The sequence below is a fragment of the Bos indicus genome, chromosome 8, assembly GCF_029378745.1.
Source record: "Bos indicus isolate NIAB-ARS_2022 breed Sahiwal x Tharparkar chromosome 8, NIAB-ARS_B.indTharparkar_mat_pri_1.0, whole genome shotgun sequence".
Classification (NCBI taxonomy): domain Eukaryota; kingdom Metazoa; phylum Chordata; class Mammalia; order Artiodactyla; family Bovidae; genus Bos; species Bos indicus.
Genome location: NC_091767.1, coordinates 66,164,790 through 66,236,878, shown reverse-complemented (window position 1 = coordinate 66,236,878; position 72,089 = coordinate 66,164,790). Strand labels below are relative to the sequence as shown.

The 72,089-nt window shown below is 37.0% G+C and overlaps 1 non-coding gene and 1 pseudogene across 1 annotated transcript; both read right to left on the bottom strand.

Moving 5' to 3' along the window:
- Positions 1 to 60,460: 60,460 nt before the first annotated feature.
- On the bottom strand, positions 60,461 to 60,532 carry TRNAS-ACU (transfer RNA serine (anticodon ACU)). The gene has a single exon. It is a non-coding gene; the product is annotated as a tRNA-Ser (tRNA).
- Positions 60,533 to 63,477: 2,945 nt separating this feature from the next.
- On the bottom strand, positions 63,478 to 63,576 carry LOC139184690 (U6 spliceosomal RNA; annotated as a pseudogene).
- Positions 63,577 to 72,089: the final 8,513 nt, after the last annotated feature.

Genomic DNA, 72,089 nt, shown 5'->3' with positions numbered 1-72,089 from the left:
AAGCCAAATGGAAAGATTCCAAGGGTGATATAGAAGAGCAAAATACTAATGAGTCTGCCAGGGTGAGCCCAAAATGTGCACAAAAAACAGCCTCAAAACATTGACTAGTCTATCATTCAACCTTGTGAACAAAAAAGGATGAACCAGGCTCAGACTGTAAGACAAAACTGGAAGTTCTTTTTGTGAAACATTCTGGCTGTTCTTTAATAAATGCAGACACACTTAATCCCAATTTTCTTATTCATTAGCAGGTTCCAGCATTAACTAAGTAGTCTGAAAAAGAGATACAAGCCAGGCTGGGAAGATTCTCTTCTTTTTTTTCTATATTTATTTTTAAAATTTATTTTAAATTGAAAGATAATTACTTTACAATATTCTGTTGGTTTTTACCATACATTCACATGAATCAGCCATAGGTATACATATGTCCCCTCCCTCTTGAGGAAACTACCCTTCTTAGTAAATTAACAGCCTTAACTGAGTTTGTAAAAACCTTGGAACAAAATAAAATTTAAAAAGCCAGTACACTTATGGCCCTGAAGTTACAACAGCTCCAAGACTTGAAAGGAACTTCATGTACACATTTCCAGCCAGGACCTAGAGGTCCTCCACTCAGGAACACAGTGCCCCAAGTGCGTGCCTTGATGATAAACAACCAAGGCCCTAGAAAAAGCAGCACCCTCTGCTGAACCCACCCTTTGGTAAACCTTCACCTATTAATCCAGGCTTTCCTGGTGGCTCAGACTATAAAGAATCCGCCTGCAATGCAGGAGACCTGGGTTCCATCCCTGGGTTGGGAAGATACCCTGGAGAAGGGAATGGCTACCCACTCCAGTATTCTTGCCTGGAGAATTCCATGGACAGAGAAGCCTGATGGGCTCCAATCTATAGGGGTCGCAGAGTCATACATGACTGGGTGACTTTCACTTTCACCTGTTAATTCAGACTGTTTTTCCATCAGGGGAAATCTTAACAACTTTGATTACTGAAATACTAATAAACCTAGATGGGGCTCTGAGCAGCCCTCAGTAAACTGCTTCCCATGATTCTTCTAAATGAGAAAGGGGGAAACTAAGATAAAATTAATGGAGAGTCCTATATGGTACTGGTGGATACCAGAGCCACTTCATCCGCCTTAAACTCCACTTTCATAAAATAGAAAAGCTCCGTGAAGACCTAGAAGGATGGAATGGGGAGGGAGGCTCAAGAGGGAGGAAGTACATATATATATATATATATATATATATATATATATATATACACACACACACACACACACACACATACATATACATATATATATATATATGATGACTGATACACATTGATGTATAGCAGAGACCACCACAACATTGTAAAGCAATTATCTGTCAATAAAAAGATAAAGTGGATAATCAATAAGAACCTAGTGTATGGCTCAATGTTTTGTGGCAGCCTGGAGGGGAGGGGAGTTTGAGGGAGAATGGATACATGTATATGTATGCCTGAGTCCCTTCCCTGTTCATCAGAAACTATCACAGCATTGTTAATTGGCTATGCTCCAATATAAAATATTTTTTAATTAGAAAATACCTGTAGTAAAGGGAATATTTTCACAGTGGGGGTTTATAACAAAATTAAAATGATTCCTGTGCCTAAACTAGTCCAGATGACACTGGGGAGTTCCTTATGCATGACACTGCCCCAGTAAATGGTTAGGATGAGATTTGCTTTCTTTTCTGTTAAAAAAATTTTTTTTTAATTTTATATTTGAGTACAGTTGATTTACAGTGTTGTGTTAGTTTCAGGTGTACATCAAAGTGATTAAGTTACACATATATATATGTTTTCAGATTTTTCACACATAAATTATTATAAATTATTGAGTGTAGTTCCCCATGCTACACAGAAGGCCCTTGTTAATTACCTCTTTTATATATCATAGTATATGTATGTTAATCCCAACCTCCTAATTTATCCCGACCCCCTACCTTTCCCTTTTGGTAACCACAAGTTTGTTTTCTAAGTATGAATCTGTTTTATAGATAAGTTTACTTTATCATTTTTTTAGATTCCACATATAAATGATATCATATGATATTTGTTTTTCTCTGTCTGACTTACTCAAGATTTGCTTTCTAAATAAGGAGTCATATAAGATTTAACTCAGAAGAAGAAATAATCTCCAAATTTCCTGACTCTCCTGAGCTGCTTTGCTCTCTGGAAGCAGAAATTGATGCAACTGAGGCTCTGAAATATGATATTCTCAATCTCTCTAAAGTACCCAAATGCCTGTGAGCTTCTTCCTCAAACCACATAGGCAAAATTAAGAGTGTGGAATGCATAAAAATCCAAACAGATCATTACAAGCTCTTGCCTAAATTTCTTCAACATCCACTAAAACCAGAATTTATCTGCGGGCTCTCACCAATTGTAGAAGACTTAATTAAGCAAGGACTTATAATTCCACACACTAGTCCCTGTAACACCCTGACCTTACCATTAAAAAACCAAATTGACAAGACTGAACGTTTGCCTGCAGTTAGTAAAGTCATGATGCCAAGTTTCCAAACCCCAATACATATTTATCTAATGTAACTACAGACTCAAAATGGTTTACTCTGCTTTCTTTATTAAGATTTGCTTTCTTTAGCATCCCAGTTGACAAAGAGAATCAATAAAACTAACAATATACATAGGCTGTAATAATACAAGCATTCATTGAAACCCCATCCTATTTTCCATAGGCTTTATATCAAGACTTGGCAATTTTATAGCTCCCTAAGAACTATATGTTCATTCAATATGTTGATGACTTATCGCTATGTTCCCCTACAAGAGAGGACTCAGAAATAGATTCAGTTTATTTATTATAGCAATTAGCTTGTAAAGGCCATAAGGCCTCCAAGGAAAATCTTCAATTCTCAAAAGATAAGGTCCACTACCTAAGACATAATTTGACTATAAAAGTCATTCCCTTCTCATATGAAAGAATAAAGCCTATCTAATACTTCCCTAGACCTATAACTAACTAAGAAAATTTCTAACTAAAAAACCCAAGGATATTATAGATCTTGGGTTCCAAATTTTTATCTGATTTTCACCCCCCTGCATGAGTTGATACTAAACTCAGTTCCAGAGCCTTTACCATGGGAACAAACTCATAAGCAAGTCTTTAGTCTAGCCCTACCAAACACTTTGGCCCTAGGGTTCCCGAATAATACAAAACCTTTTACCTTATTTATCCACAAGCATGAAAACTAGCCTCTAGGAATTCTAACACAAGATTATGGAGGAAAACAGACCTGTAGCTTACTTTCAATTAGATCCTGTAGCCCAAACATATTCAAGCTGTTTGAAAGCAGTAGCTACAGCAGCTAAATTAGTGGAAGCTTCAGCTGAATTTTTAGGATGTGACTTATACTTACAAGTACCTCGTGTCATTGAGAATCTACTAAACTTACAACAAACTCAACATTTTTCAGCAAGTTGAATTATACGAGCTCTTTCTGCTTTCATTTTTTAACCCCTATCTTGAGTCCTGCAACTTTCTCAACCCTACTAACCTTTCTACCCTTGTCTGGTGGTACTACCCATCACAGTAACCATACAGATGTGGTATCAAGGTTCTTGACCTCTGACATAGACTAACAAGACACACCTTTAGAAAACCAAGATTTGATACTCTTTGCCCATGAATCTTATGCTAAGAATGAAGAAGGGAAATATCAAGCAGAATATGTTGTAACAACTCAATAAGAAAGATTAGTAAAAGAAATCTTTCCCCAGTTTTAATATGCTTAACCAGTAGAATTACATGTTCACCCTTGGGCTTGTCATCTATCCAAAAGAAAATCAATAAACATTTACACCCATAGAAAATATACCTTTAGGGTGTTCCATGACTTTGGTATGTTATGGAAACAGACAGGGATCTTCACTTCTAGCAGGACCCCAAGTAAAGGAATTGCCTTCTGCCTTTCTATTGCCTAAGCAAATTAAAATGATTGAAATTGAAGTTCATCCTGGAAAAACAGAACATGAATATCAGGGAAATGCTCTAGCAGACTTCCATGCTAAATCAGCCAGCAGTAGAGCTGTTCCAATACACAACTTGAATAAACTCCATAAGATTGATTCTAACCAAATTACTTATGATAATTTATATAAAAGACAAAACCAGACTTCTGAGCTAGAACAATAATGCTGATACCAACAGGGTTGCAAATTGAATATTAAATGCGGTCTCACTGAGGGCCTGGAGAGCAGCCTGGTTTTTCTTGAGTCCTTAAAAATGTCATTACTCAAAGCTTTACATTCTGGGACTAATCATGGCCCAGATAAAATGATCCAAATTATGAAAAAGTATTGGTGGCATGACTCTAAGTAATCTCACTGGAATCTCAATGCCACTGTATGCCTAAATTTTTCCACACATCTCTTTTATAAATTAAAACACTAAATCCATATATCCCTATTCCTTGCCTCAATTTAAGTCTGGCCTGGGAATAAAAAACAAGATCTATTGCATATGTATATATATATATATCCCTTCCTAATACTTCAGAAACTCAACATTGGTCCACTTCTTTGAATTTATGAATTTATACAATCAACCAAAACAATTTTACCAGCAGATGTTAACCCCCTAGATGAATGTCATTTGATAGGCCCTTTCCCCTTGATTTGGAGTTAGTACAAACAAATAGAAAGTTCTTCTTAATGCTGGCAACCACTGCTGAGTCTACTGATAAAGGTAACAGTTGCACAGCAAAAGGCCTAGGCTCTCTTGCTATTATGGTTTTAAAAGTGAAGTGTTACTGTTGGTGGGAATGCAAACTAGTACAGCCACTATGGAGAACAGTGTGGAGAGTCTTTAAAAAACTGGAAATAAAACTGCCTTATGATCCAGCAATCCCACTGCTGGGCACACACACTGAGGAAACCAGAATTGAAAGAGACACGTGTACCCCAATGTTCATCGCAGCACTGTTTATAATAGCAAGGACATGGAAGCAACCTAGATGTCCATCAGCAGATGAATGGATAAGAAAGCTGTGGTGCATATACACAATGGAGTATTACTCAGCCATTAAAAAGAATACATTTGAATCAGTTCTAATGAGGAGGATGAAACTGGAGCCTATTATACAGAGTGAAGTAAGCCAGAAAGAAAAACAGCAATACAGTATACTAATGCATATATATGGAATTTAGAAAGATGGTAACAATAACCCTGTATACAAGACAGCAAAAGAGACACTGATGTATAGAACAGTCTTTTGGACTCTGTGGGAGAGGGAGATGGTGGGATGATTTGGGAGAATGGCACTGAAATGTGTATAATATCATATATGAAATGAGTCGCCAGTCCAGGTTTGATGCACGATACTGGATGCTCGGAGCTGGTGCACTGGGATGACCCAGAGGGATGGTATGGGGAGGGAGGAGGGAGGAGGGTTCAGGATGGGGAACACATGTATACCTGTGGCAGATTCATTTCGATATATGGCAAAACCAATGCAATATTGTAAAGTTAAAAAATAAAATAAAAATTAAAAAAAAAAAGTGAAGTGTTAGTCACTCAGTCATGTCAGACTCTTTGTGACCCCATGGACTGTAGCCCACAAGGCTCCTCTGTCCATGGAATTCTCCAGGCAAGAATACTGGAGTTGCCATTTATCCTGATCCACAGACTGAACCCAATTCTCCAGCATTGCAGGCAGACTCTTTACCAACTGAGCCACCAGAGAAGCCTGGTGTGTTTTTTTAAAAACAGGCATTATTTTAGATAATAATGTGGTTTTAGATGACAGAATTCCTTTAGATTACTTGTTGGCTGAATAAGAAGGAGTCTGTGCCATAGCAAATACCTCCTACTGTATCTTGGTAAAGCCTCTGAAAGTGAAAGTGTTAGTCAATCAGTCTTGTTGACTCTTTGCGACCCCATGGACTGTAGCCTGGAAGGCTCCTGTGTCCATGGAATTCTCCAGGAAAGAATACTGGAGTGGGTAGTCACTCCCTTCCCTAGGGGATCTTCCTGACCCAGGGATTGACCCTGGGTATCCGGCATTGCAGGCAGATACTTTACCATCTGATGCACCAGAGAAGCAAACATGCTATTTGGCTAAACAGGTTGATACTCTATCAGGCACATTCTTTGATTTATTTTATAGGGACTGGTTTGGCTCATGAAGATTCTGGCCAAGCAGTATATACTTTATTCTCTTGGTATTCTCCTCTTGATAGTCATCATTGTAGTCTCCCTGGTGTGCTGTGTTCTCTCAAAGACCTTAATTGTGTATTTGCAGCCATTTGCAACACACCAGATGGTTTCACTGTGCTTAGAGAAACAAAAGCAAGATGAACAATGGGATAAAAAGCAAAAGCAATTCTTCCTCAGATCTGACATCAAAACCTATGAGCTTCATGATGAGACAGGAAGAGTTTAAATCTGATGATCACTAAAAGTGGTGTTAATATCAAATTTTGGTCAATCTATCATGTATGAAAAAGGAGAAATTATTAAAATAATTTTTTTTAGTAAGTCATTTGCCTGACATGACTCTAATGCCTAGGGTGTTTGCATCAACAAACCAAAATTCAAGCTTGTAAATATCCTAAGGTTACACAAGAAAAACCTAAGGACAAGCAACCATTAACAATCAGTAATTTCTAAGACTGCCAGAAGAAATACCAACAACTTCAGATATGCTTCCCTGATAGCTCAGCTGGTAAAGAATCCACCTACAATGCAGGAGACTCCAGTTCGATTCCTGGGTCAGGAAGATCCACTGGAGAAGGGATAGGCTATCCATGCCAGTATTCTTGGGATTCCCTGGTATCTCAGCTGGTAAAGAATCCACGTGCAATGTGGAAGACCTGGGTTCAGTCCCTGGGTTGGAAAGATCCCCTGGAGAAGGGCACGGCTACCCACTCCTATATTCTGGCCTGGAGAAATCCATGGACTGTGTAGTCCATGGGGTTGCAAAGAGTTGATCATGACTGAGCAACTTTCACTTTCACTTCCAGATATGCAGATGATAACACTCTAATGGCAGAAAGCAAAGAGGAACTAAAGAGCCTCTTGATGAGGGTTAAAAAGGAGAGTAAAAAAGCTGGCTTAAAACTCAACATTCAGATAAACTAAGATCATGGCTGCAGACCCATCACTTCATGACAAATAAAAGGTGTAAGAGTGGAAACAGTGACAGATTTTATTTTCTTGGGCTCCAAAATCACTGCAGATGGTGACTGCAGCCACAAAATTAAAAGGCACTTACTTCTTGGAAGGAAAGCTATGACAGTTTATTAAAAACAAAGACATCACTTTGCCAACAAAAGTCTGTATAGTCAAAGCTATATAGTTTTTCCAGTAGTCTTGTAGGGATATGAGAGTTGGACCATAATGAAGGTTGAGCACCAAAGAACTGATGCTTTGAAATTATGGTACTGGAGAAGACTCTTGAGAATCCCTTGGACTGCAAAGAGATCAAACCAGTCAATCCTAAGGGAAATCAACCCTGAACATTCATTGGAAGAACTGATGATGAAGCTGAAGCTCCAGTACTTTGGCCACCTGATACAAAGAACCAACTCATTGGAAAAGATCCTGATTCTGGGAAAGATTGAAAGCAGCAGGAGAAGAAGGTAACAAAGGATGAAATGGTTGGATGGCATCACCGACTCAATGGACAAGAGTTTGAGCAAACTCTGGGGATAGTGAAGAACAGGGAAGCCTGGCCTTGTGGCAGTCCATGATGTTTCAGAGACTTAGCAAGTAAAGAATAACAATTATTTCCTGATTTTGCTTCTGCCTTTTCTCTAAAGAGTTTTCCCCCAGCTCCTGTCAACAGAGAAGTTCTAATCACTTTTGGTTCATGCTGCCGAATTCAAATAAATTTTTACTCAAGTAAATTTCTAAAATATTAATGCACTTCAATTTGTATTTTAACTCACTGTACCCATGACTATAACAAAGCTTTTTGATGAGCAAAAACAGACTAAGAAAAGCTGTGAAAAATAAAGAAGTTAGCTGTCAATGAAGACTAAGTTCGATTTAAAACCACTGCCAAAAAGACTAAGTCCATTTTATGTACAGAAATATTAAAAATATATCTGTGTAAATCAACACATGGGTCTCTGGGAAGAGACTTAAAAGTACACACTATTTGAAGAGACATTCTTCAGGCTCAGAGACTCTTGGGGAAAAAAAGGCTAAAAGAAAGGAAGAAGTGTGGCTTGGCAAAAAAAGTGGAAGAGAGGGAAAACAGCAAAAGGGAAACATTTAGAGTTTTGTAAAACAAAAGAATACCAAAGGAATTGAGGACGTACAATATTGCTCCAGCCAAAAACAAAACATAATCCACTAAAGTATCTGAATTTGGCCAAACTTACAGATAGGGGAGCCTTTGAACTAAGAATCTTGTAAAACTTCCCAAAGTCATAGAAGTAACAAGGAAAAGATTAACCAATCCATAGAATTACTGCAAAGTAATTATAAGATAAAATTCAGCACAAATCAACAGAGGAAAACTCCTCCCTCACAGAAACAAAAGAGGGCAGAATAAAATTTAAAGATAGCACTACACATGGAAATAGATGAATATGTAAACAATTATTGGTGTGTATTATAAAAAGTGTGTATTAGAAATTTAAGAACAAACAGAAAATAATAAAAAAAAGAAGAAACAATGAAAATAATGTTGATAAAAATCTTAAAAAGAAATGAAGTGAAATACAAAGTTAACTACATTTGATAGAGAAAACAATAGAAATTACAACAAAATAAAAAAATTATAAAATATTATAATAAAGTTGAGATTTATATAAATATGTCAATAAATATGAATGCACTTAACCATTAGAAGGAAAAGCATTTTCAATTTGTATACCCATGGCTGATTCATGTCAATGTATGGCAAAAATCACTACAATATTGTAAAGTAATTAGCCTCTAATTAAAATAAATAAATTTTAAAAATAAATAAATTTAAAACAAGACTTAATTCCATGCTCTATGCAAGAGACACAACTAAAAGAAGTAATTCAAAAAGACTACAAACAAAATAATGGACAGAATTATGGAAAGCAAAAGAAAACTTAAGAGCAGTTAACTTGATGTCAGACAATGTAGCATTTAAGCTAAAAATCACAGGATGTAATAAAGAAGCACATAAATTCATACCAAAGCCACCATTTGGAAACTATAATACTAATGAATATTATGTATCAAATAAGATAACAAACATCATCATAAAGCAAAAACTTTAGGAATAGGAGGGAAATGCATAGAAACACTGCTAGGAGAAGACTTGATTACACCACTCTCAGTACAAGACAGATCAAGTGAGCAAACAACATGAAGGAATAGAGCCTAAACCACATCCTCAATGTGGTGGATCTTATTGAAACATGTAGAATTCTACACCCTGATAATAAAGCATGCTCTTATTTTTCACAAGCCTATGAAACTTAACAAATGTGTATTAGGTCATATGGAAAACATCAGCAAATTCTGATTTCAATAAAATTAGAAATTACAAATAGAACACACAAAAGTCCTTCCACTTGGAAATTAGTATCCCTTATGTTGAACAAACCTTAAACAAAGACACAGATGTATAGAACAGTCTTTTGGACTCTATGGGAGAGGGAGAGGTTGGGCTGATTTGGGAGAATGGCATTGAAACATGTGTAGTATGATATAAGAAACGAATCGCCAGTCCAAGTTCAATGAAGGATACAGGATGCTTAGAGCTGGTGCACTGGGATGACTCAGAGGGATGGTACAGGGAGGGAGGTGGGAGGGGGGTTCAGGATGGGGAACACGTGTACACCTGTGGCGGATTCATGTTGACGAATGGCAAAACCAATACAATATTGTAAAGTAATTAGACTCCAATTAAAATAAATTAAAAAAAAAAACCTCAAACAAAAGGAAAAATGCAAACTGAAATTACAGAGTTTTCTAAAAATTAAAATGAGAACAGCACATACCAGAAAGCAATGATCAGGGAAAAATCAGTAACACTAAAATACTTTTAACATTAGATTTTAAATAATTAAAATAATAAATTTCCAGTTTAAAGAATTGAAGACAATAGAATAAATCAAAGAAAACATGAGGAAGGAGATAAAAATAAAACCAAAATTAATGACATGGAGAATATAAACAGCAGCCTTAATTAAAAGAGAAAAATTCTGTATTTTGAAAATATTTAAAAATATACAAGTTACTGTCTAGCTTGATTAATATAGGGAGAAAACTCAAATATACAAAATATAATATAAGTACATCACCATTGAAAAATATTTTTGAAAAATCACCAGAGAGTACTTTGCAGACCTTTACAAAAATGAATTTGAAAATCTAGTTGAAATGGTTAAACTCCTTCCTCACATAATATGATTTGCTGGGGGAAAAAAAAAGTTATTTTATTAATGAACCCAAGTTCACTCAAGGAAAGCCTTGGTATTCAAGCTACAGACAGATAGCAAAGCATTCCTCTGTGTTTAGGGGCTTCCTTGGAGAAAAGGAGGATCTCTTTGAATATCTGGGATCATTAAAATGATATATTCGTTTGGTTTGTTAAACTTCTCATCCATTGGATTTTGCTTGAAACCTCCTTAGGAAAAGGAATCAAGGCATTACAGAAGGGCACTACAGCACCACGTTGCAGTTTTTAAAAGGCTGCTTAATTTTTTATATAGATAGAACTAAACTGAATGCCAGTGTTGCAGAGGCTGGCAGGACTCCATGATCTGCTCTTAGTAGTTTTGAATATCAATGAAGGATTACGTGTTAAACTGTCTGATGGGCTGTTTTGTACCTTTGGGCAGGGAGTGGAGCCCCAAACTGTTTATGTAAATGTATTAATGGATAAGGGAGTGTAGGAGTTATGACTATTCGTGAAGGAGCCCTTTGCGATTAGCTGTCATGGACTTACCTCAGCTTGGAGGAGCACACAGGAGCAGACACCTGAAATGACTAGGCTGCCATTGCTGGCACCTAATATCAGTAGCCATCCTAGTAATAAATACCGCATGTTAATATTTTTCTTTATTGAAATGTGACTTGTCAAACTTTACTAACATGACAGAATGATCAGAATTCAAACAGCAAAACACTTCCCAAAATAGCTTGCTCATACACTCTGCTCACAAATGTCAGCAGAGTGAGGTGTCAGAAGGATTCATATGAAAGATTGGTATCTGTTGTGGTAGGCACAGTTACTCTTACAGATAATTCATAAATAGAATTGGTTTGGAGAAAAGCAGGAGGGCAGATATCATCAACAATTAGAGAATCTTTTGAAAAGATGGCCTTTGCAGTCACAAATGGAGGCCCTATCACATTAATGCAGCTTGTACTGGAGAAGTTTGTGTCTTGCTCTGTGCTCTCTGCCTGCAGGCCAAGCCCCTGACACTCTGTGTCAATCTTTCCCAAGGAGAGAAAGCCCAACCCCTATAGCCCAGTCTCAAGGCTTAGATTAGCAAGTGGGATGAAACCAGAACAGCACACTAGCTTTCACTCGACCAAAGGACATTATCACAGGAACTTCTGTTTTCTGTGAGCTTTGAAGCATATTAAATAAACAAGAAGATTAACAAAAAGTTTCAAAACCCAAGTCTAAGCCACAGAGCTAAGTCAAATCCTTTGGGGGAGTACTGTCAGTTAAAACAGCATCGTCCTTTTTACAATTCTATAGCCTCAATTTCCACTTAGGTTCAGTTGGAGGCTGGATCACCCTAATCTCATCACCACTTGCAGAGGCTCCTATGGACTGAAACTTCCTGTTCCTCTTGGTGTTTTGCCACTAATCAGCCTCCAACCTCTTTGTACCCTGGCCCCTTGGAGGTCTCTCTGTTCTTCCAGGCTCTTACACTCACTGTGATCTTTGCCAGCTTGGACCATGGCAGCCAAGCCTTGTCTCAACTGAGAATCACTCATGTTGATGTCAAGTCATTTCTATGTCACTGTCCCCAGTCCTGAGTGGACCTCGTTGCTCTCCTCTCCATGTGCTATGCTACGCTAAGTAGCTTTAGTCGTGTCTGACTCTTTGTGACCCTATGGACCATAGCCCACCAGGCTTCTCTGTCCGTATAAGAATACTGGAGTGGGTTGCCATGCCTTAGTCCAGGGGATCTTCCCAACCCAGGGAGCAAACTTGTGTCTCTTATGTCTCCTGCATTGGCAGGTGGGTTCTTCATCACTAGCACCACCTGAGAACCCCTCTTCAGGATTCTGGTAAAAAAAAAAAAAACAAAACCACAAAGTAAAACAAAAAAAGCCAAAAAGCCAACTACATAAACAAACTGTAGCAAATTAGGTCCTCTAATTTATAATTTCTAGTATCATTTGTCTCCCTCCACGCTGTTGCTCAGCATATATGAGTCAACCTCTTTCTTTGAACTCCCTATCATATTTTCCATTTAATTCCAATCTCATTTTCCTCATATCCTTTAATTCATGGTCACTTTTCCTGGCTCTCAGGAGAATTCCTAAGATGAACACAGATCTAAACATAAGTTTGCTCAAATACCATTCTCCCAACTTCAGAACTATTACATATTTATTTTTTGTAGCTCCTTTTCTTGAAGATGATCCCCAATAATGCTTACTATTTTCCACAGTTCTCTTCATCCTGTTTCCTTCTGTAAACTTTAAAAAATTTGTTCCACCCATTTTCCCAAATACTATGCATGTTGCATCCCTCTTTCTCTGTTGACTGCTTGTACTCAGCCTTGAAACAAATCACTTGCTTGTACGACACAAATGCTGTTGTTCAGTTGCTTAGTCATGGCTGACTCTTTGCAGCCCCATGGACTGCAGCATGCCAGGTTTCCCTGTCCTCCACTTTCTTCTGGATTTTGCTTAAACTCATGTCCACTGAGTCAATGATGCCATCCAACCATCTCTTCCTCTGTTCCCCCCTTCTCCCCCTACAGATATCTACTACCAGAGAAGGATACTTTACTTCGAATTCAAAAAAGTGGACTCTGTGGGAGAGGGAGAGGGTGGGGAGATTTGGGAGAATGGCATTGAAACATGTATAATATCATGTATGAAACGAGTCGCCAGTCCAGGTTCGGTGCACGATACTGGATGCTTGGGGCTGGTGCACTGGGACGACCCAGAGGGAGGGTATGGAGAGGGAGGAGGGAGGAGGGTTCAGGATGGGGAACACAGGTATACCTGTGGCGGATTCATTTCGATATTTGGCAAAACTAATACAATATTGTAAATTTAAAAATAAAATTAAATTAAAAAAAGAAGAAGAGTTTTAGGTTTTATTGCCTTTAATAAGATTTGTAGACAGAGTCTTTATATTATTATATGAAATTGAAAATTGATAATCCATATATGATTAATATAACTCTCAGTTAATCATAAGGATAAAAGAAAACACCCTTAGTTATTCTTGAAAAATATAAATTTACAACAGATATTCAACTTCAATAAAAATTTATAAAGTTGATATTATTTGGGCTGTGAAGTTGATTATCATTGAATGATATATGACATTTATTTTCACTTGCCATTTCAAAAATATTGCTTGGTGTTCCAAAAGTACAAACTATATATTAAGTTAGTTAATTTAATAAAATTTTACTTAGTTTTATGTAGTAATGGTCATACATACAGTGGAAACAGTGATAGACTTTATATTTGGGGGTCCAAAATCACTACTGATGGTGACTGTAGCCATGAAATTAAGATGAGTGCTCCTTGGAAGAAAAGCTATGACCAACTTAGACAGCATGTTCAAAAGCAGAGACATTACTTTGCCAACAAAGGTCTGTCTAGCCAAAGCTATGGCTTTTCCAGTAGTCATGTATGGAAGTGAGAGTTGGACTATAAAGAAAGCTGAGCGCTGAAGAATTGATGCTTTTGAACTGTGGTATTGGAGAAGACCCTTGAGAGTCTCTTGGACTGCAAGGAGATCCAACCAATTCATCCTAAAGGAAATCAGTCCTGAATATTCACTGGAAGGACTGATGCTGAAGCTGAAACTCCAATATTTTGGCCACCTAATATGAAGAACTGATTCATTGGAAAAGACCCTGATGCTGGGAAAGATTGAAGGTGGGATAAGAAGGAGATGACAGAGGATAAGATGGTTGGATGGCATCACTGACTCAATGGACATGAGTTTGAGTAAACTCCAGGAGTTGGTGATGGACAGGGAAGCCTGGTGTGCTGCAGTCCATGGGGTTGCATGTTGGACACGACTGAGCAACTGAACTGAACTGACTGAATACTGAGCTTTTTTAGGATTTCCCTGGTGGCTTAGTTGGTAAATAATCTGCCTGCAATGCGGGAGACCTGGATTCAGTCCCTGGGGTGGGAAGACCCCCTGGAGGAGGGCATGGCAACCCACTCCAGTATTTTTGCCTGGAGAATCCCCATAGACAGAGGACCCTGATGGGCTACAGTCCATGGGGTCACAAAGAGTTGCACATGACTGAGTGACTAAGAACAGCACAGAACTTTTTTAACTCGTAAAAATTCATTTCTTAGGTTACTTTCAGATCATCTAATATGAATCTATTGACTGGAATGCAGACTGATGAGTGATATTCCCCTTAAAACATTTGTTTTTAACTAGCAATTCTGATTTTTCTTTTCACTTTCTTTTTCTCTTGCAATCCCATTATTCAAATTGCCTTAGTTAAGTGGAAAGCTGGGGTTTTTTTTTTTTTAATATTCTTTCTGCATTTTATTATCAAATCCAGAAGAACTATTCCATGTTCTCTTTATTTCAGTGATTGTACATTTTTATTGTAGAGATTTTACTATAGAATAAAGAGCCAATAAAGGAAGCATTTAAGATTAGAGTCAGTCCCCACCCTATGTTTTTGGTATAAACCTTTTCCTAAGGATTGAACAATTTTCTAGGTAGCTGTAACAATTCCCAAATCTGAGTAAGAATTGGGTGGCATGGAGTCCATGAGATTTTTCTATATTTATTTCAATATACAAAATCTAAGAATAAATGTTTCTTTCTTTCTTTTTTTTTTTAAGAGGAAAATTGCTCTACAATGTTGTGTTGGTTTCTGCCATACAGTAATGAGAGTCAGCCATAATTATACATATATCCCTTCCCTCTTAAGCTTCCCTTCCCTCCCCCATTCTCCCCCTCCAGGTCATCACAGAGCCCAACAGAGGGCTGGGCTCCCTGTTTTATACAGCAGTTTCTCACCAGCAATCCATTTTACACATAATAGTGTATATATGTTGATGCTACTTTCTCCGTTCATCTCACTTTCTGCCTCCCTCACTGTCGCCACAAGTCCATGCTCTACATCTGTGTTTCCATTCCTTCCCTGCAAATAGGTTCATCAATCCTGTTTTTCTAGATTCCACATATATGCATTAATATACGATATTTGTTTTTCTCTTTCTGACTTATTTCACTCTGTACAACAGGCTCTAGCTTCATTCACCTCACTAAAACTGACTGATATTCATTCTTTTCTTATGGCTGAATAACATTCCATTGTATATATGTACCACATCTTCTTTATCCATTCATCTGTTGGTGGACATCTGGGTTGCTTCTATGTTCTGGCAATTGTCAATAGTGCTGCAAAAACACTGGGGTACATACGTCTTTTAGAATTTTGGTTTTCTCAGGGTATATGCCCAGTAGTAGGATTGCTGTGTCATGCAGTAGATTTAGTCCTATTTTGTAAAACATCCCCATACTATTTTCCATAATTGCATGTATCAGTTTAAATTTCCACCAACAGTGTAAGAGGGTTCCCTTTTTTAAAAAAATGAAAAGCTGTTCATATAATTCTAATTTTAAATTGATAAATTAAAGTGAATCTCTACAACCTACAGAATTTGTGTTCAGATTACCTTTGCAGTATTCAGTAAGACATGTATGTTTAACCAACAAAGACTTACTGGAGAGCACAGGGAACTGTACTCAGTATTTTAAAATACATTTAAAAAACGGATATATAGGTATGTATAATTGAACCACTTTGCTATACACATAGAACTACAACAACATTGTAAATGAACTATACTTCAATAAATAAATTTTAAAAAGGAATACATGTGTGTGTGTGTAATGTGTGTCTTTGTGTGGATACTCTACCACCAAATCTACCCCTAGATTTTCTGAGTAAAGAGTGAAGCACAGAACCAAGACCAGCTTAGAACATAGGAAGTGCCTAGCAGAGCCCAGCAACCTGGGCATCCAGTACAGAAAGGGCTCTGGAGAGATTTCTCCCCTGAGGCAGAGAGACAAAAGCAACATTCACTGGTTGGCTGATGGGTGCAACCACCACAAATACCTGAATCACTTTGGGACCAAGTACCCCACTCTGGATAATTTGTGAAACAAATTTCAATGTTGCTCTTTTATATAATTTGCAAAATTGTTAAAAGGAGGAGGAGGAGTTCCTCCAAAAGAAGAAAGTACTGGTTTATGAGAGAAGAGCCCAGGAAGAATACTCTGGTCATTTGGGGCTGACTTCCCTCACATGACTTTAGTCACCATCTGCAAAGTCCATAAAGCATGAAAGTCAGATGAAGGCAATACTCAACCCCCATGAATGTGGAGTGTGAAATGGTGAAGGATTTCTCTTTTCACCAATAGTGAGTAAAGCAGTGAGACGCCACTTATATGGCTTTGACTGCTGACTTCCCCTCTTGGGTTTGGTGTCCAGGTCTCATCAGGACTCTGACAAAGTGAACTTCCCCTGGCAGACAGTGGCCAGGCCCTCCCTGACCCACCCCCCTGGCTGTTGTTGCTAGTGGTGCTGTACTTGGTCTGCTCCTCTCGGAGCCCATCACTCTTTTTACCTGTTTCACACTATTTATGAAGCAGAAGCATGGTGATTTATTTTCTCCTTCCACATTCATTAATAATAATGAGTCCTTTACATATTTATTAAATCAGACACTTTTTTGAGTTAGAAAGGATTATGAATGGTCCAAATCTAACATACATTGGTACTGAGGCAGAAAGAATTCTGAATATTTCATAACAAAATTCTTTCAATAAGGAGGAAATAATTTTCTTCAAATATATTTATCAATTTAAAGAAATAGAAATGGCAAATGATAGATTTCCTCATTTTACTTTCATACATCCATTTTCAATAGATTTTATGGGTTTTACTGTAAAAATATGATAATTTTACATTATGAAAATATAACAGAATACGAAATACAATATTGAGAATATGGACTCACTGTAGAGAAGAAGCTACATCTTAAGTGTCTCTTCTAATATTTCCCTACACCCCACCTCACCATGGAGATGTCAGTAATGCTGCATTTCTCACTGATATACCCTATATAAACCACCACATCCACTCACACATCAAGAGAATTATATTGATACATCTTTCACCTTTATTTATTTATGTATGTTTTACTTATTTATTTAGTTAGTTAGTTTAGACAATAGAAATTAATTCTCTAACAGCCCTAGAGGCTAGAAATGTGAGATAAAGGTCTGGGCAGGGTTAGTGCCTTCTGAGGCTGTGAGAAGTTTGTTCCAGGCCTCTCTCCTAGCTCTTGGTGTGTGCAGATGTAATGGTGCTCCTTGGAAAATGGTCAGAGCACATGTGGTAGCACATATGGTAACAATGATGTTTGGGATAAAAAGTCTCTTGAATATGAAACCTGAATTAAAACCCCAGCCATACAATTTTTTTTTTTTTTTGGCAGTGTTGAGTTTTCGTTGCTGTGCATGGGCTCTCTCTATTGTGGTGTGCAGGCTTCTGTAGTTGCACCTCTGGATCTCTGTGCTCCTGGGTTCTGGAGCCCACGAGGCTCCTCTGTCCGTGGAATTCTTCAGGCAAGAATACTGGAATGCGAAGCCATTTCCTTCTCCAGGGGATCTTCCTGACCCAGGGGTCAAACCCAGGTCTCCTGCATTGCAGGCTAATTTTTTACCCTGAACCACCAAGGGAGAGAGCTCTTGGTGACTTGATAGCACTTTTTGATATTCCTTGGCTTGTTGACACATCAGCCATATCTCTGCCTTCCTGTGTGCATGACATTCTCCCTCTGTGCATGTCTGTCTCTATGCCCCAATTCTCCCTTTTTACTAAGAAACCAGTCATACTGATTCAGGCTTCCCAGGTGACTCAGTGTTTAAAAAAAAAAATTAAAGAAAGAAAAGAAAAAACCTGCCTGTCAATGCAGGAGATGCAGGAGTCTCAGGTTTGATCCCTGAGAAATGGGATTGCACTTCAGTATTCCATACTGGAGTTGCAACTCCAGTTGCCAAAAGGAAATGGCAACCCACTCCAGTATTCTTGCCTGGGAAATCCCATGGACATAGGAGTCTGGCAGGTTACAGTTTATGGGGTCGCAAAGACTTGGACAATACTGAGCACAGCACAGCAGCAGCATATTGATTCAGGGCCCCCATCCTGCTCCCCTGTGACCTCATCTTAACTATGTCTGCAATGTCCTATTTATAAATGAGGTCACTTTCTGCAGTATCAGGGGTTAGGACTTCGACATATCTTATGTTGGTTCAGTTCAGTCATTCAGTCGTTTCTGACTCTTTGTGACCCCATGAATTGCAGCACGCCAGGCCTCCCTGTCCATCACCAACTCCTAGAGTTCACCCAAACTCATGTGCATCAAGTCGGTGATGCCATCCAGCCATCTCATCCTCTGTCGTCCCCGTCTCCTCCTGCCCCCAATCCCTCACAGCATCAGGGTCTTTCCCAATGAGTCAACTCTTCACATGTGGTGGCCAAAGTATTGGAGTTTCAGCTTCAACATCAGTCCTTCCAATGAACACCCAGGACTGATCTCCTTTAGGTTGGACTGGTTGGATCTCCTTGCAGTCCAAGGGACTTTCAAGAGTCTTCTCCAGCACCACAGTTCAAAAGCATCAATTGTTCTGTGCTCAGCTTTCTTCACAGTCCAACTCTCACATCCATACATGACCACTGGAAAAACCATAGCCTTGACTAGACGGACCTTTGTTGGCAAAGTAATGTCTCTGCTTTTGAATATGCTATCTAGGTTGGTCATAACTTTCCTTCCAAGGAGTAACGGTCTTTTAATTTCATGGCTGCAATCACCATCTGCAGTGATTTTGGAGCCCCCCAAAATTAAGTCTGACACTGTTTCCATTGTTTCCCCATCTATTTCCCATGAAGTGATGGGACCAGATGCCATGATCTTCGTTTTCTGAATGTTGAGCTTTAAGCCAGCTTTTTCACTCTCCTCTTTCATTTTCATCAAGAGGCTTTTTAGTTCCTCTTCACTCTCTGCCATAAGGGTGGTGTCATCTGCACATCTGAGGCTACTGATATTTCTCCCGGCAATCTTGATTCCAGCTTGTGCTCCTTCCAGCCCAGAGTTTCTCATGATGTACTCTGCATAAGTTGGTTGAGGGGACATAATTTAACATACACTATTTACCATATGTTACTTTTATGACACAATGCATCACTGAACTTTGCCAGTAACTTGATGTGTGGCTGTCCTGAGCAACCAGGAGACTGGGTAGAAGTGGGCAGATTTTTTGCAGATGTAACGGTGCTCCTTGGAAAATGGTCAGAGCACATGTGGTAGCACACATAGTGACAATGATGTTTGGGATAAAAAGTCTCTTGAATATGAAACCTAAATTAAAACCCCAGCCATACAATTCTCTCTTTTTCTTTCTTTTTTTTTTAGGCAGTGTTGAGTTTTCATTGCTGTGCATGGCTCTCTCTATTGTGGTGTGCAGGCTTCCGTAGTTGCACCTCTGGAGCTCTGTGCTCCTGGGTTCTTGAGCACAGGCTTAATAGTTGTGACACCTGGACTTAGTTGATCCCCTGTCCCCTGCATTGCAGGTAGATTTTTAACCCCTGGACCATCAGGAAGGTCCCTACAATTCTTAATAAAGTGGACAAAAAATTTATACTTGAAATTGATCTCTTAAACTTTGCTTAAGAAAGTCATTAGCTGTGATCAACTTTACGTATATGTGTATATATGTATTATTTATGTGTACATGGGTGTGTAGGGATATATGTAGATATATAGATGTGTGTAGATATGCATATATATGTCCATCCCTATATTTTTCTGGATGATTTATTTATGTTTTTGCTTGTTCACTGTTCTCTAATCGCTGTATTTTTATTCATAATTATATCCACATAATTGACTGTGACAAAATTAACTATCTTGCAATTGCAACATGAGAATGTTTGCCTACTGAAATATTTTTGGTTATTGACAAATTTTTGGTTATTTATAAATTTTTAAATAAAATTTTTAATAAATTTTAAGAAAAATACATTTTATAAATTTCTTAAAATTTTATAATTTTTTAAAAATCATAAGTTTTATAAGCATTTAAAATTTTGTCCTTTCACCTTGCTTATAGTTTCCTTTAAGTTTAATTAGGTCCCATTTGTTTATTTTTGCTTTCATTTCCAATATTCTGGGAGGTGGGTCATAGAGGATCCTGCTGTGATGTATGTCGGAGAGTGTTTTGCCTATGTTCTCCTCTAGGAGTTTTATAGTTTCTGGTCTTACGTTTAGATCTTTAATCCATTTTGAGTTCATTTTTGTGTATGGTGTTAGAAAGTGTTCTAGTTTCATTCTTTTACAAGTGGTTGACCAGTTTTTCCAGCACAACTTGTTAAAGAGATTGTCTTTAATCCATTGTATATTCCTGCCTTCTTTGTCAAAGATAAGGTGTCCATATGTGCATGGATTTATCTCTAGGCTTTCTATTTTGTTCCATTGATCTATATTTCTGTCTTTGTGCCAGTACCATATTGTCTTGATGACTGTGGCTTTGTAGTAGAGCCTGAAGTCAGGCAGGTTGATTCCTCCAGTTCCGTTTTTCTTTCTCAAGATTGCTTTGGCTATTTGAGGTTTTTTGTATTTCCATACAAACTGTGAAATTATTTGTTCTAGCTCTGTGAAGAATACCGTTGGTAGCTTGACAGGGATTGCATTGAATCTATAAATTGCTTTGGGTAGTGTAGTCATTTTCACTATATTGATTATTCCAATCCATGAACATGGTATATTTCTCCATCTATTAGTGTCCTCTTTGATTCCTTTCACCAGTGTTTTATAGTTTTCTATATATAGGTCTTTAGTTTCTTTAGGTAGATATATTCCTAAGTATTTTATTCTTTTCGTTGCAATGGTGAATGGAATTGTTTCCTTAATTTCTCTTTCTATTTTCTATTTTCTCATTATTAGTGTATAGGAATGCAAGGGATTTCTGTGTGTTGATTTTATACCCTGCAACTTTACTATATTCATTGATTAGTTCTAGTAATTTTCTGGTGGAGTCTTTAGGGTTTTCTATATAGAGGATCATGTCATCTGCAGACAGAGTTCAGAATGGGAGAAAATAAATAGCAAATGAAGCAACTGACAAACAACTAATCTCAAAAATATACAAGCAACTCCTACAGCTCAATTCCAGAAAAATAAATGACCCAATCAAAAAATGGGCCAAAGAAATAAATAGATATTTCTCCAAAGAAGACATACAGATGGCTAACAAACACATGAAAAGATGCTCAACATCACTCATTATCAGAGAAATGCAAAACAAAACCACTATGAGGTACCATTTCATGCCAGTCAGAATGGCTGTGATCCAAAAGTCTACAAGCAATAAATGCTGGAGAGGGTGTGGAGAAAAGGGAACCCTCTTACACTGTTGGTGGGAATGCAAACTAGTATAGCCACTATGGAGAACAGTGTGGAGATTCCTTAAAAAACTGGAAATAGAACTGCCTTATGATCCAGCAATCCCACTGCTGGGCATACACACTGAGGAAACCAGAAGGGAAAGAGACACGTGTACCCCAATGTTCATCGCAGCACTGTTTATAATAGCCAGGACATGGAAGCAACATATATGTCCATCATCAGATGAATGGATAAGAAAGCTGTGATACATATACACAATGGAGTATTACTCAGCCATTAAAAAGAATGCATTTGAGTCAGTTCTAATGAGGTGGATGAAACTGGAGCCTATTATACAGAGTGAAGTAAGCCAGAAAGAAAAACACCAATACAGTATACTAATGCATATGTATGGAATTTAGAAAATGGTAACAATAACCCTGTATACAAGACAGCAAAAGAGCCACTGATGTATAGAACAGTCTTTTGGACTCTCTGGGAGAGGGAGATGGTGGGATGATTTGGGAGAATGGCATTGAAACATGTATAATATCATATATGAAACGAGTCGCCAGTCCAGGTTTGATGCACGATACTGGATGCTTGGGGCTGGTGCACTGGGATGACCCAGAGGGATGGTTTGGGGAGGGAGGTGGGAAGAAGGTTCAGGATGAGGAACACATGTATACCTGTGATGGATTCATTTTGATATGTGGCAAAACCAATACAATATTGTAAAGTTAAGAAATAAAATAAAATTAAATTTAAAAAAAGAATTTAAAATTGATAAATTTTTAAGAAAATTAAATTTATAAATTTTTAAGAAAATTTAAAGATTAAGACAGCCTGAATTATAGAGAGTTGATGTGTGGTTTTAATAACAGCCTGAAGGAATTCAAGTCAATTTTGATTTGAAGGACACAAAGATAGACTGCACATGACTAGAGTTTTTTGGTTTGTTTTCAAGTACTGTAAACTCTCCTTTCTGACTTGCAAAGTATGAAGGTTATTCATAAAGTAGCTTCATCTCTCCCAACTATCATAGTAGAGGCAGGCCTACTTTTTAGAGTAATTTTAGGTTCATAGTAAAATTGAGCAGAAACTACAGAAATTTCTCATATACTCCCTGCCCCTACACAAGCATAGCTTCCCCCACCATCAACATTGCCCACTAGAGGGTTATATTTGTTACAATAGATGAAGCTATGTTAGCACATCATAATCACTTAAAGTCCATGGTTTCCATTACAGTTTATTTTTGGTGGTGTGTATTCTGTGCATTTGGACAAATGTATGATGACACATATCCACCACTGTAACATCATACAGAATCATTTCACTGCCCTAAAAATCCTCTATGCTCTGCCTTTTGATCCCTCCCTTTCCCCCCTGCCATGTTTCCCTATATCCATCCCACTGTGAAGGTAAGTCAACAATTTCCTATTCATTTCGTGTTCCAGATACAAACCAATACATATATCAACAGGATCATATTGTGTATGATGTTCCTTATCTTGTATTTTATATTCAATAATAAATAATGGAAATATTTCCAATACATAAAATTTTTAAAAAATATTAACCTTCACACAAATCCAGTAGACTTTCACTAAACTTTCTTTTCAATGGCTTCAGAACACTGCTAGAAAAAATTCTGATTGGTAAATTTGGGGGAATTTTTACTGCTCTGTTCCAGTTGCATCCCATAATAGGATGTTGCATGGAATTTCTCTTTTGAACTCTCAAATGATCATTAGAATTCTAAAACAAGTAGGTACTAAGCAACCTATATTCTTGTCAACTAAAATAAAGTCACAGCCTGAAGGTTGAGAGTCATGTGCCTGGGAGGCAGCATCTCAAGTAGCCCAGAGAAACTGTTCTGAGCAGGCAAGGGAGAGGGGAAGAATCAGGTTATATAGAAGATGCCAACAAATGGGACAGATAGCCTAAACATCAAAGATTATTGTTAATTAAAGAAAACCAGATATCTCAAGTTAAGGAATGTAGTTTTCTTTTATCTATAAGAAGATACAAGTATCTGGGCTCACTGAACTCATTCCTTTCATATGAATCTCAGCTATCTAGCACCAGCATCCTGCATTTTCATATTTCCCAACCTTCCATCCATAGGGAGTGGCAGCAGCTGTATTGCAGCATTGTTCTCCCTTTGGGGGGCCTTCCAGTCTCAGCATTCGCATTTGGAAGGCCAGAATCATGGATGGCTCTAACATTTCACATTCTAGAGAGAGCTATCAGTGTGTGGAGAACCTTTCCCATACCTTACAAGTAGTCATAAGAATCCTCCTTGCCTCCTCTATGAGTCAAAAATTTCTCACCACACTCCTCTCTTCAGTCTATACTCTGAGATTATTGATTGGAAGGACATCAGAGAGCAGTTGCAGGAAGCAGGAGTGAGAGCTCTCAGAAGTTCAGGGTTATAGGGAATAGGCCTTGTCTCACTCTCCAAACTCCAGGAAGTCTGAGTGGGTGGAGCTCTGTGAGAATCACTTGAGAGGTAGGAATGCTTATAAGGAGAGTTGTGTATCTTAGTCTCCAGCTCAATGGCTGCTGAAATGAGAACTTTATGTGAAGACCTGGGGCTGCCCCTGGAATGGGAAGAAATGTAGGCCAGACATTCTTGGGAGAGCTTGGCCTGTGTCCCTGAGTGTCTGTAGGATGATGGTAGCATGACTGCCTACTCAGTTGCTTCAGTCATGTCCAACATTTTGTGACCACATGGACTATAGCCCACCAGGCTCCATGGATTCTCCATATAAGAATATTGGAGTGAGTTGCCATGCCTCCTCCAGGAGAATGATGATAAACTGGTGCCTATTTCTTACATGGAAATTTTACAAAGATTGAAGCTTACTGGATAATCCTGCTCTAGTAGGGATGGTTCATACTATAGTGTCACGTTCCTGGGAAGCAGAGAATGAAAGGATTATTTCATTGTACAGTGAAGAAGAGGATCTCAACAGTTTCTGGCGTTCTACCCAAAGTTAGGTGAAAGATAAAGCCATGTGGTGCTGAAGGGAGACTGTCTTTCTCTGAGAGCATTTGCAGTAACAGATGAAGCCAGGATAGAGCAGAGTATCACCCTAAGGAATCATGGAGATCTTCATGGTCTTGTTGCAGAAGAAATCGAAATCTAGAACCCATCAGAGATATCTCCTGGTAATCAAGAGTTTGCTAATTCTCCAGGGAGATCTTCTATCCTCTATTCCTCACCCCAACAAAGTTAGCCTTGGAAGAGGAGGGAGTGAGAGGTACATCAGAAGTGAATTAATTCATTCTCACACTCCAAAATGCTTGAGTAGAAGATGTGAGTGAGCAGATCACTCAACTGTATACTGAGTTGACTGCCTTGCCCAGGTCCAAATGAGTAGATAGGGTAAAATTTGAATACAATTTGGAGTTTTCAACTGGGTTATATTTTACTTTTCAGAACCTGAGTACAGTTCTGGATTCTGCTTAGGATATCTGTAAGAGGTGGAGAAAATGGTTTTGATGAAAGAAGATAAAGACAATAAGATGAAATAAAGCTGGTTTATGGAAACATCCCATAACTGAGGCTGTTGCACAAACTGGATTAGTTTTTCTTAAGGCAAAGTCATATCTATATACCAGTTCAAATCAACTTCTTCCTCAGGGTACATCTCAGAAAAAAGTACTATTTTCTCTAGGATGAGTTACTTCTACCTTTGATTTCATATGGTAATCTGAAGATCAGTGATGCCCTATAGGTGGAGAAGGCCTCATAGAAGAAAGTCATAGAGAAAAATGTTACTTCATATCAACCAAAAGTGATATTCATTTTGATATGTTAGTCCACTGAAGACTCAATAAAAAAGTAAATAAAAGAAGGCAAATATGGTGGAGTGGGAGTACATAGAGTTCACTAAGTCCCACAAACACATCAAAAATGCATCTACATGTGAAACAATTGTCACAGAAAATGAACTAAAAACTGGCATAAGGCATAAGAATTCTTACACAATCAAAGATGCAAGAAAGGTGTCATGAAAACCAAGTAGGACCAGAAAAAAGACATTGGGTCAGGACCTGAACCCTGGAAAGAATCTTAAGGAAGAGAAGGTCTACGCAAGTGAACCTCTAAGCTAGGTAGTGAGCAGATCGAGGTATAATCTGGACCTCACAGCCCTCGTGTCTCGTTCAGATAAGAGGTCTGAAGAAGCTTAGACTCTATTCATGAGGAATGCATGCAACCTGACATGCTACCAAGCAGGGTGGAGAAAACCTTGCACTTGCGGCTGCTGCCTCACTGAACTTCCCAATCCAAAGGGGTGAACATACCATTTTATGGATCCGAAATGCAGTTTTCCATGGAAGAATCAGTTTACATTCTCATCAACAGTTCATGAAGGTTCTCTTTTATGCACATCCTTGTAAACACTTGCTATTTCTTGTCATTTTGGTAATAGTCATTGTGACAGGTGTGAGGTGATATCTTACTGTTTTGATTTATATTTCTCTAATGATAAGTGATGTTGAGCATTATTTTTCAAGTCTGTCTTTGGAAAAATGTCTATTCTGGTCCTGTCATTTATTAATTAGATTGTTTGTTCTGATGTTGAGTTATATGCATTATTTGTACATTTTGCAAATTAACCTATCAGATATATTGTTTACAGGTATCTTCTCTCATTCAGTGGGCAGTCTTTTCATTTTTTTAATAATTTTCTTTTCTTCTTAAAACCTTTTTAGTTTGATGTGGTCCCATTTGTTTATTTTATTTTATTTTTTTATTTTTTTTTTTTGCTTTCTTTGCCTAACGAGACATATCCAAAGAAATATTGCTAAGACAGATGTAAGAAAGTGTACTTCTTATGTTTACTCTAGATTTTTTATGGTTTCATGTCTTATACCTTTTAGTTTATTTTTGTACAGGGTAAAACAAAGTAGTATACAGCTTTCAAGTTTTCCCAACACTATATATTGAAGAAGTTGTCTTCCCACCCCCTGTATATTCTAGCCTCCTTTGTCCTATATTAATTGAACGTATAAGTATGTGTTTGTTTCTGGGCTTTCTATTCTGTTCCATCCATGTATGTGTCTGTTGTGCCAGTACCATATTCTTTTGAGTATTATAACTTTGTAATGTAAGTTTGAAATCAGGAGCCATAATACCTCCAGTATTCATTCTTCTTTCTCAAGATTGTTTTGGTTCTTTGAGGTATTCTGTGTTTCCATACAAACTTTGGAAATTTTTATTTTAGTTCTTTAAAAAATACCATTGGTATTTTGATTGAGCTTGCATTAAATGTATACAGTGCCTTGTATAGGTATGGTATTTTAACAATATTAAGTCTTTCAATCTATGAACACAATGTATCTTGCCATTTGTTTGTGTTCTCTCCAATTTCTTTTAGTGAAGTAACATGAAGTGAAATTCACTCAGTCGTGTCTGACTCTTTGCGACCCCATGGACTATAGTCCCTGGAATTCTCCAGGCCAGAATACTGGAGTGGGCAGCGTTTCCCATCTCCAGGGGATCTTCCCAACCTAGGAATTGAACCCAGGTCTCTCACATTGCAGGCAAATTCTTTAACAGCTGAGCCACAGGGGAAGCCCAAGAATACTGGAGTAGGTAGCCTATCCCTTCACCAATGGATCTTCCTGGCCCAGGAATCAAACCGTGGTCTCCTGCATTGCAGGTGGATTCTTTACCAACTGAGGTATGAGGGAAGCCCCCAATTTCTTTTATCAGTCTCTTATAGTTCTGTGCCAAAGAAGGCTCAAACTACTTGCACTCATCTCACACACTAGTAAAGTAATGCTCAAAATTCTACAAGGCAGGCTTCAACAATACATGAACCGTGAACTTCCAGACGTTCAAGCTGGTTTCAGAAAAGGCAGAGGAACCAGAGATCAAATTGCCAACATCCGCTGGATCATGGAAAAAGCAAGAGAGTTCCAGAAAAACATCTATTTCTGCTTTATTGACTATGCCAAAGACTTTGACTGTGTGGATCCCAATAAACTGGAAAATTCTGAAAGAGATGGGAATACCAGACTACCTGACCTGCCTCTTGAGAAACCTATATGCAGGTCAGGAAGCAACAGTTAGAACTGGACATGGAACAACAGACTGGTTCCAAATAGGAAAAGGAGTACATCAAGGCTGTATATTGTCAACCTGCTTATTTAACTTATATGCAGAGTACATCATGAGAAACACTGGGCTGGAAGGAACACAAGCTGGAATCAAGATTGCCGGGAGAAATATCAGTAGCCTCAGATATGCAGATGACACCACCCTTATGGCAGAGAGTGAAGAGGAACTCAAAAGCCTCTTGATGAAAATGAAAGAGGAGAGTGAAAAAGTTGGCTTAAAGCTCAACATTCAGAAAACGAAGATCATGGCATCTGGTCTCATCACTTCATGGGAAATAGATGGGGAAACAGTGGAAACAGTGTCAGACTTTATTTTGGGGGGTTCCAAAATCACTACAGATGGTGACTGCAGCCATGAAATTAAAAGACGCTTACTCCTTGGAAGGAAAGTTATGACCAACCTAGATAGCATATTCAAAAGCAGAGACATTACTTTGCCAACAAAGGTCCGTCTAGTCAAGGCTATGGTTTTTCCAGTGGTCATGTATGGATGTGAGAGTTGGACTGTGAAGAAAGCTGAGCCCCGAAGAACTGATGCTTTTGAATTGTGGTGTTGGAAAAGACTCTTGAGAGTCCCTTGGACTGCAAGGAGATCCAACCAGTCCATTCTGAAGGAGATTAGTCCTGGGTGTTCTTTGGAAGGAATGATGCTAAAGCTGAAACTCCAATACTTCGGCCACCTCATGCAAAGAATTGACTCATTGGAAAAGACTCTGATGCTGGGAGGGATTAGGGGCAGGAGGAGACGGGGACGACAGAGGATGAGATGGCTGGATGGCATCACTGACTCAATGGACATGAGTTTGGGTGAACTCTGGGAGTTGGTGATGGACAGGGAAGCCTGGCGTGCTGTGATTCTTGGAGTCGCAAAGAGTCAGACACAACTGAGCGACTGAACTGAACTGAACTATAGTTCTGTGAATATAGGTCTTTTATTTCCAAAGTTAATAGACGAAAATAACAATAAATATCAAAGCAGAAATAAAAATAGAGCCTTGAAAAGTAGAAAAGGTCAATGAAACTAAGAGTTGGTTCTTTAAATAGATAAAATTAATAAACCTTTAGTCACACATCAAGATGAAGAATCAAAATAAATAAAAAGTAGAAATAATAGAAATATTAATAGATAATGAGAAATTATAATTTGTTATAGCTGATTTCACAAAAGTACAAAGAACAATCATATATAGCAATAAAATATAACGTAGATAAAGTAGTCAAATTTCTAGAAATGTACACTCTCTCAAGAATGAATCAGAAAAAAAATAAACTATTAACAAACCAATTACCAGTAATGAAATTGAATAAATACTAAAAACAAAACACAATTACAATTCCTAACAGTTCCAGGGCCAGATGTATTCACAGGTGAATTCTACCAAAAATTTAAAGAAAATGTAACACCTGTCTTTCTTAAACTATCCCAAAAAATTATTGAGGGAGAAACACTCTTGAACTCATTCTACAAGTCCAGCACCACTTTGATACAAATCCAGAAAATATATCACAATAAAGAAAATCACAGGTCAATAACTGATGAATAAAAATGTAAAAAATCCTCAACAAAATATTATCAAACTGATTTCAACATTACAAAGATCATACACCATGAACAAGTGGGATTTATCACAGTGATAAAATCATGATTCAATATTCACAAATCAATATATTGCATTAACAAACTGAAGAATAAAAAGATATAGTCATCTCAATAGAGGCAGAAAAATCTTGTGAAAAAAGTTCAACACCTATGTTCTCCTCTAGGAGTTTTATAGTTTCTGGTCTTATGTTTAGATCTTTAATCCATTTTGAGTTTATTTTTGTGTATGGTGTTAGAAAGTGGTCTAGTTTCATTCTTTTACAAGTGGTTGACCAGATTTCCCAGCACCACTTGTTAAAGAGATTGTCTTTAATCCATTGTATATTCTTGCCTCCTTTGTCAAAGATAAGGTGTCCATAGGTGCGTGGATTTATCTCTGGGCTTTCTATTTTGTTCCATTGATCTATATTTCTGTCTTTGTGCCAGTACCATACTGTCTTGATAACTGTGGCTTTGTAGTAGAGCCCGAAGTCAGGTAGGTTGATTCCTCCAGTTCCATTCTTCTTTCTCAAGATCGCTTTGGCTATTCGAGGTTTTTTGTATTTCCATACAAATTGTGAAATTATTTGTTCTAGTTCTGTGAAGAATACCATAAGTAGCTTCATAGGGATTCCATTGAATCTATAAATTGCTTTGGGTAGTATAGTCATTTTCACTATATTGATTCTTCCAATCCATGAACATGGTATATTTCTCCATCTATTAATGTCCTCTTTGATTTCTTTCACCAGTGTTTTATAGTTTTCTATGTATAGGTCTTTAGTTTCTCTAGGTAGATACATTCCTTAGCATTTTATTCTTTCCATTGAAATGGTGAATGGAACTGTTTCCTTAATTTCTCTTTCTGTTTTCTCATTATTAGTGTATAGGAATTCAAGGGATTTCTGTGTGTTGATTTTATATCCTGCAACTTTACTATAATCATTGATTAGTTCTAGTAATTTTCTGGTGGAGTCTTTATGGTTTTCTATGTAGAGGATCATGTCATCTGCAAATAGTGAGAGTTTTACTTTTCTTTTCCAATTTGGATTCCTTTTATTTCTTTTTCTGCTCTGATTGCTGTGGCCAAAACTTCCAAAACTATGTTGAATAGTAATGGTGAAAGTGGGCACCCTTGTCTTGTTCCTGACTTTAAAGGGAATGCTTTCAATTTTTCACCATTGAGGATAATGTTTGCTGTGGGTTTGTCATATATAGCTTTTATTATGTTGAGATAAGTTCCTTCTATTCCTGCTTTCTGGAGAGTTTTTATCATAAATAGATGTTGAATTTTGTCAAGGCTTTCTCTGCATCTATTGAGAAAATCATATGGTTTTTATTTTTCAATTTGTTAATGTGGTGATTAATGACATTGATTGATTTGCAGATATTGAAGAATCCTTGGTCATAGTGTATGATCTTTTTAATGTGTTGTTGGATTCTGCTTGCTAGAATTTTGTTAAGGATTTTTGCATCTATGTTCATCAGTGATATTGGCCTGTAGTTTTCTTTTTTTGTGGGATCTTTGTCAGGTTTTGGCATTAGGGTGATGGTGGCCTCATAGAATGAGTTTGGAAGTTTACCTTCCTCTGCAATTTTCTGGAAGAGTTTGAGCAGGATAGGTGTTAGCTCTTCTATAAATTTTTTGTAGAATTCAGCTGTGAAGCCGTCTGGACCGGGGCTTTTGTTTGCTGGAAGATTTTTGATTACAGTTTCAATTTCCATGCTTGTGAACATAGGCAAAACACTCTCTGACATACATCACAGCAGGATCCTCTATGACCCACCTCCCAGAATATTGGAAATAAAAGCAAAAATAAACAAATGGGACCTAATTAAACTTAAAAGCTTCTGCATATCAAAGGAAACTATTAGCAAGGTGAAAAGGCAGCCTTCAGAATGGGAGAAAATAATAGCAAATGAAGCAACGGACAAACAACTAATCTCAAAAATATACAAGCAACTCCTACAGCTCAACTCCAGAAAAATAAATGACCCAATCAAAAAATGGGCCAAAGAACTAAATAGACATTTCTCCAAAGAAGACATACAGATGGCTAACAAACACATGAAAAGATGCTCAACATCACTCATTATCAGAGAAATGCAAATCAAATCCACAATGAGGTACCATTTCACACCAGTCAGAATGGCTGCGATCCAAAAGTCTACAAGCAATAAATGCTGGAGAGGGTGTGGACAAAAGGGAACCCTCTTACACTGTTGGTGGGAATGCAAACTAGTACAGCCACTATGGAGAACAGTGTGGAGATTCCTTAAAAAACTGGAAATAGAACTGCCTTATGACCCAGCAATCCCACTGCTGGGCACACACACTGAGGAAACCAGAAGGGAAAGAGACACATGTACCCTAATGTTCATCGCAGCACTGTTTATAATAGCCAGGACATGGAAGCAACCTAGATGTCCATCAGCAGATGAATGGATAAGAAAGCGGTGGTACATATACACAATGGAGTATTACTCAGCCATTAAAAAGAATACATTTGAATCAGTTCTAATGAGGTGGATGAAACTGGAGCCTATTATATACAGTGAAGTAAGCCAGAAAGAAAAACACCAATACAGTATACTAACGCATATATATGGAATTTAGAAAGATGGTAACAATAACCCTGTGTACAAGACAGCAAAAGAGACACTGTTGTATAGAACAGTCTTATGGACTCTTGCAGAGGAGAGGGTGGGAAGATTTGGGAGAATGGCATTGAAACATGTAAAATATCATGTAAGAAACGAGTTGCCAGTCCAGGTTCGATGCACGATACTGGATGCTTGGGGCTAGTGCACTGGGACGACCCAGAGGGATGGTATGGGGAGGGAGGAGGGAGGAGGGTTCAGGATGGGGAACACATGTATACCTGTGGTGGATTCATTTTGATATTTGGCAAAACTAATACAATTTGTAAAGTTTAAAAATAAAATAAAATAAAAAAGTTCAATACCATTTATGACAAAAATCTCCAGAAAGTAGATAGAAAGAACATATCTCAACATAATGAAGGCCATATATGACAAGCTGACAACTAACATACTCAGTGATGAAAAGTAGATCTGTAACAAAACAAGGACACCCAGTCTTGCCACTTTTGTTCAATATAGTGTTGGAAGTTCTAGTCACAGCAGTGTGACAAGAAAAAAGTAAATAAAAGGAATCCATATTGGGAAAGAATAAATAAATCTGTCAATGATTATAGATGGCGTAATACTATATATCAAAAATCCAAATATACCACCAAAAAGAAAAAAAAAACCTATTAGAACTCATCAATGAATTCAATAAAGTTGCAAGATCAAAATAAATATATACAAATCTGTCATGTTTCTCTACATTAACAACAAACTATCAGAAAGAGAAACAAAATCTCAATCAAAATTGCATCAAGAAGAATAAAATATCTTGGACTAAATCTATTCTGTTCTTCACTAATTTTTTCCATCTTCTAATTTTGCGTTTAATTTACTTCTTTTACTCAAAGTGGAAATTTAGGTTACTGATATAAACTACTTTTTCTCTTTTGTAACATGAACATTTTATAAATGTCAATTTCTCTCTGAGCACTGCTTTATCTGTATCCTATATGTTTGGATATGTTGTATTTTTATTTTCGTGCATCTCAAAGTATTTCCTAATTTTTTCAGGATTTTTAATTTGCTCTTTTTGCTATTCAAGACTATTTTGTTTAATTTGCGCTCATTTGTGAGTTTTCCACATTTCCTTTGTTACTGCTTTTTAATTTAGTTCCATTGTTGTCAAAGAGCATATTTTGTATGATTTCATTTCTTTTAAATTTATTGAAGCTTGTTTTACGGTCAACCATATGGTCTATCTTAGAAAATGTTTCATGTGCATGGCAGAAGAGTATGTATCCTGCTGTTGTGTAATGCAGTGTTCTATAGATATCTGTTAGGTCTCATTGGTTTATAGTGCTGTTCAAAATTTTAATTTCCTTGTTGATCTTCTGTTAAGTTGTCATATCCATTACTTAAAGTGGGGCATTGATGTCCCCAACTAAAATTACTGACTTGTCCATTTCTCCCTTAAATTTTTTCAGATTTTTTTCTCTATGTATTTTGAGTTTCTCATCTTAGGTACATATACTTTAAATTGTTATATTTCCCTGAAATATTGATGTTTTAAATATTATAATGCATTCTTCATTTTGCTCTACTTTCCCATATGTATTATATCTTTTTGTTCTCTGGGCCCATTTACTCACTTCTTTTGCATTGGGTGGATGTTTACGCTTTAAACTATTAATGATTAAAATAATTTTGACTATATATTTTAAAGTTTTTCTTAGTCATTATTCTAAGTGTTGCCACCTACACATAACTTAGGATAGTCTACTTCAAATTTATATTGAATTTATTCTAGGTACAGATAATTTGGGCTTCCTAGGTGGCTCAGTGATAAAGAACCTACCTGCCAATGCAGGATACATAAGAGACACCAGTTCAATCCCTGGGTCAGGAAGATCCCCTGGAGGAGGGCACGGCAACCTGCTTCAGTACCTTGTCTGGAGAATGCCATGGACAGAGGAGCCTGGTTGGCTACAGTCTCAGTTCAGTTCAGTCGCTTAGTCATGTCTGACTCTGCGGCTCCACAAGCTGCAGCATGCCACGCTTACCTGTCCATCACCAACTCCCGGAGCTTAATCAAACTCATTCCATTGAGTCGGTGATGTCATCCAACCACCTCATCCTCTGCCATCCCTTCTTATTCTGCCTTCAATCTTTCCCAGCATCAGGGTCTTTTCAAATGAGTCAGCTCTTCACATCAGGTAGCCAAAGTATTGAAGTTTCAGCTTCAGCATCAGTCTTTCCAATGAATATTCAGCACTGATTTCCTTTAGGTTTGACTGGTTTCATCTCCTTACTGTCCAAGAGACTCTCAAGAGTCTTCTCCAACACCACAATTCAAAAGCCTCAATTCTTTGGCTCTCAGCTTCCTTTATAGTCCAACTCTTACATCCATACATGACTACTGGAAAAACCATAGCTTTGACTAGACAGACCTTTGTTGGCAAAGTAACGTCTATCCTTTTTAATAAGCTGTCTAGGTTGGTCGTAGCTTTTCTTCCAAGGAGGAAGCATCTGTTAATATCATGGCTGCAGCCACCATCTGCAGTGATTTTGGAGACCCAAAAAATAGTCTGTCACTGTTTCCATTGTTTCCCCATCTATTTGCCATGAGTGATGGGACCAAATGCCATGATCTTCATTTTTTGAATGATGAGTTTTAAGCCAACTTTTTCACTCTCCTCTTTCACTTTCATCAAGAGGCTCTTTAGTTCCTCTTCATTCTCTGCCATAAGGGTGGTGTCATCTGCATATCTGAGGTTATTGATATTTCTCTCAGCAATCTTGATTCCAACTTGTGCCTCATCCAGCCCAGCATTTCACATGATGTACTCTGCATGTAAGTTAAATAAGCAAGTTGACAATATACAGCCTTGACGTACTCCTTTCCCAATTTGGAACCTGTCTGTTGTTCCATGTCTGGTTCTAACTGTTGCTTCTTGACCTGCATACAGATTTCTCAGGAGGCAGGTCAGGTGGTCTGATATTCCCATCTCTTGAAGAATTTTCCAGTTGTGGTGATCTTCACAGTCAAAGCTTTGGTGTAATCAATAAAGCAGAAGTTGATGTTTTTATGGTATTCTCTTGCTTTTTCTATGATCCAGTGCATGTTGGCAATTTGATCTCTGGTTCCTCTGCCTTTTCTAAATCTAGCTTTAACATCTGGAAGCTCACATCTGGGCTACAGCCTACAGGGTTTCAAAGAGTAGGACACAACTTAACTGTCTCAGCACATAGATGATTTATTCTCGTATAGCTCTTGCTTCTGTGAGTATTATGTCTACATATGTTATGCTTCAAAAACATATTTTGATAATTATTACTTATAATTAAATTTAATGAAGCTGACACAATAAAGATAGCAAATATATATTTCTAGGTTTTCTTATATTAATCTTCTTATTTGCTATTTCTGGTTCTCTTTTTTCTTCCAATGGATCTGAGTTATCTAGTATTATTTTCTATATATTTTCAATGTAGTTTTGTTCTCACCTTCTTGCTTTTTAATATTTTGTCAAATATATTACAGTATACAGTTTATATGTTATAGGACCAATAATACTAGATAGATATATAAACATTTCAAATCATTTAAGAAAAGAAAGAAAAAAAATATGCAATTATATTGCCTTTTATAATTATGCACATAATTACCTTTACCAATGCTTTTTATGTTTTCTCACCCTGTGGATTTGAATTATTGACTGGTTTCTTCTGCTTTCAGCCTGAAGAATTTCCTTCAGTGTTTTGTATAAAATAGATTGGCTAATAATGAGTTCTTCTCACATATAACTGGAAATTACTTTATCTCCCTTTAATTTTTGAAAAATATTTTACATGATGTAAGATTCTTACATGAAATTCTTTCCCTTTCGGTTACTCAAATATGCTATTCTATTGCCTTCTGCTCTTCACTGTTGTTATTAAGAAGTTAACTGTTAGCCTTATTGCCTTTCCATTATATGTGATGAGTCATTTTTCTCTTGCTGATTTCAAGATATTCTCTTTGTGTCTGGTTTTCAACATTTTGAGAATGATATGTTTAAGTGTAGTTCTCAGCCCCCCAAACTCAGAAAATCTATTTAATATTTAAGAAGACTGCTGTTTTGATCCATGACAACTATTCCAGGAAGGGCTTTTAGGTCCAATGAGCTGCACCTTTGCCCTCTTGATCTCATTTTTACTTTAAATTTGTTGGATTTTTTTTTTTTAAATACCCCACTAACCCTAATTCTAGGAACTACATTGATCATTGTGAGCAAGTCACTCAACATTTCTCACCTACAGAAATAAGAACGATTTCTTTAAATCAGAGGATTAGTTGCCTGTACATGAAGCAATTTCAACATGCTTTCATGTGATCGTGAGTGGGAATTTGAAAATAGTTTACAAATGAATATTCTTTTCATATTTTGAACTTTGAAAGAATTTTATATTTGGTGTAGAACTCTGTCATTTTGATCACTTGATTCTATGGGTGCTATCCTAAATAGCACAATTAGAAAATCCAAGTTGCCTTTAGTAAATCACATGAAACCACTTCTAGGTGAGGCAATTTGTATCTGAAGTTATAATTCAAGATTTGGTATATGAAAATGTAAAATGACCCTAGAGTTTTCCCCTGATACCTTAGCTGAAATAATTCTAGTTTGTTTAAGGAGCTAAGTGATATAGCTTATGAAAAAGATCATTGTTAGCCTCCAAACTAATCAATTTCTTTCTTGTGGGGAAACAGTACATCCTTGATAACAGCTCTCCAAGGTCACAGAGAACCCCATGACTATCGAAGTAAAGTAGATTTTTTCTCCTTAAGACACCTATGTTAGAGTTTATGCATGGGTGACCCAAAGAAAATACTCCAAAAAAGTACCAATGGTACTTTTTTCAAAATTAAAATACTGCAATCAGTCTATGAAATATCACAACATCAACTATAATATGAATGGTTGCAACTCTAATGAAAAATTAATTACACTATCTAGCAATAAATTTGGAGACAATTATTTTAAAGTGTTATTGGACTTTAACAAATTGCAATCATATTTAGGCTATGAATAAAACAACAGTAAAGTTTGCTAAATAGTGTCATAAAATTCTGGATACATACTTCATTGGATATGGAACTCCTTATTCATGTAAGTGATAATAAATGAGGTAATACTATGCTCCAATTACTCTATATGAGATGGCACATAAAAATAATTGTGTCTAGTTGAATCGATGTAAGGTATTTTAAAAATTGCTTTCTATTGCCCCTTCATTCCATCTCAGATAATTTAAGATTTTATGCTAAATCATTAGTGGTTAATTTAATAGATGTTAAATCAACGCATTGGAATAATGTAAACTAAGTAATTTCATCTGAATAGCTATTTTTTTCCAAAAGCAAGTTTGAAAAAACTTTTTTCTAGAAGCTTTTACTTTTATAAAGATAAAATTTGACAACTGATGCTTAATTTAAAAAAAATTGATCTCTTCATTTTGCTTGTCTTTATTTGGCCTCAGGATGATCCCTGGCAACTCCAGACCACAGCCAATTGATGTTTAACATTTTGGTCTATCCCTATTTTATGTTACATAAATATTCTATATTTTTGGAAAATTCCTATTAGAGTTATTTGTATTTTACATTCTTAGTAATTCCATTTTAAAAAGTTAACTCAATATTTTTAATTTTAGAAGTAATTGCTTAGCCTAGTGTAAGCATACTTGCCTTATTATTTGTCCAGGAAAGTTTTCAAAATATCTATGGAAAGTTTTGGGGTGTGAAAGATTTGGAATATGAAAAACTGGTCTTCATCTGGAATCTAATCCATTCAGTAAAGAACTTCAACCACTGTAGAACTCAATGCATCTGCATAAATGAAAATCAATTGAATTGATTTTGACAGACTTGCTCTACTGACTTCAATTCAAAACTCAATTACACATAGTGTTCCAGAATAAGATAATTACAGTGACCAACAGAAGCCGAGTTTTATTTAATTTTGCAAAGGTCTTGCATTGTTTGAGTTTTCAGTGAAATGAAAATGTTTTAATTTAATCACTTATAGTATGAATCTATAATATGCTTATACTTGGCAAGTGCAAAGAAATCTATTCTTTCACTGATGTGAGAAGAATATAGATGGACAATTACCAGCACTAATGGTTCAGCTCTTTTTCTCCAGACATTTGCAGCATGTACACTTTCTGTCCAAAGGATTCTGATGGGTCATTTTGTGGATAATTTGACATCAACATTTCAGCACTATGAAAGGAAAGGTCTGAGATATAGGTGCTTTTTCCCATTTTGAGGAAAGCCCAGGGGAAAGAAAGAAGGCAGGTGATTCAATCTTACCATCTTATAAACTTGCTACTGACACACAGGAGATCCCTTTTCTATCAGTTGCTTTCAGTACAATATGTGATGTTGTTTAAAACTGCTCCTGATATAACAAACAAACAAACAATGGAAACTTCTGGACTTCTTGGGTACAGTTGTCTGGAAAACGTGGTATAAGCTATGTACTTTTCTAAGTATAAAATGGGGATGATTTACAGCCTAAATGGCATTTTCTGTGTAAATGACCACACACCTCTGCTAAGACCTAAGATGTTAATGCGGGCCAAAGCATGTCCAATGTAGGGAGAAAGAACCTGGGAAGCTTCATTAAGGAGACTTGATTATCTGGAAATGTCTTATTTTCCTTTCACTTTTTAAAGTTTTCCTAGGTACAGGTTTCTTGATCCACGGGTTTTTCTTTTAGCACTTTGAATATGTCACTGCACTTTGAATATGTCATTGCAAAGTCTTCTGACCTTCAATGCTTCTAATAAAAAGTCCATTGTTAATCTTAAGAGATTCGCTTGTACATTAAAAGTCATTTTTTCTTTCTTCTTTCAAAATTTTCTCTGTCTTTGGCTTTCAATAGTTTGAGTATTATATGTCTAGATAAAGATTTTGTTGTGTTGGGGACAATTTTGTTGTGTTGGAGGAGTTGAAAATTGATGTTTTCCATCAAATCTAGAAAGATTCCAGTCATAATTTCTTCAAATAAATTTTCTGTCTTTTTCTCTCTTTCCTCTTCTGGATTTTTCATTGTTTACATGGGTATACATTAATGGTACTCCACACTTCTTTAAGACTCTGTTCATTTCCCCTTATTTTTTCTTTCCATTCTATTGATTAGGTAATCTCTATTGATTGATCCTAATGTATGTTTTTTTGTTTGTTTTTCCAGCAGCTCAACCCTTTTTTTGAGCCCTTATAGAGATATTTTTGTTTAAATTATTGTATTTTGCTAATTGGAGAAGGAAATGGCAACCCACTCCAGTATTCTTGCCTGAAAAATTCCTTGGACAGAGGAGCCTGATGGGCTACAGTCCAAGGGTTGCAAAAGAGGTGAATACGACTTAGTGGCTAAACAACAACAATTTTCTAAATAGACTGCTTCAAACTATTGGTCTGCAAAGAAGACTCAGACTTTAATATCCCAGACTTTAATCTTCAGCATATCAGAGTTATGAAATATTCATAGTATGAAAGGACCTGAGAGATTATTTAGGACAATATCCCCATTTTATATATAAGAGAAATAAGGAAATAAAAATAAGAAATAAAAAACAATGATCTCTTTATCTAAGAATGAGAAATTTCATAGACTAAACTTATATTCATCAGTCACAAATAAAATGAGATGACCATTTCAACATGTAATACACTAGGGGCTATGGCACATACACAAATTACTAGCATAAAAGTAGAAAGTGATTTATGAAATAAGACAACAATAATATTAAAATACACTTCACATTACACTTACTTCATCTATTTATTCATTTAGCAAAGACTTTCGGAACACCTAGTATGTATTTGTAACTTACAAAAAATAACAGCTAATATTTGAGCTTTTACTAATCTTTTGAATACTGTTTTAAGCACTCTGTACCCTCTAACGTATAACAGGTACTCTTATAATCTCAGTTTAGATGGGAGAACCAAACTACCAAGAGGTTAATAGTAACAGCGTCATGTAGCACTAATTTAGGCCAGGCACAGCTATAAGTTGGCTTCCCTGGTGGCTCAGTGGTAAAGAATCCACCTGCCACTGTAAGAGATTCAGATTCAACCCCTAGGTCAGGAAGACCCCTGGAGAAGGAAATGGCAACCCACTCCAGTAGTCTTGCCTGGGAAATCCAATGGACAGAGGAGGCTGGCAGACTGCAGTCCATGGGGTCACAAGAGACAGATTCAACTTAGCAACTAAACAACAACAGCTGTTTTAAGTATTCATTTAGTCTTCATAATAAAGTTCTGAGGTAAGTCTTGCTATTTTGTTATTATTCTTGTTTGCATTTAACAGATGAGGAACTAAATCACAGATAAATTACATAATCTATATAAGAGCAGCCATGAAATTAAAAAACGCTTGCTCCTTGGAAGGAAAGCTATGACAAATCTAGAGGGCATATTAAAAAGCAGAGACATAATTTTGCCAGCAAAAGTCCATATGAGTCAGTGTTATGGTTTTTCCAGTAGTCATGTATGGATGTGAGAGTTAGACCATAAAGAAGGCTGGGCGCCAAAGAACTAATGCTTTTGAATTGTGGTGCTGGAGAAGACTCCTGAGAGTCCTTTGGATTGCAAGGAGATCAAACCAGTCAATCCTAAAGGAAATTAACCCTGAATATCTGTTGGAAGGACTGATGCTGAAGCTGAAGCCTCAACAGTTTGGCCATCTGATGCAAAGACCCAATTCTTTGGAAAAGATGCCGATGCTGGGAAAGATTGAATGCAAAAGGAAAAGGGGGCAGTAGAGGATGAAATGGTTAGATAGCATCACCGCCACAATGGACATGAGTTTGAGCAAACTCTGGGTGATAGTGAAGGACAGGGAAGTCTGGTGTTTTGCAGTCCATAGGGTCACAAAGAGTCGGATGTGACTTAACGACTGAACAACAACACAACAATAAGAGCAGACATGCAGGAAGTGGCAGAGATGCCATTTGAACCCCAGAATCTGGCTTCCTAAGTTTGCCATGTTGCAACCATGATACACCCGTGCTTCTGCTCTTAACAGCTATGTTATGCCATACCTGGGCAACAGCTATCTGTCTGGTAAGTGATACTACAGACCTTAAGACTACTAAATTATTTTCCTAAGCTGCTATAAAAATGTACCCTGAAAATCTGTTTAAGATAACAGATATTTGTCGTCTCCCAGTTCTGGAGGGCAGAATTCTGAAATTAAGGTCTCAGCAGGGCCATGATGCCTTTGAAGCCTCGAGGAGAAGATCCTGCCTTTCTTCTTTCTTTCTGTTAGCCCCAAGCATTCTTTGTCTTGTGGTAGCATAGCTCCAGTCTGTTTCCATTTTCATGTTGCAATTACCCTCCTTATTGCCAAATTCAGACATAAATTGAAGAAAGTGGGGAAAACCACTAGACCATTCAGGTATGACCTCAATCAAATCCCTTATGATTATACAGTGGAAGTGAGAAATAGATTTAAGGGACTAGATCTGATAGACAGAGTGCCTGATGAACTATGGACGGAGGTTCGTGACATTGTATAGGAGACAGGGATCAAGACCATCCCCATGGAAAAGAAATGCAAAAAAGCGAAATGGCTGTCTGGGGAGGCCTTACAAATAGCTCAGAAAAGAAGAGAAGCAAAAAGCAAAGGAGAAAAGGAAAGATATAAGCATCTGAATGCAGAGTTCCAAGGAATAGCAAGGAGAGATAAGAAAGCCTTCCTCAGCGATCAATGCAAAGAAATAGAGGAAAACAACAGAATGAGAAAGACTAGAGCTCTCTTTAAGAAAATTGAGATACCAAGGGAACATTTCATGCAAAGATGGGCTCGATAAAGGACAGAAATGATATGGACCTAACAGAAGCAGAAAATATTAAGAAGAGGTGGCAAGAATACACAGAAGAACTGTACAAAAAAGATCTTCATGACCCAGATAATCACAATGGTGTGATCACTCACCTAAGCCAGACATCCTGGAATGTGAAGTCAAGTGGGCTTTAGAAAGCATCACTACGAACAAAGCTAGTAGAGGTGATAGAATTCCAGTTAAGTTATTTCAAATACTGAAATATGATGCTGTGAAAGTGCTGCACTCAATATACCAGCAAATTTGGAAAACTCAGCAGTGGCCACAGGACTGGAAAAGGAGAGTTTTCATTTCAATCCCAAAGAAAGGCAATGCCAAAGAACGCTCAAACTACCACACAGCTGCACTCATCTCACACGCTAGTAAAGTAAGGCTCAAAATTCTCCAAGCCAGGCTTCAGCAGTACATGAACCGTGAACTTCCAGACGTTCAAGCTGGTTTCAGAAAAGGCAGAGGAACCAGAGATCAAATTGCCAATATCCACTGGATCATTGAAAAAGCAAGAGTTCCAGAAAAACATCTATTTCTGCTTTATTGACTATGCCAAAGCCTTTGACTGTGTGGATCACAACGAACTGTGGAAAATTCTGAAAGAGATGGGAGTACTAGACCACCTGACCTGCCTCTTGAGAAACCTATATGCAGCTCAGGAAGCAACAGTTCGAACTGGACATGGAACAACAGACTGGTTCCAAATAGGAAAAGGAGTATGTCAAGGCTGTATATTATCACCTTGCTTATTTAACTTCTATGCAGAGTACATCATGAGAAATGCTGGGCTGGAAGAAGCATAAGCGCACAAGCTGGAATCAAGATTGCCAGGAGAAATATCAAGAACCTCAGACATGCAGATGACACCACCCTTATGGCAGAGAGTGAAGAGGAACTAAAAAGCCTCTTGATGAAACTGAAAGAGGAGAGTGAAAAAGTTGGCTGTAAGCTCAACATTCAGAAAACTAAGATCATGGCATCTGGTCCCATCACTTCATGGGAAATAGATGGGGAAACAATGGAAACAGTGACAGACTATTTTGGGGGCTCCAAAATCACTGCAGATGGTGATTGCAGCCATGAAATTAAAAGACGCTTACTCCTTGGAAGGAAAGTTATGACCAACCTAGATAGCATATTCAAAAGCAGAGACAGTACTTTGCCAGCAAAGGTCTGTGTAGTCAAGGCTATGGTTTTCCCAGTGGTCATGTATGGATGTGAGAGTTGGACTGTGAAGAAGGCTGAGAGCCGAAGAATTGATGCTTGTGAACTGTGGTGTTGGAGAAGACTCTTGAGAGTCCCTTGGACTGCAAGGAGATCCAACCAGTCCATTCTAAAGGAGATCAGTCCTGGGTGTTCATTGGAAGGACTGATGCTGAAACTGAAACTCCAATATTTTGGCCACCTCATGCGAAGAATTGACTCATTGGAAAAGACCCTGATTCTGGGAGGGATTTGGGGGCAGGAGGAGAAGGGAACAACAGAGGATGAGATGGCTATATGGCATCACTGACTCGATGGACATGAGTTTGAGTGAACTCCTGGAGTTGGTGATGGACAAGGAGGCCTGGTGTGCTGTGATTCATGGGGTCCTAAAGAGTTGGACACAACTGAGCGACTCAACTGAACTGAACTGAAGTGATTACCCTTTTGTGTGTCTTTCTCCTTCTTTATATAAAGACACCAAGCAAAGCAATCAGATTGAGATAGGAGCCCAGGCTATTCCAGTATGGCCTCACCTAGAGTGAAAAGTGAAAGTCACTCAGTCATGTGTGACTCTTTGTGACCCAATGGACTATACAGTCCATGGAATTTTCCAGGCCAGTATACTGGAGCAGGTAGACTTCCCTTCTCCAGGGGATCTTCCCAACCCAGGAATCGAACTGGCATCTCCTGCATTGCAGGTGGGTTCTTTACCAAATGAGAAATCAAGGAAGCCACATGGTCTCACCTTAACTCAGCCAAATACATTTGCAACAATCCAATTTCCAAAGGAGACATTCTGAAGTATTGAGGATTAGGACTTCAACATAGATTTGTGGGGACACAGTTCAAACCACGTTTTTCAGTCTTGATGACCCCATGGACTGCAGTATGCCAGCCTTCCCTGTCCTTCACTATCTCCTGGAGCTTGCTCAAACTCCTGTCCATTCAGTTGGTGATTTTATCTAACCATTTTATCCTCTATCACCCCATTTTCCTGTACTCAATTTTTCCCAGCACCAGGGTCTTCTCCAATGATCCGGCTCTTTGCATCAGGTGGCTAAACTATTCAACCCATAACCACTACAAAATCAGAATCTCCTTCTGGTGAAGTAAACAAAAGTACAAACACACACACACATACATATGCATACAATTACGCTATTTGAGAAATTTGATAGGGTTCCATTTGTCCTACTTTCCATCATTTTGTGTTTTTATTGTGGTAAGTGCACTTAACATGATGTCTACCCTCTTAACAATTTTGAAAATGCACAGGACCCTATTGTTAATTCTAGACACTATGTTTGTACAGGAGATCTTTGAAACTTACTCTTCTTGCATAACTGAAAGTTCATACCCATAAAAGCAAGAAATTAATACTTCTAAAAGCTGAAAAAAATAATTGATTCATTCCCTATCCTAATGAAACCCCTGCCTTTAGTTTTGATTTGTCCACATGTACAAGTCTAAAGAAAGGAAAACTGTAATTTATATGCATTTCACATATTTATCATTTTTTATGCCTCTAAAGAAACTTTATAGATACCAAATTTGTGGCTTTCTTAGTTTATTGCTATATGTTTTGTGGGTCTTTTAATTTATATTATTATTAGATATTTAGGAATTTTTCATTTATTTCAACCAAGATATTAAAGTATGATTAATATTTTCCAAAATATATTTTTAAAATTTATGCTTAGGATCTATTTTTAGGAGTAAGGTTTAATAAATAAGTACATTTTGTAAAATAATGAAATACTATTGTATCCTAGTATGCTATTGTACTATTTTGTATAGTCAGGAGCAAAAGACATTTTCACCTCTTCCAACTTGGATGTAAACTTCTCGAAAGAAATGGAAACATATGTCCACACAAAAACTAGTGCAGAAAAGTTTACAGCAGCATTATTCATAATAACCAAAAGTCAAAAGACTCCAGATGATGATAAACTGTGAATAAACAAAGAAGATGCGGCATATCCATGGACTGGAATATATTTTGGCTATAAAAAAGAGTGAAGCACTGATACAGGCTATAACATGGGTAAATTTGAAAATATTATGCCAAGTGAAAAAGCCACATACAAAGAGGCACAACTGTATGATTTATTTCATGTGAAATATCCAGAAGACGCAAATCCAGAGACACAAAGAGATTAGTGGTTGCTTAATTAAATTAACTAAACCCCATTTCAATTAACTGAGTTTAATTGAAGGGATGGCCAAGAGGGTTTAAAATTAGATTGTGTCGAGGTTGAACAACTCGGTAAATACAAAAAAGCTATTGAATATCCTCATTGCAAATGGTATCATATTCAATTATGTCCCAATAAAACTGTTAAGAAAACAATATACGGAAAATTATATGAGAGTACAGACAGTACCAATTCTGCCAAAGACTCCAAATCAGTAGGCAGAAAGTTAACGTAAGCCGAGGAAGGATTTTAATGTGTACTTGCTCCCCTGTTTAGAAAGATGAAAATAGGAATGCTTGTAATAAGAAATAGTGGTGTTTATTCCACACTAACTGCTGAATCTTCTCAAAAAAGTCCTTGTGCGGTACGCAAAGACACATGAAGACTGAAAATCCTGGAGATGTCCTCCTCACCCCAGGATTCCAGCATTTTTATCAGGACCTTCATCTACATAATAGATGCCTAACTCATCTGAGATTGGTATTGCTCTTCCAGTCTTATACCTAGCACCCAGTACTAAAAAACAATGAAAAAAATAAAGATAAAAATTGTTAGATAGTAAAGAATCTGCTTATAGGTTAATTGAAAAGTATAGTTTTAGTTCTTTGTTCTTATTATTGATAGGAAATCAGGAAAATGCTAGTCTCCCATAAGAAGTCAGATCTTCCTACCAAAAAGCTGAAGGTACTTAAAGGGAAATCCTCTTATAAGTGCCCAAAAAGACAAAAAAAATTAAATTGTGTCCCCAGCTATCGCAGATTGATCTCTGAGTGGCTCAGTTTGTGAGGTCTCACTGAGAGAATGAGAACAGCACCAAGTGAGGTAACTTGTCCCACTCAGTCTTGGAAACTGAGAAAGAAATTAAAGAAGAAATCAGTGTTGGAGTTCCAGCTGGGTTTATAAATGAGGAAAAGTATTTAAATATGCTGCTCCAGTAGCACTGGCTGACCCCAGAGCACCGCCTTAACTTATTAATAGCAGTTCCTGAATCTTGTTTTTTAATGTAAGTTACTGTGCAGAAACTTTCCACCACCTCTTAAATGGCTTCAAGAGGCTTCACTGTAACCTGAGAGGAATTTAAGAGAAGGGAGAGAGAGCTAGCAGAGAAAGAGTGTTGGATGAGATGGACATCTGGGAAAGTAAACGGACAGACTGTCGGAGGAGGTCACAAAGAGACCCAAACAAAAGAAATACAAACCTTAGTACCAAGAAAGCAACAAAGAGACAGAACTACAAGCAAAGACAAAATAGTGATGGGGAGAAAAAGAGATGATGAGTAGAAAAAAAAATTTTTTTTTTAATCAGAGCACATTAGTCTTTCTTCAGACATACTAGGTTTCTAAAGCCACTAATGTGACTTGCCTCATATGCTGAGGACTGAATGATTGTTATATCCTGAAGGGCCTCTGAGAAGTTTGGCCAGTAGATAACTCTGAAAGGGGGAGGGGGAGGGCTGATTTTTAATTTGGAAAAAGATTTCCAGGAAGCAGGCTGTTGTCCAGGATACAATATCTCACAAAAGTACACTTATTTAGAGCTGTTTGTGGGAAATGGTTTGAGGATAGTAGAGAAAATAAAGGCCATTTTAAAAACCTGTTAAAAATGGTAGGAGTTGAATAGGTAAAAGAGATAGGGGAGAACAGTTAAGCGGTGTTAACGCGTGAAGGAAGAGAATAGAGTTGAAGCGAACATCGTCACAGAGCAATGACGAAACATGTCAAATGGAGTGAAGGGCACAAGTTAGGGAATAAAATGTAACATTTGGATCAGTTGCAGAGGCAACTTGATGTCAATTTTTGCTATCAGTGCATGTGTCAATTTCATATGTAAAAATATTAAATGAAATATCTTAGGAAAAATACTTAAGACAGTGCCAGGTACATTTTACATACTCAAAATCTGGTTGCAAAATTTTTCATATATTGGGATATTTTGAAATTTAGATAAGCCAAGACAAAATAATCAGATAATATTGCATTTTAACAAGTGAAATGATTATCAAAATTCACAAGAACATCTTTCAGTTAATGTATAGAATATACATGGAGAGATTGCCCTCAAGATGTAGGACTTCCCTCACTCAGATTGAGTAAATCAATACAGCTATTATTAAATATGTATGTTGCTCAATACTTCCCAAATCTGATGCTATTTCCCTTGATTGACATAAACTTTTTTGAAGTAAATAGGACAAGAATCAGGATTTCCTTTGAACATTTAAAGAAAGTAATTTACAGAGAAGTTATTCTTATTTAAGGTTATAAATTTAATAAGTGACAAAAAATGATAAGACTGAGGTTGTTTCATAATTTTTGTTTGTTCAGATTTAGTGTTTTTGTCTTTTCTAGATTTAACATAGAGCTCTCATTAAATCCTGGTACATCTTGTTTCTATAACAAAAAATGGTGAAATGACTGAAAAGTCTTAAAATTCAAGTATTCTGGGCTTCACTGGTGGCTCAGAAGGTAAAGAATCTGCCTGTAATTCAGGAGACCCAGGTTCAATCCCTGGATTGAGAAGATCCCCTGGAGGAGGGAATGGCAATCTCCTCCAGAATTCTTGCCTGGAGAATTCCATGGACAGAGGAATCTGGGGGCTACAGTCCATGGGGTCACAAAGAATTGTATATAACTGAGTGACTAACACTTTCACATTCTGTTCATAGGTAATGCCAGCTTGAATAAAGGAATGTTACTTTTTCCAGTCTGACTGTGGATCACTCCACTTATCTTGAAAACAATGTTAGAAAATTAAGGAGAGACCGTTTCTTTATTTGGTTGTAAAACTGTCAAAATTAAACTGAAAACAAATAACTAGGGTTTTATTTCACAAGCAAGGCCTTTCCAAAAAATAAAGCAAAAAAAATTTTTTTTAATCTATGATTCTCCTAGGACCCAATATGTGTGAATTCTCATTTTTAATTAATACTCTCACAAAGAAAATTATTGCTTGAAGTGTAAACAACAGAAAGATTAAGTAGATTATTACAGTATACATTATCTTCACTTTGTATCATGTGCAGTGTGCGAGGATTATGGAATTACTTGATCATTTTTAAATCCTCATTCTCACATTCTTTGCACTGTCAAAAGTTGCTACAAACAAAATCTAGTTGAAAGCAAACAAAAAGAGAAGAAAAAAAGGAAGACTTTTATTGCTATTTGTTGAAGCATTTAGAAATGACAAATATGTATGTGGATTTTCTTTATATGTAATAGGTTTGGCCCATAAAAAAGATAAGCTGTTTTGTCAGATCACCTGTCAATAAACTGTCAGTGTCAGATAGGAGTACATTTCAGCGATGTGTTCACTGAATAGAAATCACATTTGTCTACTGCCCATTTAAAAAAAAAAAAAAACTTGTTTCTTTGGGAAGGAATTACACCATGAAAATTGGTTTAAATGATTATTTGCTTAACAGCATTTGAATTGACATTTCTTAAAGATTGTAAAGATGAAAATGAACAAAGGATGAGTCTAGATTTTTTAGTGCTGTTGAGAAATTAAAATATTAAAAAAGGGCAAATGATCTACCAGCCAAGCTGAACATTATTGTGAACATTATTGTGTATTACTGAGACCTTTCAACAATCATGATGCCTCTTGTTGCCCATGTGTATGTTAGCTATTGCTATTGCTGCATATAAATTCTTCCAAAACATGCACAGCAGCTTAAAAAACAAATGCATAATGGCTCACGTAGTCTCTGAGGTTAGGAATCTAGGAATGGCTTCACCAGGTGTTTCTAGCTCAGGGTGTCTCATGAGACTGCAGTTGAGATGTTTGAAAGGACTTCAGTAATCTAAAAACCTGATGGAAGCTGAAGAAGTCAGTTCCAAGGTCTTTCCCTTACCCATGAGCTGCAGCCTTCTTTTCCTCCTTTCTTCATATGGATTTTTGATATGGTAGCCAAGTTCTACTGCAAGGCTCGAATGTACTTTTTTAGTATCTTTGAGTAACTTATCAGTAACAGGTACTGATATTAAATTAAAATATTTAATGAGGAATTATTGGCTGTTTAGGTCATTTCTAAGAAGCTTGACTATTAGCATAATTGTACATTCACATACTTTTCTTTTCCAATTTATATGCCCCAGAGAAGCTGTATCTTTGATACATGTTAATAAATGTATTCATTTTTGCCACTTTGAGAAGTTGTATGAGGGATGTTTAAGGTTTTATACAGTTGTTATAAATACTGAAAAGTACTGCAGTATTTTTTAAAGTATCTCTTAAAATGCTGGTGCAAGATGCAGAGTTCAGTTTTCTACACTATTATAAAATAGAAATTAATTACTGTGGTTAGAAGTGATAATATAAGTGGTCTGGAACTGAAATGGAGAAATTCTAATATTTCATGTATTGGTTCATTTAAAAATAGCAACAATGAACACATTTTATGTTAATAGTATCTTGGTATTACCATGAAATTAATTCTGATCTCACAGGACACCTCAGGCTTCCCTGGTGACTCAGTGGTAAATAATCCGCCTGCACTGAAGGAGATACAGGAGACACAGTTTCAATCCCTGGGTTGGGAAGCTCCTCTGGAGAAGGAAATGGCAACCCTCTCCAGTATTCTTGCCTGGAGAATCCCATGGACAGCGGAGACTGGCGGGCTATAGTTGCAAAGAGTCAGACACAACTGAGCAACTGAGCGCACACACACACAGGACTGTTGATATCAGACATTAAGTTTTGGTGATTTTTGGAACAGGAAAGAGCATAATTAAAGATAAAATTTGGAAAGTAAATTTATTTGCCTTGGCTTATTTACCATAGTTTGAAGAATCATGAAATGCGTTAACATTTAGCCAAGTGTGTTGACTTGTGATATTGTTTACTGCCTTGCCTACAATATGAGTGGTGCACTAATTTTCTATGGGCGCCATAGTAAATTACCACAAACTTTTTAATCAGTTCAGTTCGGTCACTAAGTCATGTACAACCCTTTGTGACCCCATGGACTGCAGCACCCTGGGCTTCCAGCTTTCAAAATGGATCAGTTGTGTCCACAACAATCAGTTGTGGACAACTGATTTTTAAAAATTTTTATTTCTTTATTTACTTATTGGGCTATGCTGAGTCGTAATGTGGCACATGGGAGCTTCGATCTTCACTGCGGTATGCAAGATCTTTAGCTGCAGCATGCAAACTCTTAGATGGGGCTTGTGAGTTCTGGTTCCCCCACCAGGGATCAAACCCAAGCTTCTTGCATTGGGAGCATGGACTCTTAGCCACTGGACCACCAAGGAAGTCCCACAGACTTGTAGTCTTGAGGTAATAAACACTCATTTACTATTTACAGTTCTGTAAAATCAGAAGTCCAGGTACAGCGTGGCGTATCCAGTTGTTGTCTTAGATTCTTACAGGCTAGTCAAGGTGTCGGCAGGGCTGCCTTCCGTTCCAGAGAACCTGAGAAAGAATCAGCTTTTAATCTTATTATTGATGGGTTATTGGTTCAAATCAGTTCCTCACAGCTGTAGAACCGAGTTCTATTTCCTTCCTGGAAGTGAACTGAAAGTTTTTCAAAGCCAGCAATGTCAGCATCCCTTTTTTCTTCTCTCTGCCTCCACTTTTACTTCATTTCTTCTTTTCTCTCCTCCTCTCTTTTTCAGGGCTTGTGGGACTATACTGACATTCCCCAGATAATCCAGAAAAACCTCCTTTTTTAGAATCAGCTGATTAGTAGCCTTAATTACATCTGAAAAGTCCCTTTATAGCAGTACCTAGATTAGTATTTGACTGAGTCACCAGGGACAGGAACCTTGTGGGGACATCTTTAGAATTCCACCTACTACAAAGGATTATTTTAGTTTCCTATATAAGCTCTCTAGAGAGCAAACACTCTGTGATATACTGAAATAATTTTTTTCTGCTTTATATTGTCATTACTATTCCTTTTTATTATTTAAGAAAACAATGTTTCTTCATTTATGAAATACCTAAGATTCTTTTTTAAACAATCATATTACCTTTTTTGTTTACTTATAGATATTTACTGTCACTTTGATTAAATATGTAACCAGACTTTCTTCCCTCAGGCACCCATGATTCTGATTTGGAAACTTTGATAACATCTTTTCTTTTTTTTTTTTTTTTAACTATCAGGTTCATAAAATCCTATCCTAAGTATAATAAAAAAAATAAATGAAAAATTTTAGGGTATCTTTTGCACCTAAAACTCAGAGATTCTCCAGAAGATACCTGATAATTTACAGAGATTTGTTGCTTCATCTTATAAAGAGAGAGTGCTAAGAGTAATTAGTTTTTGTGTTTTGGCCTTGCAGCACGTGAGATTTTTGTTTCCTGACCAGAGATTTAACCTGAGTCGCCTGCAGTGGAAACACAGAGTCTTAACCACTGGACAGCTAGGGAAGTCCCTAGTGTTTTTTTGTGTGGGTTTTTTTTTTAACTTATCAGTATTGATGCATTTTGTGGGAAGAGTTGTCAAATCAGCAGAAATTCTCAGTCATAGCCAAGTTAAATTTGTTTAAGTCAAATGTCTTTTAACTTAAACATTTTAGAAAGTATATACTTCATAAGATGTGCTTAGGAGTTTGTTAATGCCCTCACTTTCCACATGTTATAACATTAGGAGAAGCACTAAAATGCTATGAAATAGCTCCATTGAGTTTTCCTTTGTTTTTGGAGGCCTGGTGGTGCTTTGCATTATATTAGGCAAATGGCCTAATTAGCTTCCTTGGTGGCTCAGATGGTAAAGCGTCTGCCTGTAATGCGGGAGACGCAGGTTCGATTCCTGGGTCTCCTAATTTCCTTGGAGAAGGAAATGGGAACCCATTCCAGTATTCTTGCCTAGAGAATCCCAGGGACTGAGGAGCATGTTGGGTGCCGTCTAGGGGTCGCACAGAGTCGGACATGACTGACACAACTTAGCAGGCAAATGGCAGTGTAGAATTAAAATCATTTGTCATAATTTATTCTATAAAATGCTTACTTGACTACACCATTATTTTTCATTTTTATTCTAGCATCTTAGAGCAGCGGTTCTAAGATGGGTATGTACATCAGATTTACTTATGAAATTTTATAACTATACAGATATCTAGGCCTTACCCCAAATTCACTGCATCTCTTTATTTGATACTATTGGTTTATCTGTGGTGTAGTATGTATATAACATCTCAAAATTATTATATGTTACTTGTCGAGATACTTCCCTTACAGATTATGTTCATTCATTTTTATATATGAGCTGTATCCTTCTCTATCTTTTTTGAAAATATGCTTAATTAGTGTGCTTATTCAAAAGCAGAGACATTACTTTACCAACAAAGGTCTGTCTAGTCAAGGCTATGGTTTTTCCAGTGGTCATGTATGGATGTGAGAGTTGGACTGTGAAGAAAGCTGAGCGCCGAAGAATTGATGCTATTGAATTGTGGTGTTGGAGAAGACTCTTGAGAGTCCCTTGGACTGCAAGGAGATCCAACCAGTCCATTCTAAAGGAGATCAGTCCCGGGTGTTCTTTGGAAGGAATGATGCTAAAGCTGAAACTCCAATACTTTGGCCACCTCATGAGAAGAGTTGACTCATTGGAAGAGACCCTGATGCTGGGAGGGGTTGGGGGCAGGAGGAGAAGGGGATGACAGAGGATGAGATGGTTGGATGGCATCACCGACTCAATGAACGTGAGTTTGAGTGAACTCCAGGAGTTGGTGATGGACAAAGAGGCCTGGCATGCTGCAATTCATGGGACTGCATAGAGTCGGGCACAACTGAGCAACTGAACTGAACTGAACTGATAGGTATTTTGTTTTAAGCTTTTTCTTCCATCTAACTTTATTATATTTTGCATTCCCCAGAAACAGCCAAATTTCATGTCAGTTGATTATTCTTGATATGAACTCATCAGAATCCTCACATTTGAAAATTATGGGTAATAAATTAATTACAATCATTTTAAGTCTCTGTCATCTACAGATTCATAACAATGCATAACAATTTAGTAGAATCTGCTTTTGTAAATTGTAATGAAACACTTTAAATGATATATTATTCTTACTGATTCTTCCCCCAAAACGTGGAAATCTCACAATTCAGAAATTTCTATTCAGTCTTCTTATTTTGCATGACATATAACAATTTGCATCAAAACATGGAAACCCCACAATTCAGAAACTTCTATTCAATCTTCTTATTTTGCATAGAAGTATAAGATTTATATAAGTTCAATAAGAAGTTGTCCTCCTTTTTAGCAGAATATAATTGGAAAAATTGATTATGCAATCAAAACCTTGCCCAGAATGTCATATTTGAGAATAAAGGCTGGTTTAATCAGGTATGCCTAGCAACTTTTAAGGAAGTAAAGTTGACTCTAGGGAACTAATGCTTTCAAAGATTTCTTGGGAAAGTTGACTTGATATTTGACTTACAGGGTTCAGCTTACAAGTTAGTAAGGAGGATCCCTACTTGGCAGGTAAGGATTCTGTAAGGACAGGTAAGGGATGTTTGAGTATACCAAGAAAAGAAAAGTTCACCTAAATTCATAGGTACTACAGGTGAATCTTGTTTTGATGGCTTATCTTTTTATGTTTACCTTAGAACAGTCAATAATGAGGCAAACATGTAGAAATCATATAGACGTTCTATAGATTAATTTCCAGCTTACCACAATGTGGTACCATAGTGGCATTAAGTCAAAACCAAAATCAGCAACAGAAACAAGCCCCCTCAAATCTTGTAGTTTGTGGAAGGGTGAAGTCCATGACCTAATTGCTTAATTAGTGAACTAGGATTGTCCCAAGTGGGAAATATGTGACAGAAGTATAATACTAAAAACAATTTTTGATACAGGGTTTTTAATATGAGCAAGAGTCCATCTTCTAGTAAGATTCTTGATTGGTGCATTAAATCTTCTCTAAGGCAAATTATTGTGATGAGAAAATGCTGCCTTAATTCATTTACATAGTCATGAAGTAAAATGGTCTTGAGAATGGACACTGAGAAGGGCCGTGAGAACCCCCCCACTTAAGTTTTAATTTCATCTTTGTAAAACAAAAATAAGATAGGACTCTGTATGAAATGCTGAGAGGATCAATGAGAAAGGCAGGTCAAGAATTTAACACAGATTAACATAGAACAGGAAAGGCATTACACTTTATCCCCCACATACATAGTCATGCATGCATACATGATCGTTGCTTCAGTAGTGTCCATCTCTTTCTTTGCAACCCTATGGACTGTAACCTACCAGGCTCCTCTGTCCATGGCATTCTCCAGGCAACAATACTGGAGTGGGTTGCCATACCCTCCTCCAGGGCATCTTCCTGAACCAAGGATCAAACCTGCATCTCCTGCAAAACCTGCAAGCAGATTTTTTACTGCTAAGCCACTAAGGAAGCACTCACACACACACACACACACACACACACACACACACACACACACAATCTATCGCATTATGGTGGTGGCTGTCCTATACTTTTCCAGAAGTGATTTAAGAAAGTGGAAATACTACATTATTACTAAAATGACTGAGAAGTGCAAATGATACTCATACAACATATGTATAATCAAAGCCAAGTGTTGCGGAATCTTATTTGGCCTATTCCAAGGCAAAAATCAAACTTAAATTGAAGAAAGTAGGAAAAACCACTAGACCATGGGGTCACAAAGAGTCGGACATGACTGAGTGACTGAACTGAACTGAAAGGTGGACAAACAAGAAATGGAATACATTAAGTTTTTGGTTTGGGAACCACATTTGTCTTTCTTTGATTGCTCTCAAATTGGAAGCAGGAGCACAAAATAAGGAAGTTGACTTCACTGACCTAGCTCTGACTTCTCTGGCTGATGGTTGCAGAAGTTATGGGTAGAGTTCTATTGTCATATATGGTCTGTCCACGTCCATTTGCAAGTTCACTCTTTCACTGGGCTGCTAATTATATTGTTTGTAGAGCCTATTGTGTTTTCAAATCGAAATTGCTACAGAAGCAGAGAAATGCTTTAAGAAACAAATGTTGGTTCCTAAGCAAAGACATTTGTGAGAAAAGAAAAATCAGATAAATAATAGACCTGTCTCAAAATATCACATTAGCCCCCTTGGTAACATTATTGATCTAGATGGAAAGTTTTGCTTGCAAATGTTTATTGAAGTAATAAAGACTGACTGCTGTTTGTTTTCAAAAATTGATCACATTATAAAATTTACTCTCTTTGAATTAAGGAGACATCTGTTAGAGCTCTGGTTGATTCCTCATTGGTTTAAAACTTGGAATTTAAATTTGTTGTGGTTGGTTTAAGATGGGAAAGCATATTCCACAAGGAGATATTGTGTAGACTCAAAGGCATATTCAATTCTGCAGAGTCCTGAGAGACAAGTGCCTTCAGATTGAGATACATTGTACCCCTAAATTGTATCTGCATCCCAGACATTCTTGATTGCCTTTCCTTCCAGTTCAGTGAGGCCTCCTTTCAGGAAAGTCAAACCTGTCTACTCCTCTCACCTCCTTTGAATTAGCCCACTTTCCCTTGGAAACTTATTTCACTTTCTACCAGTTTCTCACCATCAACTTTTTTTTTTTTTTAAACTTTACATAATTGTATTAGTTTTGCCAAATATCAAAATGAATCTGCCACAGGTATACATGTGTTCCCCATCCTGAACCCTCCTCCCTCCTCCCTCCCCATACCATCCCTCTGGGTCGTCCCAGTGCACCAGCCCCAAGCATCCAGTATCGTGCATCGAACCTGGACTGGCATCTTGTTTCATACATGATATTTTACATGCTTCAATGCCATTCTCACCATCAACTTTTAAACTTATTTAATTATTACTCTTCTAAAAACAAGTAAATACTCTTTTGGCTATATTTTCTTATAAACATCTTTCCTCTGCACCATGAAAGAATAGTTGCTGTTTGTCCCCACTTATTTCTCTTTCACTTACTCTTCACTCTTTTCCAATCTAATTTTCATTCAGCCAACTATGATTTTTCCAGTAGTTATGTACCGGTGTGAGAGCTGAACCATAAGGAAGGCTGAGCACTGAAGAATGGATGCTTTCAAATTGTGATGCTGGAGAATACTCTTGAGAGTCACTTGGATCACAAGGAGATCAAACCAGTCAATCCTAAAGGAAATCAACCCTGAATATTCATTGGAAGGACTGATGCTAAAGCTGAAACTGCACTACTTTGACCACCTGATGCAAAGACCCAACTCATTGGAAAAGACCCTGATGCTGGGAAAGATTGAAGGCAGGAGGAGAAGGGATGACAGAGGATGGGATGGGTGGATGGCATCACTGACTCAATAGACATGAGTTTGAGTATCTGGGAGATAGTGAAGGACAGGGAAGCCTTGCATGATGCAATTCATGGGGTAAAGGAGTGTCAGACATGACTTGGCAGCTGAACAATAACAATAGCCCTAATATTGTTTTTTTCTGCAGAAAAAAATACAAAACATTTCCACCAGATTTTTTTCCTTTTTTTCTGATTTATTGTATCTTTCCACTTCCTTTCCTTTTCTCCTTCATGGTCTATCTTCAAATGCATACAACTTAATTCAGAGATCCGGATCTTGGTCCTCTTCCTATTGTATAGTAGTTATTCCTGAAAAGTATGATTTGCCCTTGGACTTCAACTATTGAAATGTTGTTGACCCCATTAACTACATCTCTAGCTTGGAACTCTCTCCAAAGGTATGTATTCTTTTTTAAAATTTTTATTTACTGAAGTATAGTTAATTTATAAGATTGTGTTGATTTCTACTGCATAACAAACTGATTCTGTCTTATATTGCATCTGCTAATCCCACACTTCCAGTCCATCTTTCCCCACTATCTCTTTCCCTTGGCAACCACCAGTCCATTCTTATGTCTATGAGTCTGTTTCTGTTTCATAGATAAGTTCATTTATCTCATATTTGAGATTTTACATATAGGTGATATTTTTTAGAAATCAGTAATTGAGAAACCAAGCACCACACTCAAAGAGTTGTAGAGCTCAGGTTTGTTACACCGGTGGGCCTAGAGAAGTTAACATTCCAAGCTCTGAGCCCTGAACAAAGGGGTTACAGAGTTTTTATAGACAGACTATAGTGGGCAACACTAGCCACTAATAGTCTGGTTTAAACTAAGGGATTTCACACGTGGGAACAGCAGTCAAGATGGGGAGGGGAATGCCTGATCTTTACACAGACAGGCATGATTAAGCAGGTTTGCAGGGCCTGGGCAATTGCAAACAGTCTGACAAGGGTGAGTGAGTTAAACTCCAGCTCCTGTATTGTAAGGCCCCACTTTCTGAGACTACATGACCTACTTGATCCAGACTTTGCAAGGAGCAAGCTGAGTTACAGAGGCAGAACAAGCAGGAGGTTATGTGAAATTTTAACTTTTCCTCTTCAATATCATAGAGTTTTCATCTTTCTCATTTTGATTTACTTCACTTAGTATGATAATCTCTCGGTCCATCCATGCATGCATGTTCAGTTGCTTAGTCATGTCCGACTATTTGCGACCTCATAGACTGTAGCCTGCCAGACTTCTCTGTTCATGGGGTTTCCCAGGCAAGAATACTGGAGTGGGTTGCTGTTTTCTCTTCCAGGGAATCTTCCCAATCCAGGGATCAAACCCAAGTCTCTTGCATTGGCAGGTGGATTCTTTACCACTGAGACACCTGGAAAGCCCCATAGGTCCATCAACTAGCTACAAATGGTATTATTTCATTCTTTTTAATGGGTGAGTAGTATTCCATTGTATATATGTACCACATCTTCTTTATCTATCCATCCAAATGTCAATGGACATCTGCATTCCTTCCATATCTTGGTTATTGTAAATAGTGCTGCAAGGATTAAGGTACATGTATCTTTTCAAATTATAGTTTTGTCTGGGCATATAGTTATATGCCCAGGAATGAGACTGCAAGGTTATATGGCAACTCTATTTTTAGTTTTGTGAGGAACAGCCATAATGTTTTCCGTAGTGACTGCACCAATCTACATTCCCACTAACAGTGTAGGAGGATTCCTTTTTTCCATACCTCTCCAGCATTTGTTGTTTGTAGACATTTTAATGATGGCCTTTCTGACTTATGTGAGGGGGGTACTTCATTGTAGTTTTGATTTGCATTTCTCTTGATGAAAGTGAAAGAGGAGAGTGAAAAGTTGGCTTAAAGCTCAACATTCAGAAAACTAAAATCATGGCATCTGGTCCCATCACTTTATGGGAAATAAATGGGGAAACAGTGGAAACAGTGTCAGCTTTTATTTTTGAGAGCTCCAAAATCACTGCAGATGGTGATTGCAGCCATGAAATTAAAAGACACTTACTCCTTGGAAGGAAAGTTGTGACCAACCTAGACAGCATATTCAAAAGCAGAGACATTACTTTGCCAACAAAGGTCCATCTAGTCAAGGCTATGGTTTTTCCAGTGGTTATGTATGGATGTGAGAGTTGGACTGTGAAGAAAGCTGAGTGCCAAAGAATTAATGCTTTTGAACTGTGGCGTTGGAGAAGACTCTCTAAAGTCCCTTGGACTGCAAGGAGATCCAACCAATCCATCCTAAAGGAGATCAGTCCTGGGTGTTCATGGAAAGGACTGATGCTAAAGCTCAAACTCCAATACTTCGGCCACTTCATGTGAAGAGTTGACTCATTGGAAAAGACCCTGATGCTGGGAGGGATTGGGGGCAGGAGGAGAAAGGGACAACAGAGGATAAGATGGCTGGATGGCATCACCAACTCGATGGACATGAGTTTGGGTAAACTCCAGGAGCTGGTGATGGACAGGGAGGCCTGGCGTGCTGCGATTCATGGAGTTGCAAAGAGTCGGACATGACTGAGTGACTGAACTAAACTGAATAATTAGTGATGTTGAGCATCTTTTCATATGTCAAAGGTAATTTTTATTCTTGTCGATATTTTCATGTTCGTGTTACACATTAGATAAACCATTTTATGTCTTCTTAAATCCATGAAACCAATTCCTGTGATTTCTTCAGAGTTAATGTCTACAGGTTACTGATTCCACAGATGCAGGTTATTGTGCTGGAGGCTAAACCATGGGCCACTGCCCTCCATGTGTGGATTCTGTGTAAGTCAGGGTCATGGAAGGCCATATCTGAGGGTGGTGAAAACCCAATAGGTAAAATAAGGCACAACCATGTACTTTATCATCTTGTTTTTTCAATGACTTGTTTTTATTTAAGTACCACCTAATTCTTATTTATCTAATATTTTTATTTTAAAAATAATATTCATGATTATAATTCTGTTTTTATTGTTGCAAAGCTTTAACTACTCTAATGATAATATATTTCATGAATCACTATTTCTTATGTTTTCTTTTGTGATCATTCTTGTGTAATGAAAGAAAAATGTATGTGATTTTTTTTAATGGAATATTTTTAGAGCAGTTTCAAGTCACAGAAAATTGAGCAGAAAGTACAGAGAATTCTTATATACCCTCATCCTCACAAATGCAAAGCCTCCACTATCAACAGCCTACTCCTAGGTGGTACATTTTCTACAATCAATGAACCTATATCGACCTAGCTGACTATATTTATGTGGATCTATTATACTTTGGGCTCTTTACTCTACTTCATCAATTGATCAATCTTTCGTTTTTTAGTCAATATCACACTATCATTACTGTAGCTTTATAGTAAGTTTTAAATCTAGTATTGTTTTCCTACTCCATACTCTTCCTTCAGTAGTGTGTTAGCTATTCTGGGTTTCTATATAAACTTGAGAATCAGCATATCAATGTATACTAAACATATTGCTGGAATTTTGACCAGAATTTTGCTGAGCCCAGAGATCAAGTTTGGAAGAACTGATATCTTGACAACATTGAGCTTTTCTATCCATGGAATATCTCTCCATTAACTTAGTCCTTTGTTTTCACTTATCTGTATTTTAAAGTTTCCTCAGTATAGATTTTGTACATATTGTGTTAGATTCATATCTAAGTATTTCATTTTTGATGGTATAATATAAATGTATTATGTGTTTAATTTCAAATTCCCCTTGTTCATTACTGGTTCACAAAATAGGTGGCTTTGCTTTTTTAGCTTTCCTGTTACATAGGTTCAAGATAGAAATATAATAACCCGTGACACTTACCCATTTTTTTCAGTAAATATCTGCACTCAACAAAAGTGAAAGTGAAAGAAAATGAAGTCGCTCGACTGTAGCCTACCAGGCTCCTCTGTCCATGGGATTTTCCAGGCAAGAATACGGGAGTGTGTGGCCATTTCCTTCTCCAGAGGATCTTCCCTACCCAGGAATTGAACCTGGGTCTCCCACATAGTAGGCAGACACTTTACCATCTGAGCCACCAGGGAAGTCCATCTGTACTCAACAAAACTAAAACTTAAAATATGAGAAAATGAGCCTTAATTTCCTCCTTTCCACTTTCTACAAGTCAACTAAAATTGAATGGATATCATTATTCTTAAATGAATAATGAAGAAGCTCAAAAGATAAATCTGAATATTTATATACTAAAATTTATTTTTCAAGGACAATTCCTGAAGAATTAATGCCTATATTTCATTTGAAAAAAAAAAATAGAATGCTTATTCACACTCAATATGGTCATTGCAGAGCTCTTACTTCACTGGTCTACATGGGACTGTATCTGCCAGGTCATTATTCTCCAGTCAGGGAAGAAATAACTCCTTTAATCCTTTCTATATGTGCCATTGACAATGGACCTCAAAGGAATGCGTTTCTCAACATAGATAAAAATTATAATATCAGTCGAAAGACTGACATATTGGTTGGCTTAGAAAGGTTTATTATTCAAGATACTCTTGATAATTATTGACACCAAGCCATATGCTCAGACTCTTTATCATATTTGGAATCTGAGAGGTATATTTTGCAGGAGATGTGGAATTAAAGCTCACATGTATTAATTTAAACCTTCTCTCTTTAAATGTGCAGCAGCTTGACAAGGTAGAGTCTTCAACTGTCTGACAAGAAATCAAATTATTATAGATGATTCACACATCCTTCACCTGCAGACCTCAAGAGCCTCATGAAGAGCCTCCCTGTAGCTCTTAGGTTGCTCAAAACTAATAGAATGGCTTTTATTTTTAGGTCTAGCATAAGGTATTGTTCCTACAAGGCTGGCATTTTTGTGAATGCCACTGTTATCACTTACCACATGAAAAGCAAAGCCTGGAATAATTAGTTAAATCATAATACAATGCAGTTATTAGTTTGGACCTTCTCTTTTCTCTTGAGAGTTTGATGAAATCTAATGAAATACTCAAATCCAAGTCCTGTGGAATCCCAACACCTTCCTCAAAAGTTGTGAAATTTCCCAGATAAATTAAGATCTCATGGCCTTTTTGACTAAGAACTTCTGCTTTGTTTCATAGATTACCTTATATTGATAATCCACATAGATTAACTCATTAATAAAACAGTTTCCTTCATTAGTTTCAATAACCATATAAATAAATACAATTAGTCAGCAAATGAGGAAATAATAATGCTTCTATATAAATATAGGGCTATAAAATATGAAAATGACCAACTGGACATCTTGGAAGTGCAAAATGACATTAAAATAAAAATATAGATAAACAGATAAACCTCAAATTATGAGATGAACAGAAGATTAGTAGAAGCAATTTATGGTATAATTTCTAATTTTATAATTTGTTCTGAAATGAAATTTTACTTACTTTGGCTGGAATGAGAGCTGCTTTCTGAACACAGTACAGTGACATTACAAATCAAAAAAGTACATGAAAGAGTCATTAAGAGAGACTGAGAATGTCCATTGAGATGAACCAAATAAAAATTAGTGAAGTTCCAGAAGTATAATAGTGAAGAGAGGGGAATTATTTAATTTCATTTTCCTGATTCAAAAATAGAATCTACCAGTGACTTCTGAAATTACTACATCCCTCTGCCCTTACCCAGGTCATCTTGTTCAGATGAGAGAATCAATAAAATTGTTCTTCCTTTGACATTCTTTCACCTCTCCCTTTGAGTTTTCACTGAATATGTCAATTCTGCATCGTCAAGACATTTTTCTTATGTCCAGGTTCGAGTCTCCATATTTGTTTTAGTATCAAAATTGATATATACAAATTTCATTGCCAATGTTTTTGCTTTATTTTGCTGGTAGGTCTTGATTAGAAGAAATTTATTCTCCAAAAGTTTCTTCAAGTAGTATTCACAGGAAAAATACCCTTTGATTTTTTGCATGTTTAACACTATCAGTTAGACTGGTTGTATAATTTTAGGTTCATGCTAAGTATGAAAGTTATTTTAAAATGTAGTATTTCAGTAATAGTATATAACATTATATTAAGACATATCAACCCCTTTATTAATTCTTTCAAAATATACTTTGAAGACTCTGCCTCCCAATGCATAAGAGTGTGGATTCGACCCCTGGTTGGGGAGCTAAGATCCCACATGTTTTGTGGCCAAAAAAATCAAAGCATAAAACAAATCCAATACTATAACAAATTCAATAAAGACACACACACACACACACACACACACACACACACATATATTCCTGGTGGCTCAGATGGTAAAGAATCTGCCTGCAATGCAGGGGACCCAGGTTCAATCCCTGGGCCAGGAAGATCCCCTGGAGAAGGAATGGCAACCCACTCCAGTTTTCTTGCCTGGGAAATCCCAGGGACAGAGGAGCCTGGAGGGCTACAGTCCATGGGGTCACAGAGTTGGATACAACTGAGCAACTGAGCGTGCACGCGTGCACACACACACACAGAGAGAGAGATATATTTTTTGAGTACCAATTCTATTGGCATCCCTGTAATAAAAATGGAAAACATAGAGAAGGAAAATATATCAGTCTTTTTAATGAAGACAAAGTATAGTAAAGAGAACATAATTAAATAAAGACAATTATGAGCAAGTTATCTTATTCTAAAGTAAATGGTCTTAAGGAAAGAAATTCAATTCTCTCAGATTTTACAGAGGAACTCAAATCCAGCCAGTAAAGACTTCCCCAAAATTTTTATTTTATATTGGACTGTAGTTATTTTACAGTGTTGTATTAGTTTCAGGTGTACAGCAAAACCTTTCAGTTATACATATACATATATCTCTTCTTTTGCAAAGTCTTTTCTCAGTTAGGTTATTACAGAGTGTTGAGCAGTTTCCTGCGCTCTATCATAGGTCCTTGATGGTCATCCATTTTAAATATTGTAGTGTATACATGTCAGTTCCAATCTATCTCTCTTTCCCACACCCTTCCCTCTGGTAACCATAAGTTTGTTCTTTTAATCTGTGATAAAAAATGGAATGCTTCATGAATTTGTATGCCATTCTTGCACAGGGGCCGTGCTAATCTCTGTATGGTTCCAAGCACCAAAGAGCTTGGAGTGAAACTCCAAGACAAAAATACCAGGATGGTCAGCAGGAATGAGCATTAACTGTGCAGGTGATACGGTCTTCAGGTGAAACACCATCCACAGAGCCTCATGGTGAAGAAGGTGTGAACAACTGGAGAGAAGGCCCTTTGACTATGGGAGCAGGAGATGGAGGGGAAGCACTGGATGAGGTTGGAAAGCCAGGCATGGTCCTGGACATCCTGGGCCTTAAAGGCTGTGAAAAGATGTTGGTATTTATCCTGAGAGCAATGAGAAACAAGTAATGGGATTTAATAATGTGTGTGTATATGTAGGAGGATAAAATTATTAGATCTATGTCATGAAAAGAATCTGGCGTCAGTCTGAAGAAAATAAGAGAGAGAGAGAGAGTTCAATTAACTTAAGGAATCCAGTTAGTAGCAATCTCAGGCGGCCTTGGCCTACCGTGGCTTGAAGCAGGATTTTGGTTCCTGGCCAGAGATTGAGGTTGGGTCATAGTGCTGAAGGTATCAAATCTTAGCCACTAGACCAGTGTGGTGACAAGGCCCTGGCCCTTCAACTTTACAGAAAAAAGAATTCCCACAAAGACAAAAAGTAGTGAAATAAGTAAAGTGTTTATTAGGAGGAAAGAAGAGTACAGTATGTGTGGATAGACACACAGGCAGACAGAGAGAGAGAGAGAGCTGAGTCCTCGTGGTAGTTTCAGTCACTTCTATGGGGCATTTCTCCTGGATTTCCTCTGGCCAATCATTATGATTTCCCTGGTTCAGAGTCTGTATTTGGTTTATCTCAGAGTCCTCCCATGTGCTTATGCATCTCTCAGCCAAGATGGATTCTACCAAAGAGGCCTATGGGTATTTAACATCACTGAACATCACTCCCCTTTGGACCTCCAAGGAGCCTTTTTGCTCATGTATAGTCGGGGACGTCTCTTGACTTTGAGAATGAGAAATATGTGATCGCTTATATTCTATCTGGGAAGGTCTCAGCCTTCTCCCTCGATTGTCCTGCTATTTTTGTCTTGGAGTTTCAGTCCACAGAGAACAACTCCAGCTATTTGCCCCAGCAGTCCATCTATCTCCTGCTTCAGTACGGTTAGAGATAAAGTAAAGACAGTTTTCTGGCCTGGAAAATCCCATGGATAGAGGAGCCTGGGAGGCTACAATCCATGGGGTTGCAAAAGATTTGGACACAACGTAGCAACTAAATAACAACAACAATGGCTATTTACTTTGCAATGGTAGCAATGGGTGAATGAAATAAATTAACATGAGATCTAAGAAGAGACTGAAAAGGGACTTAATGATCAAATTAAGTACAATTTACATAAAATCCTATAACAGAGATAGGAAACTGATAACCACCAAGATATGCACCTAAGAGTTGGGTCAACTTAGCAGATGATACTTTGATACTTGAAGTGATGGTTAAGGAATTTGAACAATGCAAAGTTACATTTGTGTTATCTGGGTCTTTATCAAAGCTTAACATATTCTATCCAGTTTTCTCTTGTCTATCTAGTTTTCTCATTTATTTTTCACAGATGAGCTTTTAAAAATTCCTCTACTGGAAGCTGCTCTTTTAGAAGTGAAGTGACTGCTGTTCAGTGAGTAATTTCTAACAGTGTGATATTAGCTGCAAATATTTAGATAATCACATGGCTTGAAAAGAGGTGCCTGTGACAACTTGGCTTACTGTTGACTCTTACTGCATACTTTGGCAGCTCACATCTCCTCTGTGCATCTGCAGGGCTCTAGGACCAACCATGTAGAATAAGATTCAACATGGATTCAATGATAGAGTTTATTAAAGTTATAAGAGTTATTTTTATAGCTATTGATTCTATGTTGTCCAGTGTTTTCCAAGCAGATGTTCAGTTAAAGTGGTAACTTTTTTAAACATATAAGAGATATACAAATATGTTTGCATGTTTGAATCAATAGCACTTAAGTTTAAAAATGAGCCAATAATTTATTTCTGACACTAGGCAGTTGTCAAACAATATTAATGTCTGTAAATCAACAGATGAACACAGAAGAATTGCATTAAGCCCTGTGACACAGATAGCAGTGTAATGGGGTCCATCTTTCATCAACTTAACTAAACACCTCCCATTCCTAATGCCTCTTCCCTTACAAAAGTGAGCTTTGGAATGACATGTGTACAAGTGAATCTCCTACTTAACAGCTGCTGAGGGGTGAGTACTGACAGTAAACAGCCAGATGGTTATTAGACAGATCTCTTGCATGATTCAAGTAGAATGACAACTCTATGCAGAGGTGACAAGGCCTGGACAAACTTTTCATGTAAGTTTTAGAAAATTAGAGTAAATCAAGAATTTATAAATAATATAGTTGAACGTCCCAAACTGGCTGAACTTAGTAAATGTTTCACTAGTAAATCAACTGGAAGTCCAAGCCAAAGTACACTTAGAAGCTGTATGGACAGGAGCTAACAAAGCCAAGTGGTGGTCTTAGGGGGAGATTTTGGCAGCCCAGTCAGGTTACTGAGAAAAGGCTTAGGGCTTAGGACCAGCCAGCACCTCTGGGGGCACCACAGGCTGTGACTTGAGCCTCATCTCCAGGGCATCAATCAAGAAGGGAGATGGGGAGAGCAAGTTTGAAGTGGTCAGAGGAGTTTTTTGCCCAAATTTCAACTCATCCTCAAAGAATATAGTGTCTGCTTCCACCTGTCATCTAACAGGAATGGGCAAGCCCATTCTGTAAGAGATGGCAAACCTTCATGTGTCCCCAGAGTTTTCCTTCTGGGGAGTCTGCTTTACTGTAATTGTCAAATCAAGTGAAGATTCCCCAGCCTCACGTCCAGCTTCTGAATGAGAATCTCCAATGAGATAGATAAAGCCCAGGAGTTCATACAATTTTATGCCCACTGTTCAAACAATCATAAGATTTATTTGGAATCTAGAAGACAAAGATAACTATTTGATTAAATTTCTTATCTTAAAAAGTGAAAGCTCAAAAAGTTACTTATTAAAACAAGGATAAATTGGGATATATTGACATATAAAAACTACTATAGTTAAAATGGATAACCAACAAGGTTCTATTGTATAACACAGGGAACTCTGCTCAGTATTCTGTAATAATCTAAGTGGAATAAGAATTTGAAAAATAATAGACATAGCTGTATGTATAACTGAATCATTTTGCTGTATACTTGACACTAACAAAACCTTGTAAATCAGCTATAGTCTAATACAAAATAAACTAAAAAAGAAAATCACTGTGAACATCAAAAAACACATCTCATTTTAATCTTTGAAAGGAATCTAACAGATATTCACAGCATACAAAGTTCCCAATGCTCAGAAGCTAAATCAAGATGGGAAGAAAAGGATAGTATCAACATCAGCAATTGTATGTTTTTGCAAAGAATTAAAGCAAAGTTTAGGGAAATGAAAGGTAAATAGAGAGATGCAAAAAGCAAAAAAGAAAACACAAGCTGATATGTTTGTGTGTGTGAGACTGATAAATAAAGCTGACTGTCATTCAAAGAAAAGCAAAACAGTAAAACATTTTAACCCAACAAACCGAAGGAACCACAAATCAGTCATTTAAGAACTATCCAAACTAGGAAATTAGTGACATATATTTTAAGGAAAACATCACAAGGGACTAATTTCTTTCTGGTTAAGTATTTAGTTATAGCTAAATCCAGTTTTTATGCATGATAAATTATCATGCTGTAAAATACAATGCTTTCTAAAATCATTTTTACTCCATAAGATGTTTACAACCACAAAATTCATCTACAGACAGGATAAATGAAGAAACAACAGGCTTTTTTATAGGAAGTTAGACAATTATGAGATATATGAACATAATTCTATGGCACTGATTGAGCACCAAAACTTTAAGTGTTCTGAAATATTTTAAAGATTTTATAACTTTTTATTAAAGAGATAGTGTCACATAGTAATCTTTTTACATTAGAAAAAATTTTCAACATTTTATTCTTAAATATACTATTTATAACTTAATCTAAGTTTATCATAAAATGGTACTCTCTCTTTTCCCTCCAATAATAAATCGTCATTTATTAAAATAAACTGGAATGGAAATGCATAATTCTTAAAATTTATAGTATTTTGATAGAGTTAATAGCGGAGACTCTGAATTTATAGACATAATCATTAACAGCTTCTTTTTAGAACTTTGTATTACTTTTTTTTTTAGTTTTGTTGTTCAGTTGCTAAATGAAGTCGCTCAGTTGTCCTACTCTTTCTGACCCTGTGGACTGTAGCCTACCAGGCTCCTCCATCCATGGGATTTCCCAAGCAAGAGTCCTGGACTGGGTTGCCATTTCCTTCTCCAGGGAATCTTCCTGACCCAGGGACTGAACCCAGGTCTCCTGCATTGTAGGGAGACACTACTGTCTGAGCCACTAGGGAAGTCCTGTTGAGTTGCTGTTATGTCCAACACTTTACGACTTTATAGATTGCGTGTGCCAGGCTTCCCTGTCCTTCATTATCTCCTGTAGTTTGCTCAAACTCATATCTATTGAGTTGGTGATGCCATCCAGCAATCTTATCCTCAGCTGCCCCTTTCTCATTCTGACAGCAATCTTTCCCAACATCAGGGGTTTTCCAAAGAGTTGACTCTTTGAATCAGGTGGCCAAAGTATTGGAGCTTCAGCTTCAGCATCAGTCCTTGCAATGAATATTCAGGGCCGCTTTCCTTTAGGGTTGACTTATATGATCTCTGCAGTACAAGGGACTCTCAAGTCTTCTCCAGCATTACAGTTCAAAAGTATCAATTCTTCAGCACTCATTCTTCCTTATGGTCCAATTCTCACATTGTACATGACTACTGGAAAAACCATACAGACCTTTATTGACAAAGCTATTTCTCTACTTTTTAATATGCTATCTAGGTTGGTCATAGCTTTTCTTCCAAGGAGGAAGCATCTTTTAATTTCATGGCTGCAGTCACCATCTGCAGTGATTTTGAAGCCTCCCAAGATAAAGTCTGTCACTGTTTCCATTGCTTCCCATCTATTTGCCATGAAGTGATGGGACCAGATGCCATGATCTTAGTTTTTTGAATGTTTTAAGCCAGCTTTTTCACTGTCCTGTCTCACTTTCATCAAGAGGCTGTTTAGTTCCTCTTCACTTTCTGTCATTAGGGTGGTATCATCTGCATATCTGAGGTTGTTGATATTTCTCCTGGCAGTCTTGACTCCAGCTTGTGATTCAGTTAGTCTTGCTAACAGCTTACAGATTGTATTTATTTTTTCAAAGAGCCAGTTTTTGTTTTGCTGGTTTTTTCCTATTGATTTTCAATTTTCACTTTCACTGATTTATACTTTAATTTTCACTATTTTTTTCTCCTTCTGACTTTGGATTTAAGTTATTCTTCTTTTTCTGCTTTCCTAAGGTGGAAACTTAGTTATTGATTTTAGATCTTTCTTTTTTCATGGTATGTGTATTCATGCTATAAATTATATATGTACATTAAATGCTATAAATTTCCATTGAAGCACTGCTTTTGCTACATTCCACAGATTTCAGTGTTTCCATTTTGTTCAGAATAGCTTTTAATTTCTCTTGAGATTTCCTGTTTAATGCGTGTGTGATTTAGAAGTATGTTGTTTACTTTCCACAATTTGGGACTTTTTTGGCTCTATTTCTGTTATTGATTTTTAGTTTAATTCCTTTGTGGTCTGAGAGCAGAAATTGTATGACTTCTACTTTTTAAGATATGCTAAAGCATGTCTTATGGCCCAGAATGTTGTTTATCTTGGTGAGTGTTACCTACTAGTTTGAGAAGAATGTGTATTCTGCTGCCACTGAATGAAGAACTCTATAGAAGCCCATTTCATCTAGTTGCTTGATGGTATTGTTAGTTCAACTATGTCTTTCTTGATTTTCTGCCTGCTGAATTTGTCTGTTTATAATTTTGCTGTTGTTCAGTCACTAAGTCGTGTCTGACCTTTTGCAACCCCATAAACTGTAGCACGCCATGCTCCTCTGTTCTCCACTGTTTCCCAGAGTTTGCTCAAAATCATGTCCACTGAGTTGGTGATGCTATCTGTCCATCTCATCCTCTGCCACTCTCTTCTCCTTTTGTCTTCAATCTTTCCCAGCATCAGGGTCTTTTCCAATGAGTCGACTCTTTGTATCAGGTGGCCAAAGTATTGGAGTTTCAGTTTCCATAACAAGTCTTCCAAGAATATTCATGGTTGATTTCCTTTAGGATTGACCAGTTTGAACTCCTTGCAGTCAGATAAAGTTAAAGTGTTAAAGTTTCCATATGTGATAGTGGATTTATCTATTTCTCCTTGTAGTTCTATCAGATTTTGCTTCACATATATTGACACACTTTATCACTGTGTAATGACTTGCTATATCCCTGATAATTTTTGTTCTGAAGCCACTCTCTGCAATTAATATAGCTACTCTCACTTTCTTTTGATTAGTATTAATGTGGTATGCTCGTCTTCATCCCTTTGTTTTCAATTTACATGTACCTTTATATTTAAAGTGGGATTTTTGTAGACATTATAGAGCTGGATATTGGTTTTTGATCCACTCTGACAGTCTGTGACTTTCAATTAGTATATTTAGACCACTTATGTTGAAAATGACTATTGATATAGTTGGGTTAATATCTACCATGCTTGTTACTATTTTCTATTTTTTGCTCTCAATCTTTGCTCCTGTTTTTGTCTTATAATCTTTTTCTACCTTTTGTGGCTTTACTTGAACATTTAGTATAATTCTATTTCTCTTCTTTCTAGGCATACCAATTGTACTTTTATCTTCTCTTTTTTATTAATGGATTTCTATTATTTCAATCATTTTTTATTGGTTCAATTATATTTGTGCTTTTATTGTAAAGTCATCTTAGATCTCATTTGGAATTAAGTAGGTATAAACAATTAATAAACATAGGAAAAATCAGGCTAATATATCTCTTGTATGTTTTCTTATGAAAATGAATACTCAGATCTTCAATCCAGAAAGAAATAAGATGGGTGGAAAAGCATTAAAATAAACAACACATTTAAAAAACACAAATGTTAAAAGTAGTATTATAATTTTATCTTGCTTTTATTTGATTTATGCCTTCCTGGAGACTGAACAATAGTCAAAGGAAGAAGGGAGCCAGGAAGAAGGGTTTCTAAAGACCAGGGATGAGAGAGAGTCTGAAAGTGTCAAAGTGTTCAGAGACAGCCGGAATAATCAGTGCTGAAAATAGGCCTGGGCTGGGCTGTGATGAGACACTCTTAGGGAAGAAGGAGGCCCTTTATAGGTCTGTATAGGAATTTTTTTCCCACAGGGATATTGTTCCCACGGGGATAACATCTCTCATATTGGAACCATTGCTGGGGTTTCATTCTCTTTGAAGAAGTACAAAGGATGCTTCATTTTTATTTTAATTAAATGCACAGAGGAGTTATTTAGCAGCATCCCATGGATCCCTGTGTCTACTGGCAAGGAGAGCTGCAAAGCAGTCATGTGTCTTTATGTGTCCAGTGGTGCTGACCAGCCAGTGTGTAGCCCAGAGTAATATGCCACATCATCTTATATATATTCCCAGTGAGAGGGAAAAACCAGGTAAGGAAAAAGGAACTAACATAAAGAGATATTGTCAGAGAAATTCAGGGAAATGAACATAGACTTCCCTAAAAATTCACAATTTACCTACAGGATGATTTTTTATCTTAATGTGAAGACATATACCATGATTACTGCTTACATGATAACTGAGAGATAATATGCACTTATCTACTTCACAACTTTAAGTGATATAATATATGTTCATATTATACATATAATATATATTATATCACTTTACATGTAATATTATATATAAAGTGATATAATATAATATAGAATGGAAGGTAGTCAAATATTTGTAGGATATACAGGTGGATGCTCTTCTCCCTGCTATGTCATTCATACTCACAGAGGACTAAAATCACAGTATTTAGACTTTTCCTGCCCCTCATACATTTGGGTTATATTTACAAGATACTAGAATTAATACCAAACCAAAACTTCTGCAAGCATTTTCAATGAATATCAATATGTACATTTTTGAGAGATTTTGAGCCTTAGCAGAGTTAAATAAGATAACCAAAGACTATTCTATTTAGTCAATTAATTATTTAATAAACTGATGGTTATAGAATTTCTTCTTTAAATTGAAATGGTATAGCAGAAGTGAAAGTTTTCTGAAGTAGAAGTAAAGTTCGTATTTTATCTGAATTGCAAATTCAAGAGACTATATCATCTTAAAAGAACTGAGTTGAATAAAGAATAATGTGAGGCTCTAAAAACATATGGATAAGGTCAGAAGTATCATATTATGAATGCAAAATTTAGCAGATAACTTAGACATAAGAAATGTGATAAAATTCTTTGAGAAATATAGAAATATACTACTTTGACATTTTGCTTTCCTGATAGAATCCCAGTAAAGAGTGCCTGTATTTTGGATCTTGTGTTTCTACTAAGAGTAGGTCTGAGTTCCTTGATCTATATATCAGGTGGAAGAAAGGATAAAAA